This window comes from Pristis pectinata, chromosome 34, assembly GCF_009764475.1.
Source record: "Pristis pectinata isolate sPriPec2 chromosome 34, sPriPec2.1.pri, whole genome shotgun sequence".
In the NCBI taxonomy this organism is placed as follows: domain Eukaryota; kingdom Metazoa; phylum Chordata; class Chondrichthyes; order Rhinopristiformes; family Pristidae; genus Pristis; species Pristis pectinata.
In genome coordinates, this window is record NC_067438.1 from 16965466 (window position 1) to 17037554 (window position 72089).

At 47.8% G+C, this 72089-nt stretch overlaps 1 protein-coding gene and 1 non-coding gene across 2 annotated transcripts; one reads left to right on the forward strand and one right to left on the reverse strand.

The window, feature by feature from the left end:
* Window positions 1–4985: 4985 nt before the first annotated feature.
* On the reverse strand, window positions 4986–47728 carry LOC127585987 (HEPACAM family member 2-like). The gene is made up of 8 exons (XM_052043745.1): window positions 47668–47728; window positions 34098–34388; window positions 29854–30114; window positions 25047–25160; window positions 18245–18346; window positions 16862–16975; window positions 5170–5280; window positions 4986–4996 (listed from the first exon to the last, which is right to left on the reverse strand). The coding sequence occupies exons 1-8, from the start codon at window positions 47726–47728 to the stop codon at window positions 4986–4988; spliced, it is 1065 nt and encodes a 354-aa protein (XP_051899705.1).
* A 19458-nt stretch (window positions 47729–67186) lies between these two features.
* Window positions 67187–67348, forward strand: LOC127586150 (U1 spliceosomal RNA). Its single transcript, XR_007958655.1, has one exon. It is a non-coding gene; the product is annotated as a U1 spliceosomal RNA (small nuclear RNA).
* The last annotated feature ends 4741 nt before the right edge of the window (window positions 67349–72089 follow it).

Below are 72089 nucleotides of genomic sequence, written 5' to 3' on the forward strand. Positions count from 1 at the left end.
GCCTTTTCATGTCCCCTTCTAGCTCTCCTCAGCCCTTTCTTAAGTTCCTTCCTCGCTACCTTATATTCCTCACGGGCCCTGTCTGAACCTTGCTGCTTATACCTCACATATGTTACCTTCTTCTCCCTAACAAGTCGTTCCACCTCTCTCGTCACCCACAGTTCCTTCACCACGCCATTCCTTCTCTGCCTCACCGGGACATATTTATCCCTAACATCCTGCATAAGATCCCTGAATATCGACCACATCCCCATGGTACATGTGCCTTCAAAAAGGACATCCCAATTTACACTCCCAAGTTCTCTCCTTATAGCCTCGTAGTTCGCCCTTCCCCAATTGAAAAACCTCTTGTCCTCTCTGCACCTGTTCCTGTCCATGACAATTTTAAAGGTTATGGAGCAATGGTCACTGTCCCCCAAATGCTCACCCACCAATAGATCCTTCACCTGTCCCGGTTCATTTCCTAAAACTAGATCTAACATGGCATTCCCTCTAGTCAGCCCGTCAACATACTGCGTCAGGAATCCCTCCTGGACACATTTAACAAATTCTGTCCCATCTAAACCTTTGGCACTAAGCAGGTTCCAGTCTATATTTGGGAAGTTGAAGTCTCCCATTATAAAAACCCTGTTATTTCTGCTTCTCTCCAAACACTGCCTGCCAATCTGCTCCTCTATATCTCTACTGCTACCGGGGGGCCTATAGAATACTCCCGAGTAGAGTAACTGCTCCTTTCTTGTTCCTTAACTCCACCCATACGGACTCTGGAGATGATCCTTCTACAACATCCATCTTTTCCACAGCCGTAACAGTGTCCCTGACCAGTATCGCCACCCCTCCACCTCTTCTCCCCCCTTCCCTATCCCTCTTAAAACATCGAAAACCAGGAATATTCAATATCCACTCCTCTCCTGACGTCAGCCACGTCTCAGTAATAGCCACGATATCATAGTCCCCCATACTTATCCAAGCCCTCAGTTCATCCCCCTTATTCCTGACACTTCTTGCATTTAAGTAAACAGACTTCAGTCCATCTACCTTACTACTTTTACAGCCTGTATTCTGCTTCTCCTTCCCCAAAGCCTCTCTGCCTGTTTGATCTAACTTTTCCCCATTCCGTTCTTCCTCTGACCTACTCCTCCGGTTCCCTTCCCACTCACAAACTAGTTTAAACCCTCCTGTACCACCTTAGCAAATCTCGCCGCAAGGATATTGGCCCCCTTCTGGTTCGGGTGTAACCCGTCCTCTCTGTACAGGTCCCACCTTCCCGAGAAGAGATCCCAATGATCCAGAAATCTAAAACCCTCCCTCCTGCACCAACTTCTCAGCCACGCATTTATCTGCCACCTCCTTCTATTCCTACCTTCACTATCACGTGGCACTGGCAGCAATCCCAAGATTGCTACCCTTGAGGTCCTGTTCCTCAATTTTCTGCCTAGCTCCCTGAACTCACTCTTCAGGACCTCATCCCCCTTCCTACCTATGTCATTGGTGCCAATATGGACCACAACTTCTGGCTGCTCTCCCTCCCACTCAAGAATTCTGTGGACCCGATCAGTGACATCCCGGACCCTGGCACCTGGGAGGCAACATACCATCCGGGATTCATGCTCACTGCCACAGAACCTCCTGTCTGTTTCCCTGACTATCGAGTCCCCATTCATTATCAACTTCCTACCCAGGTTCCAATGTTAGCTGACATTGTTAATGGTTCCCTCTCCTTAAGTATCATTTCTCCTGCTTTCAAATTTCCCATTACCACCTCTCTGCACAAATAAAAACAAAATACCCACTGTTCTTGCAAATTACTTCCTCAGTCACCAATCTCTTTCCTCATCTCCGTTCCAAATCATTATCCTTGGTCACCTATCCCTCACTCTGATGCTTAAATGTCTTGGATTCCAGCCCTACCGCAGTACAGAAGCAGATCATATCAGGAATACAAATTACAGTTTTGTCATCTTGCCTGTGGAAACCTGTCCCTCCTAAGCCCATCTGTATCCTGTGATACAGGTGACCATTCTGTCCTTTTCCAAAGTCTCCTGGATGTTTATGCTATGGCCGATTTTGTCCAAGCTGACTAACTTGGTCATGATGTTCCAACTGACTTTAGGATAATCCCATTTACCTGCCTTTAGTTCAGGCCTTGTAGGTCAATGTTCTCTGTGGTTATGCAGATACTTTAAAACATGGTAGGTGTTTCTGCCTTCACCACCCTTTTGGGCAGTGAGTTAGTGAGCTCCAGACTCCATTACATATGATTAAGATATTCTGAACTCCCCTCTGATCACCAAAACTCCCACTGATCTTTAACCCTTTGCTCTCCCCCACTGGGCCAAACTTCCAAATATGCTCCTGACAACTTCCTTTCCTCTGCATCTGTGTGTCAGATTTAGCATGTGTACCTTTAGTGCCCTCGTTATATTTCCCTCAGGAGAGTAGACAATATGTTACAAAATTTGTGCAAAGCCATGGGTGATCGGTGCGGCCTTAAATGAATACTTCTCATCTGTATTTACCGTGGAAGGACATGGAAGCTAGGGAAGAGAACAGTAATATCCTGAAGCTTATCAACATTACAAAAGAGGTGTTTGTTTGTGATGTTGAAGTGCACAAAGGTGAATAAATCCCCAGGGCCTGACCAGGTGGATCCTAGGACACTGTGGGAAGCAAGGGAAGAAATAGTCGGGGCCCTGTCAGATATTTTTGTATCATCGTTAGCCATGACTGAGGGACCAGAAGACTCGAGGATGGACCATGTTGTGTTGAGAAGGGCTATGAAGACAAGCCAGGGGAACTATAGGCCAATGTGTCCAACTTCAGTGGTGGGAAAGATACTGGGTGGGGGGGGCACGGGGGAGGGGGTGTTCTGAGATACAGGATATATCTGCATTTGAAAAGGCAAAGACTAAATAGGGATAATCAGCGTGGCTTTGTGCATGGGAAATTGTGTCTCATGAATTTGATTTTCAGTTTTTTGAAGACGTGACCAAGAGGATGGACGAGGGCAGAACAGTAGACATTGTCCATGTGGACTTTATCGAGGCCTTTGACAAGGTCCCGCATGATAAGCTGATCGAGAAGATGAGAAAGCATGGGATCCAGGGTGAGCTAGCCAAATGGATACAAAATAAGCTTGGTGGTAGGAGGCAGAGTGTGGTAGTGGAGCGTTGTTCTTCAGAGTGGTGTGCTGCAGGGATCAGAGTGAGGTCCTCTGTTTGTCATATATATTAATGATTTGTATGAAAATGTAGGTGGTGTGATAAGTTTGTAGATGACATCAAAATTGCTGGTATAGTGGACATTGAGGAATGTTGTCTAAGACAGCAACAAGATGTTGATTAACTGGGAAAGTGGGAAAAGGAATGGAAGATTTTGACTTTGGCAAGTTAAATCTGGTCGGGAGTTTCGCAGTAAATGGTAGGGCCTGAAGAGTGTTGTGGAAGAGAGAGAACAAGGGGTACAAGCACATAGTTTCCTAAAAGCGTCAACACAGGTAGACAAGCTGGTGAAGGCAGCATTTGGCACACTTACCTTCAGTCAAGGCACTGAGTACAGGTGTTAGGACATCACGTTGCAACTGTACAAGTCATTTTGAGAGCAGTTCTAGTTGCCCAGCTATAGAAGGGATGTCATTAAGTTGGAAAGAGTGCAGGAAAGATTCATGAAGCTGTTGCCAGGACTGGAGTTGTAAGGAGATGCTGGATAGGCTGGGACTATTTTCCCTAGATTGCAGGAGGTTGTGGGGTGAACTTTTAGAGATATAAGGGGCATAGATAAAGTAAATGGTCACAGTCTTTTCCCCTGGGTAGGGGACTCTGAAACAAGGGGACATAGATTGAAGGTGAGAGGGGAAAGATTTAAAGGGGACCCGAGGGGCAACTTTTTCCACACAGAGGGTGGTGGGTGTATGGAACAAGCTGCCAGAAGAAGCTGCAGAGCGGGTACAATTACAATGTTTAGAAGAAGAGGTACATAAGACAGAAAAGGTATGTGGCCAAGTGCAGGCAAATGGGACTGGCTCAGTCAGACATCTTGGTCGGCATGGTTGAGTTGGGCTAAATGGCATGTTCCTGTGCTGTATAACTCTATGCAAAGGTCAGAGCCCTGGGTAGTGTTGTTGAACAGAGAGACCTCAGGATACAAGTACACAGTTCTCCAAAAGTAGTGATACAGGTAGACAGGGTGATGAAGGCGTGGCGTTGAGTACAAGAGTTAGGAGGTCATTTGCAGCTGTACAAAACATTGGTGAGACCACACTTGGAGTGTTGTGTGCAGTTCTGGTCTTCATGCTGTAGGAAGGATGTCATTAAGCAAGGTGGGGTGGGGTGGGGTGGTGGGAGATTAACAAGAATGCTGCCTGGATTAGAGGGCTGGAGTCATAAGGAAAGATTGGATAGGCTGGGGACACAAGAAACTGAAGATGCTGGAATATGGAGCAAGGAACAAACTGCTGGAGGAATTCAGCAGGTTGAGCAATGGGTCCCCCCCCTTGTCACGCTCCAGCAGCTGTCTCCATCTTCACCCACCCCCCACCCCCCCACCCAACTGGCTCCATCTGCCCTTTCTGTCCTTGCCTACTACCACCTATCACTCACCTCCCTTTGTCTACCAACTCCAACCCTCACCTCCTTCCCCACCTGGCTCCATCTGTCCATCATCCTTCTTGGTTGACCCATCACCTACTGGCCTCCAACTTACCCCTCCCCCTCTCATCTTTATACTGGCCATCTTCCCTCTACGCTCTCTGATGCAGGGTCTCAATCCAAAACACTGACAATTCCTTTCTTTATTGGTAACTTGTCTGCAAAGCAGCATGAAAAGTTTATTGTACAAAGTTCAGAAGCCAGTGCTAATGTTCTTGGATAACTATGCTGTGCTGAAGTTTGATAACAGTATGTGTCAAAGACAAACTGAGCTGAGATTCTGGAGTTGGGTCAGAGTTGACCAGTATTGTTGCAGCTGTTCTGTGTCACTGCAAAGCACTATTTCACACCTGAGCAAAAATGAAGGACAATTGCATCCCACAGGTCACAGGGACTCGGAGGGGTGGGTGTGATGGTGATTCAGATTTTTCTATTCCATCTTGTTTTTGTTATATTTAGTCAAAATTTACTTGGAGAGGTGCCTGGAGTTTATACCCAAGTGAAAATGAACAATGACATATACCTTGGTCTGAATTCTTCTGGAGCAGACACACCATTGTTACAAGAATCACTAATGGCAACGCCAGCACTGTGATTGACAAGGCAACAGTTACAGCGTCCTTGGTGGAAAGACCTGCAATTAAAAGTAGACTCAAATAAGCAAACATGTAACGATGCACCAGAGAAATGACCACGAGATATGCCAGTTGCAACAATCAAACAGTTCTGTTTATCTCCTGCAGAGAAGGGAATGTGCCAACCCCTGCCCAGTGTTGCTTTGGCTGCAGAGCTTCAGTGTGTTCTTAGCACGTACTCCTGCACCATGGAATGTGCCTATCGGCAGGATTCCCTTATGGACATCACCTCACACTGGAAGACCAACAAGTTTCAGGCAGACCAAAGACTTTCACTAGGTTGATGATCTTCCAGCAGCACTTGATATTTGCCTCAGTATGCATCCCTGGGAACAGCTTGTAAAATCCTGTTATGCAGCTGTTCAAGGAGATTCGTAACAAGGATCCCTTTCAAGGCCTTCTTAACAAGTGCACGGTCCACAAGAAGGTGGATGACTGTATCATATGCATTGCAGCCATCTTGAGGGCCGCAGGCAGAAGGAGTGAAACTCCCTTGAGGATGTCGGTGAGTTGCCACTGGAACCTCTGCTGTTCTCAGACTGATGCTGGGTCGGGACTCCAGGATACTAAGATATTGACAAACAGTTGTTGAGATGTCTGAAAGCTGACACCATGACGTCGTTGTGATCTCACTGTGCATGGGCCATCACTATGCTGTCATTAAATGACGGGAATTTGAGAGTCACAGTTATCACCGTGATACTGGGGCCATACTCAAAGGCTCTCTGTACCTCCCATGATAACAAGCTGTCCTTCTGTGCTCTCTGCCTCTTCCACTTTTATCCAGTGAAAAGGTTTTAAATTTCAAATTTCTCCCCATCTGATTAAACATCATCACTTTGAAACATTAACTCCATCTCTCTCTCTCTCTGCAGATTTAGCTTGCCCTGCTGAGCACTCACAGGAGATTCAGTTTTTATTGCATAGATTCAGAGCATTGGAAGAGGATCCAGTGAATTCGCCCCTTGAGCTGTTCAGTGGCAGAATGGCTGACCTATGACCTGACTCCACACCCCCAATCTTACTGAGGTTTTGTGGGGGGGTGGGGGGGGGGTGTGGTAAGAGGAATAGGACTGGAACACTTGGGTCCAGATCGAGTTCTGGGAAATCTGCACTGCACTCACTCAAATGACAAAACTAAAACAGAAGGGATCAGCAGAGTCAACTGAAGGAGAAGGGAAAGAAAGAGCAAAATCAATGGTTGCTGTCGGGGTGGTCGGGAGTCCTGGGGATTGAAGGTCGGTGATTAACAGCTGCAGATGTCCAAATTCAGATAGTAAAACCCAATGATCCTGAGACTGCCCAACAGTAGGAGCTCCCAGAACAACAATGTCCAATTATCCTGCAATTCTCCCACCAGGAGCATGAGATGCCTTTGGCAGAGGAGATTAAGAAAAATCCAAAGAGAATAGGGCCCCTCAAGGACCAAAGCGGAGATCTTTGTATGGAGCTGCAGGAGATGGGCAAGGTCCTTAATGAATATTTTTCCTGTTCTTACCATGAAGAAAGACATTAAGACTTCAGAACTGGGAAAAGAAAACGGGGAGGTCTTGGGGATAGACTGCATTACAGTAGAGGTGGTGCTGGATGTCTTAGAAGGTATGAAGGTAGACAAATCTCCAGGGCCTGACCAGGTTTATTCAAGGACACTGCAGGAGGCTAGAGAAGAAACTGTGGGAGCCCTGGCTGAAATATGTGCATCATTGTTAGCCACGGCTGAGGTGTCGGTAGACTGGAGAGTAGCGAATGTTGTGCCTTTATTTAAGAAGGCCAGCAAAGAAACACCTGGGAACTATACACCAGAAAATCTAACATCTGTGTAGGTAAGTTACTGGAGAGAATTCTGAGGGTAAACTTTATGTACATGCGGAAAGACAGGGGTTGATGAGGGGTAGTCAGCATGGCTTTGTGCATGGGGGATCATGTCTTATGAATCTGATTGAGTTTTTGATGATGTGACCAAGAAAGTTGATGAGGGCAGGGTTGTAGACATGGACTTCAGTAAGGCCTTTGATACAGTTCCACATGGTATGCTGCTCTGGAAAATTACATCGTATGGAATCCAGGGAGAGCAGGCTAACTGGATACACAACTGGTTTGATGGTAGAAAGCAGAGGGTGATGTGGAAGGTTGTTTCTTGGACTGGCGGCCCGTGATCAGTGGTGTGCCTCAGGGGTCGGTGCTGGGCCATTGTTGTTTGTCATCATTATCAATTGATTTGTACAGGAATGTACAAGGCATAGTTGGTAAGTTTGCAGATGACACTAAACCAGGTGGTATAGTGGACAGTGAAGAAGGTTATCAAAATTACAGGGGATCTGGATCAGCTGAGTAAGTGGGCTGAGGAATGGCAAAGGGAGTTTAATTTGGATAAGTGTGAGGTGTTGTATTTTGGAAAGTGAAATCCAGGTAGTTCTTTCAGTGAATGGCAGAGCCCCGGGGAGTGTTAGAGAGCAGAGGGATCTTGGAGTACAAGTATGTGGTTCATTGAAAGTGGAACCACAGGTAGACAGGGTAGTTAAGAAGGCTTTTGGCACGCTGGTCTTCATCAGACAGGGCAATGAGTATAAAAGTTGGGAGGTCATGGTGCAGTTGTACAGGACGCTGGTGAGGCCGCACTTGGAGTATTGTGTTCAGTTTTGGTCGTCCTGCTACAGGATAGATGTTATTAAACTGGAAAGAGTGCAGAAAAGATTGATGAGCCTGTTGAGGGACTGAGTTATAGGGAGAGGTTGGACAGGCTAGGACTTTGTTCCTTTGAGTTAGGAGACAGAGAGGTGATCTTATATAGGTGTACAAACTCATGAGGGGCACAGATAGTGTGAATGCACTCAGTCTTTTTCCCAGGGTTGGGGAATTAAGAACTAGAGGGCACAGGTTTAAGGTGAGAAGGGAAAAATTTAATAGGAACTTGAGGGGCAACTTTTTTTTCCCCCCACAGAAGGTGGTATCTATGTGGAATGAGCTGCTAGAAGAAGTGACTGAGTCAGGTACAATAACAACTTTTAAGACAGTTGGACAGATACATGGATTGGAAAGGTTTGGAAGGTTATGGGCCAAACACTGGCAAATAGGACTAACATGAATGGGGCATCTTGGTCAGCAAGGACTAGTTGGGCCGAAGGGCCTGTTTCCATGCTGTACAACGCTATGACTATGAGGAGGGTATTACATCACATGTCCCGGATATTGAAATTCAGTCAGGGCATGAGAGTGAACAGTGTCCACAGCAGCAAGTTTCCATAATGGTCATTACTGCTTTTCACACCGGAATATAGTGATTTCCAATTGTAAAACACTGAAGATAGCACTTTGTAACTGAAATTCAGTGCTAATGTTTCCTTGTCCCCAGCCTCTCCTAGCAGAAAAGGTTTCTATCTACCCAATCACTCGCCCTTAATTTTTTGAAAACTTCTATCACATCTCCCCTTAACTGTTTAATTGTCAGGGATCAACCCCATTTTCTGTAATCTTCACTTATAATTTAACATTTTGGTAAATTTCTACAGCTCTCCCTCAAAGGCCAATACATGCCTCTTGCAGTGGGGGTCAGAACAGTTCTCATTTCTCCAGGTGTGGTCTCACCAGGGCCTTGTCTTGCTTCTATCCTCCAATGCTCTGAATTTAAAGGTCAGCATTCCATTAGTTGTTCTGTTGACTTTCTGTACCTGTCCGTGACATCTTAATGATTGATTAATGCATGCATTGCAAGGTCATTCTACTTCCAGCTTCCTGCTGTTCTGTCCATTTCAGGTCCAAGACAAGTGACCTCTTATCTTTGCCTTTGCTGAAATCTATTTGACAGACATTTGTTCATTTGCACCATTTATTAGGTTTCTGAGATTTAATATGGCCATCACACTGCTTAAAGTATCACCTATCTTTGTGTCATTAGGAAATTTGGTTATGTGACTTGTAATTCCATCACCTGAGTGAATGTAGTGAAAAGCTGCAGCCCCAACAGAATTTCTTGAGGGACACCATTAGTTAAATCTTGCCAACTTGAGTACCAGCAAGTTCTCCCTGTCTGTACTTAGATCAATGATTTGCCTTTTCATGAGTTCAGCTCATGACAGATTTTATCAAATGCTTTCTTGAAGTTCAGATGCTCAATCTGGCCCTTCAATGTGTCCATGATATGTAGCGAGTTTATTCTATTTTATTAACTCAGATACTGTTCATAAAATCAGTTAATCAATTTTAAAATGCCATTGGCAAACAAATTTAAAGACCAGACAGAATTGCCCTTCCAGCATTTTTTAACAATAATGACTGTAAATTTTAATTCACTTTAATAGTGGCTAATTGTGGTAGTTAACAGGACAACAGTATTAATATGTCAACCAGATTTCCCTATTATAGTGAGGTTATATAGAGATCAGCAAGATTAAGGCAGAATGCTGAAACTTTGCTGCAATTTAGTTCTTCCCCCTCCCAACCTATTACCCCTCCTCAGCACTACCTTCACCAGAAATGGTAATTCAAGATCGTTATGTCACACTGTGAAGTTGCCAATAAGGAGTATCCCTGTTAATTCTTTTCCCTGAGTTTGGTTTAATGTTTCTTTTAATGGTATGCCATAAGTCTCATAATGATGCTACCAATGAATGTCAATAGTAGAGCTGATGCCTCAGAGTGTCAGAGACGTCCGTGCTGTCTGTGTGGAATTTGCATCGTTTCCTCTCACATCCCAAAGACATGCAGGTTGGTATGTTAATTGGCCACTGTAAGTTACCCCTCATGTGTGGTAGAATCTGTGGGAGTTGATGAGAAGGTGGGGAGGATAAAAAAAAAATGGGATAAATATAGGATTAATGGAAGTGAAAGATTGATGGTCAGCACGTACTTGGTGGGCCGAAGGGCCTATTTTCACATCGTTTTACATGGTTTGCTGAAAGCAGTATCACAGGTAGACAAGGTGGAGGAGAAGGTGTCTGACACACTGGTTTTCATCAGTCAGGACACTGAGAACAGGAGTTGGGACATCATGTTACAGTTGTACAAGACAGTGAGACTGCACTGGAGTATTGAGCACAGTTTTGGTCGTGGAAAGAAGTGGTTAAACTGGAGAGAGTTCAGAAAAGATTTATGAGGATTCTGCCAGGACTCGAGGGCCAGAGTTATAGGCAGAGGTTGGGAAGGCTAGGACGACATTACTTGGAGCATAGAAGATTGAGAGGTGACCTTAGAGAGGTGTTTAAAATTATAAGGGGCATAGATAGTGTGAACGCACAGGGTCCTTTTTCCAATGGAAGGGGAACTTAAAACTAGAGGGCACAAGTTTAAGTTAGAGGTGAAAGATTTAGAACTGGCTTGAGGGGCAATTTCTTCACACAGATGGTGGTGAGCATACAGAATGAGCTGCCAGAGAAAGTGGTTGAGGCAGATACAGTAACAACATTCAAAATACATTTGGATAAGTACATGGATAGGAAGGGTTTAGAGGGATATGGGCAAAATGCAGGCAAATGGGACTAGTTTGGTGGACACCATGATCAGCGTGGATGAGTTGGGCCAAAGGGCCTGTTGCCATGCTGTATTAGTCTATGACTCTATGTATTGGACCTGTACCATGCTGGGTGTGGCTGGCAGTTTGAACAGAACCACTGATGTTCAGCCAGCCATTAAAGTCTAAATTAGCAGATTTACCTGCCCTGGGTATGGGGTATGGGGCCTTGCACTGCAGGTGCTGGTGGTCCAGGGAAAGCAGCTTACGATGTACTGACTGAGATATTTATTCCACTACAATCACATTCCTCCCACATTACAAAAGACATACAGGTTGGTCTTTAAACACCCTCCACATTGTCAGAGTACCGAGTTCATCATTGAAGTTCAGAATAATGAGCACATACCTGTAATGACAGCATTGACAACAAAGGTAACGGAGATGCAATTGAAAAGGACCGCTTTACAGATGGACAGCCATTTCAAACCTTTTCTGGTTCTCTGAGATACTATTCATAAATGAAAAAAAATTAAAAATGTTTTGTATCTATAATAACAGATATATACAAATCATTTAAGACGTGTCAATGGTCAAATGTTCCAGGTAAAAGTGACAGACCCAGGATTTGTCAGTTTGGAGGCAATCCAACCAACTCAGAAACAGACCGGACGTCAGACTATTGGACTGAAGGACATTCAGAGAGCTCACTCGCAAATGGCAGCAAGTAGAGAGATCAGGGAGAGACAAAAAGAGTCTTGTAGCTGCTTCTGGAAAAACTTGACATTTGATAACTTGGGTAATCCCTAAACCACTAGTTGTGTAAATGGAAAAGGCAGGGATCCAGCAGATGAGGCAACAGCCCACTGCAGAATAACTGTGTTACCCTGATGATTGAGGGCCACAATCTACACTACCATGCCAGTTGTGACAATAACCTACCCCAGCTGCAGTAGTGAATTGGAACATCTCTGTGCCCTGATACTTCTGGGTAACAGGCAGTGTCTGGTTCAGAGTGAAAACTCATCTATGCAGGCTGAACTGAGCGGCACAGTAGTGTAGCGGTTAACGCAACATTATTACAGCGTCAGCGATCAGAGTTCAATTCTTGCCGCTGTCTGCAAGGAGTTTGTACGTTCTCCCCGTGTCCTGCGCGAGTTTCCTCCGGGTGCTCCGGTTTCCTCCCGCATTACAAAAGACATACAGGTTGGTCTTTAAACACCCTCCACATTGTCAGATGTGGAAGCCCAAAAAAAAGTTGTTCCCAATTAACTCTCCCTAGTTCCTGCCTAATAGTCTCATGGCTTGCCCTGTCCCAATTTAGTACTCTCCTGCAAGGTCCATACTTATCCTTGTGCTGGAGGGTCACTATGTAAAACAAAAATAGTGGATCACCCATTTAAGACCAAGATGAAGTAAAAATTTTAATTTGAGGATTATGAGAATTTGGAATTCTCCTTTTTAAATGGGCAATGGAAACAAAGGCTTGGATTATTTTTAAGGCTGGGATGGATAGATTCTCGATAATTAGGGCTAGTGAAAGGTTATTTGGTGGGAATGTGGAGTTGAGATTGCAGTCAGATCGACCATGGTCTTATTCAATGGTGGAACAGGTTTGCACAGAATACAGGACAAGGTCCTTGGATTATGAGAGAGGTGGCAAATTTAGTCAAGAAGATAAAGGAAGCATATGTAAGGTTTAGGAAGCTAATATCAAAGAGCCCTTGATGATTTTAAAGAACCTAGAAAAGAACTCAAAAAGGAGAGCCAGGAGGGGACTGAAAAGTCCTTGGCAAGTGGGATTAAAGAGAATCCCAAGGCATTCTGCACCTATATTAAGAGTAAGAAGATAACTAGGGAGAGGGCAGGACTACTCAAGGATAAAGGACGGAACATGTGCTTGGATGTGGGTGAGGTCCTAAATGAGTACTTTGCATCGATATTTACCAAGGAGAAGAAAGTGGAGGATAGTGAGATCAGGTGTGGAGGGTGCTAATGTGCTGGGGCATTTTGAGATTAAGGAAGAGCTTGTGTTGGGTCTCTTGAAGAATATGAAGGTAGAAAAGTCCCCAGGGCCTGATAGGATATACCCCAGGTTATTGAGAGAGACAAGAGATGAGACTGCTGGGGCCTTCACCAAGATCTTCGTGTCCTCTCTAACCATAGGTGAGGTACTGGAGGACTGGCAAGAAGCTGATGTTGTTCCATTGTTTAAGGGAAATAGGGATAATCCTGGTAACTATAGACCGGTGAGTCTCACATCAGTGATAGGGAAGCTATTGGAGAAGATTTTTGGGGGTAGGATTTATGAGCATTTGGAGAGCCCAATTAGGGACAGTCAGCATGGCTTTGTGCAGGGCAAGTCTTGTCTTACTAACGATTGAGTTTTTTCTGAGGAGGTGTCCCCCACATGGTAGATTCATCCAGAAGATTGAGATGCATGGCATCCACGGTGACTTAGCCATTTGGATTCGTAATTGGCTTGCCCATAGAAGACAGAGGGGAGTGGTCGATGGGACTTATTCTAGCTGGAGGTCTGTGACTAGTGGTATACCGCAGGGATCCATTGGATGAAAACGTGGATGGGTGGGTTAGTAAGTATGCAGACGATACAAAGATCGGTGGCGTTGTGGATACTGTGAAAGATCGCCAAAAGGATACAGCAAGATATAGATCATTTGCAGATATGGGTGGAGAAGTGGAAGATGCAATTTAATCGAGCCAAGTGTGAGGTGTTGCACTTTGGAAGATCAAATGTAAATGGCAGGACCCTTAACAGTGTTGATGTACAGTGGGATCTTGGGGTCCAAATTCATAGCTCCCTGAAAGTGGCTGTAGAGGTTGATAGGGAGGTAAAGGCGGTGTATGGTGTGCTTACCTTTATTAGTCGGGGTAATGTGTTCAAGAGTCAGGAAGTTACATTGCCCTTTATAAAACTCTGGTTAGACTGCACCTGGAGTATTGCAATCAATTCCGGTCACCCCATTATTGGAGGGCTTTGGTGAGGGTGCAGAAGAGGTTTACCAGGATGTTGCCTGGATTAGGGGGCATGAGCTATGAGAAGAGGATACACAAACTTGGGTTGTTTTCTCTGGAGTGGCAGAGGTTGAGGGGAAACCTGATAGAGGTTTTTAACATTATGAGAGGCACAGATAGAGTAGACAGCCAGTATCTTTCTCCCAAGGTCGAAATGCCTAATACCAGAGGGCACACATTTAAAGTAAAAGGGGGCAAGTTCAAATGAGATGTGCAGGGCAAGTTTATTTTGTTATACACAGAGAGTGGTGGGTGCCTGGAATGCACTGCCAGGGGTGGTAGTGGAGGCAAATGTGATGGAGGAGCTTAAGATGCTCTTAGATAAATACATGAATATGCAGAGAATGGAGGAATATGGACATGTAGGCAGAAGGGACTAGGTTAGTATGCTTTTAATTACTAGTTTCATTAATTCAGCACAACATGGTGGACCCACGGGCCTGTCCTGTGCTGTACTGTTCTATGTTCTAGTTCTAAATCCTCTGATAAGAGGATGCTTCTTCTCCACATCCATCCAGTGAAGAGCCTTCAGGAACTTGTATGTTTCATTCAAGTCCTGTCTCACTCTTCTGAACTCCATCACATACAAGCCAAACTTGCACAACGTTCCCTCAAAAGATAACCCACCCATTCTAGGAACCTATCCAGTCAACCTCCTCTAAACCACCTCGAATGCAGTAACATCCTTCCTCAAACAAGGAGATCACTCCTGGTTACAGTCATGCAGATGTGGTGTCACTCTTACTCTCAGTAAATGAGCCCAACTTCCTTATTTTTGTATTCAGTTCCTTTTGCAATATACGTGACATTCTCTTAGGTTTCCAAATTACTTGCTGTACCTGCAGATCAGCCTTTTGAAAATTATACACTAGTAAACTCAGATCACTCTATATCTCAGGTACCTGTGAGCTCTCACCATTAAGTTGTGTTTCTTTATATTCCCTGTTAAAGGGACAAATTTTACATTCTCCCACATCATACTCCATTTGCCAAATCTTTGCCCATTCACTTAACTTACCATTATCCTTTTGCAGCTTTGTCCTCCTTACAATTAACTTTCCTACTGATTTTTGTATCAAATTTAGCAACCATACTTTTGGTGCCTTTGCTATATTTCCCTTAGCAGAGTGGACAATAAATTATGAAAAATGATAGCTCCAAAAGTTGAATCAATACCTCTTTCCTGGTAATTGTGACTTTTTCAGGTTTGCTGGCCTACACTAGTTCTCAGCCAGACAGCAGTTCAATATTAAAATGCTCATCTGTGCTTTCAGAATCTTTTTATATCTTTACATTGGATTTTCCCACACACAGCCCTGCAATTATTTGGTCTAAAACCCTTCAAAATTTATGCACTCCCCTAATACCTTCCTCCTTTGAACTCCTGATCTATGGCACTTCACCAGTTGTGGATGAACTTTGAGCTACTTCAGCTTGAAGCTCTGAATTTCTCCCCCTGAAAATCTCCACCTTGCACCCTTCCTTTAAAACCTAACTCTATGACCTGTCTGGGGTCACCTGTGTTATTGCTTTCTGTGGCTTGCTGACAGATTTTGTTTTGTAATTCACTTATTACTGCTATTCTTGGAATATCGGGGGAGGCAATGTAGCAGTGGTATTATCACTGGAATAGTAACCCAGATACCCAGGGCAAATTCAAAACTGAGTTCTGGAATTAAAGAGTCTAATGATGACCTTGAAAACCATTGTCAATTGTTGTAAAGACTCATCTGTTTCAATAATGTCTTGTAGGAGAGGAAATCTGCCACGCTTAGCTGGTCTGGCATAGTCCAGATGCACAACAATGTGGTTGACTCTCAGCAAGCCATTCACCTAGTCCAGAGGAAGGGTCTTGACCCAAAACGTCAACTGTCCATTTCCCTCCGCAGATGGTGCCTAACTGTTGAGTTTCTCCAGCAGTGTGTCTTTTGGACCATATTCCAGCATCTGCAGTCTATTGTGTCTCTAGCAGGCCATGAGTTATAATAACCCACTAGAAAGCCACAAAGAAATGAAACCAGATGGATCACCTGGAATCAACCTAGGCACCAGAAACGACATTGGCAGAACTGCCCTGTCAACCCTTTAACGTCCTCTGTACCAATACCTGGCGGCTTGTGCCAAAACAGGGAGAGCTGCCTCAGACTAGTCTCCTCAGACAGCACCTTCCAAACCCATGACCTCTACCAGCTAGAATAACAAGGGCAACAAAAACATGGTAACACCACCACCCTGGAAGTTTCCGTCCAAGCCACACACCATTCTGATTTGGAAATATATTGTCGTTCCTTCACCATTGCCAGGTCAGAATCCTGGAACTCCCTCCCTAACCACATTGTGAGTATACCCACACCTCAAGGACTGCAGTAGTTCGAGGCAGCAGCTCACCACCACCTTCTCAAGGACAATTAGGGATGGTCAATTAAATGCTGGCTCAGCTTTCAATACCCAAATCCCTTGAATGAATTAAACAAAAATAATCTGTGTAGAGAAGTTACTTCTCAAAGGAGGTCCCTGAATTTGGATTGGGAAGGAACAACAATATTTTTAACTTAGTAGGTTTTATAACCAGGAGAGGAACTTGGGGACAGTGAAAGCCATAGGACTGAAAGATGCTGTTTAAAAAAATTGCTGTTGCAAATATCCAGAAGAAATTTGCACCCACCTCTATCAGGCACAAAAAAGCACTCCCTACCCCTCCCTCACCTTGCAGCCATCAGGATCAAGAGGAATCTTTCCCTTAGCCCTCAGGTCTCAAAGGATTTGGTATTATGATAAAGTTCAACATTATGTGTGAAATAGTAATGAACTGAGACACACCTGTCAGGGTCACTTCTCCTAAATGCCCCTCTGGAGTTAGTCCAGAAACAACCCCAAAATTCTTTTGCATCAAAACACCTCCTCTTCACAACTAGGCAAAAATGTAGCACAATTGCATTCCACAGGTCATGGGGGTGGGGCTGTTTGAAGGGCAGGGCAGTGATGGGGGTTAATCATTCAAATTTTTCTTTGCTATTTTTCTGAATACAAGAAACATTTAACTTGGAGGAGGAGTGCCTTGAGTTTACACCAAGTATAAATTAAATAGACACACATACCTTGGACTGATCTCCTGGTCTGGGGCGCATTTGTAGATGCATTAACAAAAGCTGAAGAAAGCCGCAATCCTGTGATCAATGCAACAACCACCACAACGTCCAATGGTGAAAAGCCTGCAATTAAAAATGAATTCAAATAACTAGACATGTTACAGGGCCCCTCAGAAATGACCACGAGAGCTTCCACCTGTTGCAACAACCAAACTTGTTCCTTATTTCCTTCAATGTGCTAACCCCTGCCCAGTCTTGCCAACCGGTGACTCAAGTCTGCACCAACTGACACTACATGGCCTCTGAGGTGGGTTAACAACACTCTGAATCGTTGTGAAAGCAACAGAAAATGCTGGAAATATTCAGCAGGTCAAGTAGTATTTGTGGAGAGAGAAAGAATTAATGTTTCAGAGCTGGGGTCCTTTGTCAAAACTCACTGAATTGTTATGCCAGCCAAGAATGGAAGATTCATGAAGCCCCTTCAGTCTCCAGTCCAATGTGGGACCTGAAGACTGCCACAGGTGGCGCAGGAGGTGCTTGATTCAACATGTGGGGGGATAGTTTGAAAATGGTTATTCGTCCTGCCATTTATGCTGGGCTTTTGCATAGATCCAAGGTTCCGAATGCCAACCTGAATTCTCCTTCTCTACTTTCAACAGTCATGGGCGAGCAGTGAGCAGTGGCCACAGCACCCAGTCAATTTTCTTTCTAGGGCATTACCACTTTTCACTCTTGGAAAATGTGATTCGCAGTTGTAAAACACTGAAACAAAACAGCGCTCTGTAATTGAATTTCTGGGCCCAGGTTTCCCAGTGCCAGATTTCCCAACCAGCAGGCATATTTTCTACCTGCCCTATTACTCACCATTAATACACTGAAAAATTCAAATACATCATTCCTTAATTGTGCAAACTCCAGGGAACGCAGCCCCAGTTCCTATAATTATCATCATTTAACATTCCAGTAAATCTATGCATCTATCTTCCAAAGAGGCCAGGGTATACTTCCTGTGTTGTGGGGCTGCACGGATGCAATTCTCTACTCAGGTCAATAATTTGCTTTTACTTCCATGAGTTGCAACTAATGAAAGATTTTATCAAATGGCTCATGGATTCCAGACACAATGGGTGCTTCCATAGCTATTTTGGGCCAAACCATGCTAGGCATGAACAGCAGTTCTGAACTGAATCACTGATGCTCAACCATTAAAGTCTAAACCTCCAGCAGGTTTTCCTGCCCCTGCCTGTGGGGCCTTGCACTGCAGGTGCTGGTTGTCCAGGTAAAGCAACTCACAGTGGACTGACTGAGATACACGTTTCACTCCAATCACCCTGCAAAGTGCCACAGTGATAACTTTCATGCAGGTAAAGAAAATTCATGCACATACTGTACCTTTAATTAAAATCCAATCAGAGAAGGCAATGTAGATGACAACAAAAAATGCGACGTTACAGATAGATAGGCTCAGACAATAAACTGAGATTCCCAGAAGTGCTGTGGAGAAATAAACAATATGAAAACTGTTGAAAATCCATACATAGTTATAACAACACAGAACATGGCTAGTCTGCCTAATGCCAGCTCCCCAGAGAGCAATTCCATTCCCCCCCCCCCCCACCTTATCTTGCCAGACACTTATCACCTCTCACATGCCATTAACTCCCTTTTTATTCTTACAACAAAGAACAGTACCACACAGGAACAGGCCCTTTGGCCCACAATGTTGTGTTGAACTAATTAAACTACTGACACCTAATCCCTACTGCCTGCCCATGGTCCATATCCCTCCTGCATACTCATGTACCTATCTAAGAGCCTCTTAAACACCTGTCATATCTGCCTCCACAACCACCCCTGGAAGCACATTCTAAGCACCCACCAATGTGTAAAAAATTTGCCTTGCCTATCTCCTTTGAATTTTTCCCCTCTCACCTGAAATGCATGCCTCTAGCAGTAAACATTTCAACCCTGGGAGAAGGATACCGACTATCTGTCTATGCCTCTCACAACTTTATAAACATCTATCAGGTCTCCCCTCAGCCTCCACCACTCCATAGAAAACAACCCTAGTTTGTCCAGCCTCTCATCCTGATAAATCTGAACCCTCTCCAAAGCCTCCATATCCTTCCAACAATGGGGCACCCAGAATTTAATGCAATACTCCAGATGCTGCCTAACCAGAGTTTTATAAAACTGTAACATAACTTCATGACTCTTGAATTCAATGCCTCAACTAATAAAGGCAAGCATTCCTTGTGCCTTCTTTACCACCCTATTGACATGTGACCAATTTCAAGGAGCTATGGACTTGGATCTCAAGATCCCTCTGTACATCAATGCTGTGAAGGGTCCTGCCATTAACTGTGTATTTTCCCTTTACATTTGATCTCCAAGAGTGCGACACCTCACACTTGGCTGGATTAAACTCCATCTGCCATTTCTCCCCCCATATCTGCAACTGATCTATATCCCACTGTATCCTTTAGCAACCTTCTACACTATCCATAGCACCACCAACCTTTGTGTCATGTGCAAACTTACTAATCCACCCATCCATGTTTTCATCCAAGTCATTAGGTTCCAGTTCGGATCCCTGTGGGACACCACTAGTCATGGACTTCCCGCCAGAATAAGACCAATCGACCACTGCCCTCTGTCTTCTATGGGCAAGCTAATTCTGAATCCAAATGGCCAACTCACTGTGGATCCCATGCATCTTAATCTTCTGGATGAAGGATGAGCCTACCTCGAGGGACCTTATTGAATGCCTTCTTTTTGCCACTTACCTACATTAAGGGTAACTCTCAGCAGCCAATTAACCCATCAACATGTCTTTGGGATAGAAACATAGAAAAACTACAGCACAGTTCAGGCCTTTCAGCCCACAAAGCTGTGCCGAACATGTCCCTACCCTAGAAATTACTAGGCTTACCCATAGCCCATGTACCTATCCAACAGTCTCTTAAAAGACCCTATCGTATCCGCCTCCACCACCGTTTCCGGCAGCTCATTCCACGCACTCACCACTCTGAGTAAGAAACTTACCCCTGACATCTCCTCTATATCTATTCCCCAGCACCTTAAACCTGTGTCCTCTTGTGGCCGCCATTTCAGCCCTGGGGAAAAGCCTCTGACTATCTACCCGATCAATACCTCTCATCATCTTGTATACCTCTATCAGGTCCCCCCTCATCCTCCGCCTCTCCAAGGAGAAAAGGCTGAGTTCCCTCAACCTACTTTCATAAGGCATGCTCCGCATTCCAGGCAGCATCCTTGTAAATCTCCTCTGCACTCTGTCTATGGCTTCCACATACTTCTTGTGAGGTGACCAGAACTGAACACAGTACTCCAAGTGGGGTCTGACCAGGGCTGTGGGAGGAAACTGGAGTACCCAGTGGAAACACACACAGTCACACAGAAAATGTGCAAACTTTACTCAGACAGCACCTATGATCGGGTTTGAACCCAAGTCACTGGTGCTGTTAACAGCAGCACTATCTGCTATATCACAATACCAACGATGCATCCATTGTAACATCTTGACACAAATTACTTAACACATGCATCAATGAGTTTTCAAGACCCAGATAACAGAGATAGACCCAGGGTTGGTGGGGTTCTTGGCGATACGGAATATCTGAAACATGAGGCAATCTAACCAGCCCAGAAATGGACCAGATGTCACAGCACTGGACTGAAGGAGGTTCCATGAGCCTTCTCCCACTGGCAGCAAATGGCGAGCCCAGGAGAGACAAAAAGCACTTTATGGCTGCTTCTGGAAATACTTTACGTTTGATAACATGGACTGTGGATATGGAAAAGGCAGGTATGCTGCAGTTTTCCTGACCACATGTCCAGTGGATGAGGTAAGAGCCCACTGTCAATCAGCTCTCTCATGTTATCCTAATAATCTCAAGGACTGCCATTGATATCACCTTTTCAGTGGCAACAATAACCAGTAATGAAGTTACACTCACTGATTGTGAAAATTGGTTCTGATGCCAAGGATTGTAACATCACTGCGTCTAGTTGCTCACGGGCATCTGATCCTAGATGAAGACTTAACTACACAAGATTTCAGGCTGAACTGTCCAAGTGCAGGGGCAATAAGGACGGAGGTTGCACAGGAACAGCAATTGGAATTCATCACAATCAGATCCGAGGGACACCGCTCCTGCACCGGATGTCTTTTTTAATTCATTCAGTTGTTGCTGGTGGGTTCAGCATTTATTGTTCTTGAATTTACTTTCAAAAGAGTGTTGTCGAGATGTCCTCTTGCTTTGCTCTCCATCCACATCCCTGTTCTCTTCAAATCCCACTCCTGAAAAGTATTCTCTCTCAAACCCCCTACCACTACATTTTCAAATTCCCAACCATGTAGAGGCTATTGGGGTACAGAATCACACTTTTATCAACATCATTGAATTCCCTGACTGACCCCATTATTCCTTTTAGTCTTTCACCAGATTTGCTCCCAATGGCAGACCTTCTATCTGAACTCCTGCAGGTGCAAAAGACATAACTGTGAATATCCTTGATGAAAACTGGTTTAAACAACCACCGCAGATCCAGCTGAACACCACTTAGCAACATTAGTCCTATTCCACATCACCAAACTATTTGTTCAGACATCATCCAGTAGTGCAAAGATAACTCCCAATTCACTGCCAGCTCTGCAAGTCACCCTCCAAAAATGTGGAAGAAGCCCATAGAAGAATGTGACTGAGATTGTCCCTCTGACTCTGTGGCTTCCTCCCTTCCTTTTGCCCATTGGACCAAACTCTCCTTTGCTGCCCTGGTATTTAAATTACATCTTTCTCGAGATTCTATCCCACCTCTGCTCCAAGTTCAACTTATCCACAAAACCACCCATGCCCTATCCCCACCCCCTGTTCACTTGATCCGATTCATTACCGACTTCCCTTCCTGGACCCAGTGTTAACTGACATTTTAAGTGGTTCCCTCTCCTCGGATAGTTTCTCTCGCTTCATCTCCCATCAACTTTCTGCACTAAAACAACCTCAAGATCCCATGTCTTAGCAAATTACTGCCCCCTAGCCAACCTCTTTCCTGTCCAAAATCCTTCAGCAAGTTGGCTTGATAGAGTTCTTTGAGGAGGTGACCAGGAAGATTGATGAGGGTAGTGCGGCGGATGTGGTTTACATGGATTTTAGTAAGGCGTTTGATAAGGTTCCTCATGGTAGGCTTCCTCAGAAGGTAAGAGGCCAAGGGATCCAAGGAAGCTTGGCTGTGTGGATTAGGAATTGGCTTGCATGTAGAAAGCAGAGGGTTGTGGTGGAAGGAGTGCCCTCGGATTGGAAGGCAGTGACTAGTGGTGTCCCGCAGGGATTGGTTCTGGGACCTCTACTTTTTGTGATATTTGTAGATGACTTAGATGAGGGGGTGGAGGGCTGGGTTAGTAAGTTTGCGGATGACACTAAGATAGGCGGTGTTGTGGATAGTGTGGAGGGCTGTCGGAGCTTACAGAGGGATATTGATAGGATGCAGAGCTGGGCTGACAATTGGCAGATGGAGTTCAATCCGGAGAAGTGTGAGGTGGTACACTTTGGAAGGACAAACTCCAGGGCAGAGTACAGGGTAAACGGCAAGGTACTTGGCAGTGTGGAGGAGCAGAGGGATCTGGGGGTTCATATTCACAGTTCATTGAAAGTTGCCTCACAGGTGGAAAGAGCAGTTAAGAAGGCCAATGGGATGTTGGCTTTCATAAATCGCGGGATTGAGTTTAAGAGCCGCGAGGTTATGATGCAGCTTTACAAAACTCTAGTTAGGCCACACTTAGAGTACTGTGTTCAGTTCTGGTCGCCTCATTATAGGAAGGATGTGGAGGCATTGGAGAGGGTGCAGAGGAGATTTACCAGGATGCTGCCTGGATTGGAGAGTATTGAATATGAGCAGAGGCTTAAGGTGCTAGGGCTTTATTCACTGGAAAGGAGGAGGATGAGAGGAGACATGATAGAGGTATATAAAATATTGAGAGGAATAGATAGAGTAGACAGTCAGCGCCTCCTTCCCAGGGCACCAATGCTCAAGACGAGAGGTCATGGCTTTAAGGTTATGGGTGGGAGGTTCAGGGGAGATGTCAGAGGGAGGTTTTTCACCCAGACAGTGGTTGGTGCATGGAATGCACTGCCTGGGGTGGTGGTGGAGGCAGATACATTGGACAGGTTCAAGAGCTTGTTGGATAGGCATATGGAGGAATGTGAGATAGAGGGATATGCGGGAGGAAGGGGTTAGGTAGTGTGAGGGTGGTCTGATGGACGGCACAACATGGTGGGCCAAAGGGCCTGTTTTGTGCTATATGGTTCTATGGTTTAACTTTTCCTAATCTGATGGTTAAATCTCTCCACTTCCAGGCCCATCACAATCCTGGTGCAGACCATATCAAAAGGTGAAATTATATTTCTGGTGGCCTTGCATGTGGCAACCTGCCCCTCCCAAACCCATCCACAGCCTGTGAAACATGATGGGCTGAATCCTCTCCTGTGTTTACAAACTTATGACACAGAAGGAGAGCATTCAGCCCATCATGTCCAAGCTGGCCAATGACGGACTTTAGGGCAATCCCATTTCCCAGTCTGTGTCCACAGCCTTCTAGGTCACATCACTCTGTGGTTTTCCAGGTACTTCGGACGTTTTCCCCTCCAGCACCCTTTCAGAGAGTGAAGTAGTGAGCTCCAAACCCCCATCACTCACTGAGTACAAAACAATCTTCAACACCCCTTATTCTTCTACCAAACTGAATAAATCAATGTTATTGTCTACCTGGCTGAGGGAAATAGTTCCTCCCTGTTCATGCTGTCTAGACCTTAAATAATTTGTCTACCTCAGTCTCCTTTGTTCCAAAGAAAACATCCCCTCTGTAACAAAACACTGCAATTGCTGGAAACCCAAAATAAAAAGGGAATACTGGAAATACCCAGCAGGTGAGGTGGCATCTGTGGAGAGTGGAAAACTGAGTTAATTACAGAAGTTGGTGACATTACATCAGAACTCATCAGTTCTGACACAAACTGAAATGGCTGGTTATCTGAAATTGATGAATTCAATATCGGCTCAAGAGCTGCAATGTGCTCAGACAGAATGCAAGATGCTGCTTCTCAGGGTTCTCCTTGCTGGAGCAGTGGAAAAGGCCAAATGGGAATGGGATACTGAATTAAAGTGATAGGCAACTGGAAGCTCAGGGTTTTCCTAACTGGTGTTCAGCAAAGCAGTCACTCAACATGTAATTGTTTCTCCAGTGTAGAGAAGACCACATTGTGGGCACCAAATACAGTACACAACGTTAGCAAAAGTGCAAGTGAATCATTGCTTCACCCGGAAGGAGTATTTGGTTCCCTCGATGGAGGGAAGTAGAGGTAAAATGACAGCTGCTGTATCTCCTGTGGTTGCATGGAAGATTTTCATGGGAAGGGAAATGGGTGTTGAAGGAGCTGAAAGAGTGAAGCAGGGGGTGCTGAAAGGTGAGGAGAGGGGCAGGTGTGTCCCCTGTTGGATATGGGATGGTTCGTAATCTGACAGGGACTGACGAGCTATTTCCATGTGCCAACTGCTCTGTGGTAAATGCCATGGGATTGAAAGGAGTTGTTGAAAAACTGTGGCAAATATCCAAGAGAAATCACCACCAGGCTTGAAGGAGGGAAACCCTCTCAATCCCCACTGCAAGTCTCCCCCACTGGACTAGGTGTACGTGGGAACTGCCCTCATACTCCACTGCCATCAGTGCAGGAGGAGAGCCTCCTTACACCCAATGGCCCAAGGTACAATAGAGGTCTCTCTAATCCACCTGTTACTACCATCAGGATTAAGAGACATCTTTCCCTTACTTTTACACTGGCTTGGTGTTAAAATAAGAGGTGACAACAAAATTCAACAACCATGGGTGAGAGAAGAGAGTCTCAATTCAAGGCCACTTCTCCCAAGAACCTCTGGAGTTTGGTTAGAGGAGACTCCAGAATCTTTTCCGAGCATTCCATGACACAGCAAAGCAGCGCTCCACAGCTGTGCAACAACATAGGAGAAATGTATCCCATACGTCACAGGGACTAAGGGAAGGGGCTGGAGTGGGAAGCAGGCAGTAGGAAAACACATTTTTTTGCTTTTGTAAAAATTAGTCAAATTTTACTTGAAGGTGCCTGCAAGGTTATAAAAAAGCAAATTAATCAACAACAGATACCTCCGAGAGTTTTCCAGTGGTCCAGCAACACAGCAGCAGGAAGAAGAGATGCTGAAGAAATCAGCAGTCCCACAGTTGACACAGCAACAATGACAACATCCTCAAAGGAAAGGCCTGCAATGTAAAATAAATTCAAATATTGAACATGTAATGGGCCACCAGCCTTCGTTTGATTGCCTTGAAACAGCCAAACTGTTCCCCTTACCTCCTGCAGGGAAGGGAATGTGCCAACCCCTGCCCAGTCTTGTCAACCTGGGACTTCAGGCCTGCACCAGCAGACTCTCCAGACCCTCTGAGGTGGGTTAACAAGACATTGAATTGTTACACCAGCCAAGAATGGATTATTAAGTCTTCCCCATGGGCTCCAGTCCAATCTTTCCATCTTGCTTGCTATCAGTATTTTGATCTGGCTGTTCCTTCTGGTGTTGGGATGGCCAGTTCTTGAGGAGTGCACTTCTACTGGGCTTCCAGGAGGTGATCCATGGCTTCTCCCAACATCTACGACAGCTAGTTATGGACACGACCCACGATTTCATAAGAAAGTTGCTGAATCTCCCACCCTCAGTCTGACCAGGTTCCTTCACATTCCCTGATGGCAGGTAGAGTGAGAGAGGTCTTCACTCACAACTAGTGACAAGTGTCATGGGGATGGGAGGAAGTGACTCTCAGACTTGGTAGTGAGACTCTGAATGTGTTTCCCTCCCCCACCCCTTTTCCAATCCAATGGAGATTTTTTTTGGAAATCTATGTTTTTTTTCCCCCCCAACAGCACCTTTCAGTTCCTTGTCTTCTACCACAGGTCAGTGAGCACATGGAAACACCAGTATCTCCCAGTCCCTGACATTAACGATCACTGGGAGCAATTCCTTGCTAGTTTCATTCACCTATTTTTTGCCAGAGGATATTTCTGGCTGATTTCCATGATGTAGTCAATGGGATGTGAGAGGAGAGAAAGCTGCCTCCCGATGGGAAGACTGATCCCCATGCGGCAAGTGGCTGTGGTCTGACACTTGTTCATGCCCATCACCAGCTATGTCTCTCTCATGTTAGAGGCTGGTACTCCAGATGCTGCATAGAAGCAGGGAACAGGAGTGTGTTTTAGGCAGCTGGCTATAATTTTCAGTGAGGTGTATTATCTTCCCAGTGGATACCAGCTAAAGAGCTAGAAGAATGAGAAGAGGCAATGATCTAAAGGAAACAATTTTAAATGGGTTATGAGATTAAAGAGATTTCCTGAAGTTGGCATGGCACGTTGGGAAAGTGGTTAGAAGCATACAGGATCCTCAGCTTTATGAGAGAGCAAAAAAGTAAGGCTGAAACATTCTTTAACACTGAAAACAGCATAGGAACTGAACCTATGGCCCCCGATGTCTCTGCTGACCCTCCTCAAAGCCTCTGCAACCTTCCTGTAATGGGGCAACCAGAAATGCACACAATACTCCAAATGTGGCTTAACCAAAGATTTATACAGCTGCACCATGACTTGCCAATTTGTATAGTCAATGCCCTGACCGATGAAGGCAAGCGTGCCTTTAGCATTCTTTACCATCCTAAATACTTCCTGGTACATTCCTAATGAACTGAGTGGCTTCCTTAGTGTTATAACCATTCCGAGAGTCAGTGAGTTCAGCTCTCGCCTGTCTTTGCCGCAGCGATAAGCAATGAGCTGGAGGAATTCAGCGAGTCAAGCAGCATCTGTGGGGGGGGGGGAAGGAATCGTCGATGTTTCGGCTTGAGTCCTTGCATCAGGACTGAGAGCGGAGAAGGAAGATAGCTCGTACAAAGAGAGGGGGAATGGTGAGACAGGGTCCAGTGGGTGATGGTGGATCGAGAAGGGGTGAAGGATGATGGGCAGATCAAGCAGGGTAAGGGATGGCGAGGGGTGGAGCTGGGAGACAGAGGCAGGTGGATGGCGGCAGATAAAAGAAAGGCAGGGAGAGTGGAGCATGAGGGTGGATACAGCTCGGAGGGTGATAATCAGGATCATAAAGGATACCAGTGCTGGAATCTGCTAAGTAAGGAAGGGGATAATAGGAGCCATCAGGAACCATCAGTGGGGAGGTGAAAAGCCCAGCTGGAACCAGAACCAGGTAGGGGAGCCGGTAGATGAAACGTGTGGGCAGTAGGTGAATGGAACCAGGAGGGGAGGGGGATGAAAGTGGGTGAAAGGGGCTGGGGGAGGGGAATGAGAAAGGGGGACAAAAGTGGGAGGACTGGAGAAGGATTGGAAGCGGGGTGCACGGAACATACGTGTTACCTGAAACTGGAAAATTCAATGTTCATACCATTAGGTTGTAGACCAGCTGGTGAGGATTCTGGGGGCTCAGGACGGCCATTGTGGACAGAGTGCAAGTGCTTTGCGAATCAGATGCCTAGTCTGTGCTTGGTCTCGCCGATGTAGGAAAGGCCACATCAGGAGCACCGAATGCAGTAGACGAGGTTGGAGGAGAATCTTTGCCTCACCTGGAAGGGATTTTTAGGTCCCTGGATGGTGGCTGTGTAAGAGGGAGGAGGTGTGAGAACAAATGTTGCACCTCCTGCAGTTGCAGGGGAAAGTGCCGGGGGTCAGGGAGGATGGGTGAGGAGGGATGAGCAGACCAGAGTGTCACAGAGGGAGTGCTCTCTGTACGTGAAGAGCAGAAGGATGGCTAGAGTAAAGTAGGTCCGATTAGAGACAAATGTGGGAGGATGTGCCTGGAAGCTGTGGAAGTGGGTGAGGTTCTCAATGAATACTTCTCTTCAGTATTCACCAAGGAGAGGGGTCTTGATGACGCTGAGGACAGTGTTGGTAAGGGTAATGTTCTAGAGCATGTAGATATCAAGATAGAGGATGTGTTAGAGCTGTTAGAAAATATTAGGACAGATAAGTCCCTGGGGCCTGACGGAATATTCCCCAAGCTGCTTCGCAAGGCAAGGGAGGAGATTGCTGAACCGTTGGTTAGGATCTTTGAGTCCTCGTTGTCCACGGGAATGGTACTGGAAGATTGGAGGGTGGCAAATGTTGTCCCCTTATTCAAGAGGTAGTAGGGATAGTCCAGGGAATTACAGACCAGTGAGCCTTAAGTCTGTGGTGGGCAAGCTATTAGAAAGGATTTTAGGAGATAGAATCTATAAGCATTTAGAGAATCATGGACTAATTACGGATAGCCAGCATGGCTTTGTGAAGGGAAGATCTTACCTCACAAGCCTGATAGGGTTCTTTGAGGAGGAAGATTGATGAGGGTAGTGCAGTGGATGTGGTCTACATGGATTTTAGTAAGGTGTTCCACATGGTAGGCTTCTTCAGAAGGTCAGAGGTCATGGGATCCAGGGAGGCTTGGCCGTGTGGATTCAGGATTGGTTTGCCTGTAGAAAGCAGAGGGTTGTGGTGGAGGGAGTGCATTCAGATTGGAGGGCTGTGACTAGTGGTGTCCCACAGGGATTGGTTCTGGGACCTCTACTTTTTGTGATATTTATTAACAACTTAAGTGAGAGGGTGGAAGGGTAGGTTAGCAAGTTTGCAGACGACACAAAGATTGGTGATGTTGTGGACAGTGTGGAGGGGTGTCGAAGATTACAGAGGGATATTGATAGGATGCAGAGCTGGGCTGACAAGTGGCAGATGGCGTTCGATCCGGAGAAGTGTGAGGTGGTACACTTTGGAAGGACAAACTCCAAGGTGGAGTACAAGGTTAATGGCAGGATTCTGGGTAGTGTGTAGGAGCAGAGGGATATGGGGGTTCATATCCACAGATCATTGAAAGTTGCCCCACAGGTGGATAGGGTAGTTAAGAAAGCTTATGGGATGTTAGCTTTCATAAGTCGTGGGATCGAGTTTAAGAGTGGCGAAGTAATGATGCAGCTTTACAAAGCTCTGGTTAGGCCACACTTGGAGTACTGTGTCCAATTCTGGAGGCATTGGAAAGGGTGCAGAGGAGATTTACCAGGATGTTGCCTGGATTAGAGAGTATGGATTATGAGGAAAGACTAAAGGAGCTAGGGCTTTACTCATTGGAGAGAAGGAGGATGAGGGGAGACATGATAGAGGTATACAAGATATTAAGAGGAATAGACAGAGTGGACAGCCAGCGCCTCTTTCCGAGGGCACCAATGCTCAATACAAGAGGACATGGCTTTAAGGTAATGGGTGGGAAGTTCAAGGGAGATATCAGAGGGAGGTTTTTTTACCCAGAGAGTGGTTGGTGCATGGAATGCACTGCCTGGGGTGGTGGTGGAGGCTGATACATTGGTCAAGTTCAAGAGATTGTTAGGTAAGCATATGGAGGGATATGTGGGAAGAAGGGGTTAGATAGTCTTAGGCGTGGTTTGAAGGTCGGCACAACATGGTGGGCCGAAGGGCCTGTATTGTGCTGTATTGTTCTATGGTTCTATGGAGGACACGTGGTTTGTAGTGGGATCTCTTTGCAGCTGGCGGAAATGCTGAAGGATGACGTGCTGGATACGGAGGCTGGTAGAATGAAATATGAGGACTAGGGGAACTCTCTCTGTTCTGTCTGGAGGGAGTTAGAGTGAGGGCAGCAAGCTGGGAAACGGAGGAAATGTGAATGTCAGAGACGGCTCCATCAACCTCAGTGGAAGGGAAGCCATGTTTCCTGAAAAAGGATCACATTTTAGATGTCTAAGAATGGAAGGCCTCGTTCTGAGAGCAAATGCAACGGAGAAACTTGGAGCAAGTGATGGCATCCTTACACTGGGAAGAGGTGTAGTTTGTTGTAGTGCTGACTTACACAGGCTGCATTCAACAGCCCACCAACAGCAGGTGGCCATAAATGTTATCCTCGAAATGCCATACATAAATAAAACTTACCTATAAGAATTAAGGTGTAATTTGCCTGGATGGAGCTGACAGGATTGAATGCGACACAGGTGTACATTCCACAGTCACCAGTTGAAGCGCTTGGGATAACGAGGGTCCTGTTCCCATCTATTAGTTGGTGATGCTGCGAGATTTCCCCTCCATCTTTCTGCCACTGATATTCATGGGGATCTCCACTGACACCACAGGTGAGCTGGACGGTGAAACCCAGTGATCTGGTGTTGGTTAAAATGGAAGGTTCTGACAGCTTATCTAAAGGAGAAAATATCGATTATCAAACTATGATATTCCTGTCTTGGAATGAAACCTCAGCATGTGACATTGCACCAAATATGTACAAAAGAAAGGACTTGCACGTATAAAATAGGTTAGTACACACCAAATATATGTACAAACATAGAAATTAAGAGCAGGACTAGACCACTCAACCCCTCAAACCTGCTCTGCTACTCGTAAGATCATGGCTGATCTGTTTGCTGACATTCCCACATTCTCCCAATAACCTTTCACCCCCATGCTCATCCAGGATCTGTCTATTTCTGCCTAAAATATTCAAAGATTCCAAACCCTCTTCCTCAAAGGGTGGCGGAAGCGAAGACTTAAAGCTCTGTAGGAGAAAAGAAATGCACCTCATCTCAGTCTTAAATGGGTGAAGTTTGATTTTTAGAACAGTGACTCCCAGTTCTTGAATCTTCCACAAGAGGAAGCACCGACTCCATCTCCAACCCCTCAGGATATGATGCGTCTGAATGGAGCCAACATGGCTGCAGCATTGCCAAGGTTGGGAGAGTACGAGCTCCGATATTCACTGAAAGGGTCTTAAGGAAACTGATGGAACAGATAAGCAGGAGGAGAGATGTAGAGTGTGCTGGGGAGAGGAGCCCAGGGACAGGTTTCAACACTAACTATATCCAAGGTGTAAACATGCAAAATCTGACAAGGAAAAAGAGCAGTGAATCACAATACATCAAGGGGCCATTCAGCCCAATCTGCTGTGCTGGCTCCAACAGACCCTGCACTTTCCCCACACCATGTTCTTCACTACTTCTATTCAGTTCCTTGTTGGTAGTTACAATGAAATCTGCCTTCAGCTGGACAAGCTCTGCTACCAGAAATAATTCTCCTTTCACCCTTGAGATTTTTGCCAAACATCTTAAACCTGTGCCGTGATACCAAACCACCCAGAGCTTCTGCCTCTCCACTCGAGATCCCTCATAATTCTGAAAATCAACCATGTTTCCAGTTAACCTCCTCTGTTTGACGGAGACCATCTCAGTTTGTTGATTCACTTGGCATGACTAAAGCCCTGTTCTCAACAACTTCCCAGAGTGCGATGTCCAGGACTGGACAATAGTCCAGCTAAGACTTGATGACAGGTTTACTGGAACTTACTTCCTTTCATTTGCTGTTAAAATGTTTTCCTGACAGCTCTCTGACCCCAAACCCCTCATCAATTTGAGCTGATCCAATACTCCAGTGCTGTACCGGAACAGTACAGATTCCAACGCTTATTGACCTACATTGGCTTCTGCTCTGGCAATGCACTGGCTTCAAAATTCTCAGTTCTCCATCTCATTCTCAAATTCCTCCCAGGCTTCATTCCTCCCTGCCTCTGGGACGACCTCAGACCCTGAACCCTCAGATCTCTAGCTTCCTCCATGCCTCTACATCACCAGTTTTCAGTTCCCCGCCACTGTCATCTGTATCCTCAAGCTCTGGAATTCCCTCCCTGAACTCCACTGTCCCTTTACCTCTGGGATACTTTATCAAGCCCAACTTTTAGAGACTTACTGACACCTTTACCTTGAGATACTTGCTGACAGCTCAAAATCAGACCTCCTGTTCAGCCTTCTCAGAAATTCCTAGGCTCTTTAAAATTTCAATAATGCACACTGTTATAGTACCCTTCACTGACAATACGTTTGAATATAATCAATACTTGGCATGCACATTGATATCATTGAATTTGGAACCAAAATCATGAAGAGTACAAAAGGTGCATCTGGAATTGAAACAGGAAATGAGAGGGGTAAAGAGTCTGTGACAGAAGATTTGTAGCCACCAGCAGAAGGAATATCAAAAACATTACAAAAAACAATCAAATGGTCTTTGAATTGGTTCTGGATTGATATCCAGAGGGCTGAACTAATAACCGGGACACAGAAGTCCAAATCCCACCTTGGCAGCTGTTGAATTTAAATTCACATATTACCACAAAAATCCACCAGGTACATTTATGTCCTTTATTGTGGGATATCCGCTGTTTTTACCCAGTCTGGTTACACGTGACTTCAGACCCACCAACGTAGTGGGCTGCAGCAGGTCAATCAGTTCAGTGGGCAATTCAGGGGTAACAATAAACTCAAACCCTGCAAATCGTGCCCACATCCTGTAAACAAAATCTGTTGGCAGCGCTCAAAGGTGGAGGATTCCCTGGACTGGGAGATATGAAAGGTTGTTGACTGACAAATGGAAATAACAGAGGCTCTGATCGTCACCTTTCCACTGCGCTGGTGTCAGAGGACTCAAGGCAAATGTTTGTAGCCTTGTTCAAATAACGGCAGAATGAATGCAGTAGCTACAGGTCTCTCAACAAAGTAACAACTGACTGCATGTTGTGGCGATAACTGTCTCGTCTGTTGTGGAAGTGCACTGAACATCCATCAGACTGGTTATTGGGATGCAACTTTGGTCACCTTCCTTTAATGAGCAGCGATCCTAACCTGCTGAGGGGATGTGAGCAAATGACTTCTCTACTTGCAGAGTGGCACTTAAAATGCGGTGACCTCAGTTCAATTCTGATCTCTGGTGCTGGCAGCATGGAATTTGCATGTTCTTCCTGTGACTGCATGGGTTTTCCCTGGTGTAAAGTTTCCTCCACATCCCACAGACGTGCAGGTTGGTAGGTTAACTGGTGAATGAGAATTACCCCTCGTGGTGGAATATGGGGGTTGGTGGTGGTAGTTGATGGGAATGTAGGGAGAATAAGCCATAGGGAAAATTAGTAGGTGGTGGGATTACTCTGAGCAGGCATAGGTTGAATGGGCAGAATGGCCTCCTTCTCTGTTATAAGGAAATGCAGAAGTACGAGGACTCCGTGGGCCTGGTTCCATGCAGTGAGACGGGATGTCACACCCCACTGATGCCACACCCAGTTAGCTCCATTTACCCAGTGGATCCACAAGGCCAATCCTCGCCAATAATTTCACATTCCCTCAATGCAGGAACGAGACGGTGCGGGTGGTTGATCCCAGAATTCTCATCATCTCCAGCAGTTCCTGCTGGTCAGACTGGTGGCCTCATGCTTCAAAATGCCTCAGTAACTTTCTGTCATGGAGGAACAGGTGCCGAAGTACCTGCATTAAGCACTGCCGTGGAAACCATCAGACACAGCACTTCAGGAGGAGGGGCAGGTGGACATTTAACAGGCTTCTTCATTATTCCCTCCCTCACTCTCCTTCGGTGGATTGGAACCCACCAACAGGGACACATCTGTACTGGGAACATGGAGACCCTGATTTCTCTGCCTTGACTCCGGTCCTGTTATTTCAGAGAATGTCCCAGGTCATTTGTCTTTTCACCAGCCAGGCTGTGTAGTTATTCCTGTTTGATCACCCGCTGCACAAGCTGAGTTCTCATGTCAGAAATGGGGGTCAAACAAGGAGGTTAATGGGATCAGGACTGGGGATTGCAGCAGCTTTGACACTGTCTGGTTGTCAGCATGTGTGGGCTTCTAAAACAAAATACAGAGACACCAATGTTAACCTCTGCCATCCATTCCATTTTCTCCCCGAGTAGCTTACTGACGTTCCAGCCTCTCTCAGTACTGAGGATCATGGAATGTAAAATAATGTTTACTGACTGACTTCAGAGGGTAAAGAATGGCTCCATCTCTCGCTCTCTCTCACAGCACATCCCACTTTTGCACGCTTTTCTCTCCATTACCCCCACAACAGAAAATCCCAACCCTCAGGTTTGACAAACAGTTCTCCCTTCTCACCAGTACAGCAATGGATGGTGGATCATGGTGCCAAACGGACTCTTCCATGGGATGGCAGGTACATCACAGCCTCAGGGCGAAATGAAGGCTGCGTATGATGCCTATTATCTCAGTGTTTATTCCACCAGGTGAGATTCCCCACTCAGCCTTTATTAGAAACGACAACCACAGATACTGTGGCAGATCTGTACCCAATATTTCACCGATCACATCAGAAAATATAAAGATACTTTACCAAAAAGCAACAGTTGTATTGTTCTCAGCTCTCGTCCACCTACAATGAAGGTGTACTCTCCTTGGTCACTAGGTTTCAATCCATTTACCATCAGAGATCCATTAGAAGTGTTAAACTGCAAACGTGACTTGAACTGTTCATTTGGTTCCACTGAGGTGTGACCTGGGACGTGATGTAAAATGCTCCTGGTGATGAAGGTCCAAAGAATTTCATTCTTGCTGGGATCCACTTTGAGTTCAGGATCCAGTAAAACTGATGAGCCCAGGACACCAACCACTTCTTTTGTATCAGCTGTTCATGGTTTAAAAAAAACAATATAATCATTTCAGCTGTGATGCCAATGAAATACTGAAATGGAGCAGCGTGTGACAACCACTGGAAATAAGTACACGTTACATGAGTAGATTTTATGGAATAACCCACCATGGTTACAGGACCAGGCGATTTAGAACCTGATTAAATCTAAGTAGTATCAACTCAGCCCAAGCTAAATAGCCAGAAAAATTATACAAAAGGTCTAAGGACATAAAAGGATCTGGATCAACTGAGAAAGTAGGCCAAGGAATGGCAGGTGGCATTTAACTCAGATACGTACAAGGTCTTGCATTTGGGGAGGTTAAACCAGGGCAGGACATACCCAGTGAATGACAGGGCCTTTGGAAGTGCTGTAGAACAGAGAGACTGAGGGGTACTAGTACATAGTTCCCTGAAAGTGGCAACACAGGTAAAGGTGGTTAAGAAGGCATCTGGCGTACTTGCCTTTACCAGTCTGAGTACTGGGTACAAGAGTTGGGACACCATGTTACAGCTGTACAAGATGCTGGTGAGACTTCACCTGGAATAACGTGTGTAATTCAGGTCACCATACAGTACAAAGGATGTGATTAAGTTAGAGGGGATGCAGAAAAGGTTCACAAGACTGTTGCCGGGACTGAAGAGCTTGAGTTATGAGGAGAGACTGGATAGGGTGGGACTGTTTTCTCTGGAGTGAAGGAGGCTGAGGGATGATCTTATGGAGGTTCATAGAATCATGAGGGGCACGGATGAGATGGATTGTCACAGTCTTTTCCAAGGGCAGAGGAATCTAAAATGAGAGGGGAAAGATTTAAAGGGGACCCAAGGGGCAAGTTTTTCCATTCAAAGGGTAGTCAGTATATGGAATGAACTACCAGGGGAAGTGCTCGAGGGGGGTAAAATTTCAAAGCTTAAAAGGCATTTGGATAGCTTCATGGATAGGAAAGGTTTAGAGGGATATGGGCCAAATGCAGACAAATGGGACAAGCTCAGGAAGGCACCTAGGTCGGCATGGACAAGTCCGTGCTGTATAATTCTACCACTCTAAACTTCAGGGAAATTTAAATGAATCACCACCAAAGCTACTTGTGTTCATGTATCACTTGATTGTTTAAGGTGACTTAATATTATATTTGCCCCAGTCAGACACTGCTGATTTTGCATACCACAACCAACTTTTCTGGTAATCTTCTCTATGCCAAGTTACTAAATTCAGCTCTCCTGGTCTGTCCAGGGAACAGCAATCCCTTGTCCATGGAACTACTCTGCTAAAGCCCCTCTACATCTCTCCAAGCCTTCCTATCCTTTCCACGGTGTGCAGAAATGGACAATACTGTGACTGGCCTGAACCATTATATTGATTTAACACAACCTCTTATCCGTTTGTAATCTGTTCCCAAAGCACAGGATCCTTCTCAAAAATTTTAACTACTTTGTTAACTTGTATTGTCATCTTCAAATACTTGTCTACTGCAGATCTCCTTATTCTCTCTAAAAATGCATTGTTTATCTTATTGAGCTGAAGTTAGCTAAAGTTAAATATCAAGGAATCTCCAAGGGACCTCTTCCATCCGCCTGAAATGTAAACCACCCACCCTCCTGCCAGTGGAAGCTGTTCATCTTTCTCAATCAATTCTGAAAACTTCCATTAAGTTTCCTGTTCACTCTCCCCGCTGGAAGGAAACCCCATTCTCAGCTCCTCTATTCATGTGGCATGCTTAAAGCCCCAGATATTTGGTCAAATTCTGGTAACTCCTTTTTGCATCCTTTCAAAGACCCCAGCCCCCCTCCCAGATTGTGATGCCCAGAACTGGGCAATACTCCGGCTGAAGTCCAGTTACAGATTTACTACAACCTCGTCTGTCCGACCTCCCACCTCAAACCCTTCATCAACCCGAGCTGACACAGAACTCTAACACTCTCCGCGAACGGGACGGGTCCCAGGTACACGGGATTCCGCCTTGACAATTCTCCATCTCCTTCTCCGATTTCTCCAGGTCTTCATTTTTCCCTTTCTTCAGAACAACCCCCCAGGCCCAGAACCTCCGATCTCCAGCTTCCTCCATTCTGGTCTCTTGCACAGCCCTAATATTCTGTCCCCTGCAATTACTGTCTGTGCCACTACATCAGGCTGCAAGATGGCTCCCTTTCCTTTAGGAGTGGAGGTCAGAACCTACTGACAGGGACTGAGCAAATGGCTTCCCCATGACCCAGTGTTGCTGCCATCAATATCACACCTTGTCATTTCCACATCATCCCATGGGCTGTCTACAGGATATCGCATGATTGGACTTAGAGATTTTCTATCCATCAACAGAATGCCCACAAGGCCAACCCTTGGCAATAATTTCAAATTCCCTTATGCCAGTAGGGATGGTGTGTTGATTGAACCCAGAATTCCCACCTGCTCCAAGTATTCCTGCTGATCTCCCAGCAGGACTGGCCAACTTCAGGCTTAAAAATGCCTCAGCAACCTTCTGTCATGGAGGAATCCTAAAATCTCTGGATCAGGCACTGCTGTGGAAACCATCATGCATGGCACCTCAGGAGGGCGGCAGATGGACATTAAACAGACAATTATCCCCTCCCTCAATGCATTGTGACCGAACAACAGGGAACCAGCTGCATGGAGATCACAAAGACCCTCGTGCCTCTGCCTTTTAAACGAACAACTTCAACATTTGCTATTTTATCAGCCAGGATCTGCAATCATTCATTGTTCACCTTCTCAGGGGAGTTAAGTTCCCATGGCAAAAGTAGCAGCCAAACAAGGGTGTTAATGGTATCAGGGTGATCATTGTAGCAGATTCGGTGTGAGTAGGGTGTAGGTATGCACGGAGACTTCAAAAACAAAACCCAGAGACACTAACCTTAGCTCCTTCCATCTTCACCCACAAGCAATTCCCCAAAATTCCACGTCCATCTCACCACTGAGAATCGCCAAATGAAATAGAAACATTTAATACCACACACCGCTGACTTAAACAATGTAAAGATTGCTCTACCCATCCCTCCCCCACCCCCCTGTCACACCTTTATTCAGTCCACACGAGTGACCCCAACTTTCCTATTGCCCTTCCACTTTAATTATCCATCTCACTCCCACTCTGAACTGTCAGTCAGTGTCCTTCCACAATTGTAACAAGGGCCCAGTGTAAGCCTGAGGAACAGAACCTTGTCTTCCACCTGGGCAGTCGTCAGCAGCATGCCAGACTCAAAATTAGAGTCAAACTCATACAGCAGGGAAACAAGCCCTTCAGCCAACCAAGATGTCCATCTGGGATAGTCCCATTTGTCTGCATCTGGCCCATATCCCTCTAAATCTTTCCTGTCTGTGACCTATCCAAATGTTCTTTAAACATTAATTGTACCTGCCTCTTCCACTGGCAGCACATTCCATAAACCCACAACCATCTGTGTGGAAAAGGTTGCCCTTCAGGTCTCTTATAAACCTTTCTCCTCTCAGCCTAAATCTATGCCCTCCAGTTTCAGACTCCCCTACCCTGGGAAAAACACTGTGACCATCCATCTTATCTACACCTCTCATGATTTTATTTGCCTCCATAAGGTCACCCCTCAACCACCTATGCTCCAGGGACACAAGTCCCAGCCTATCCAGCTTCTCCTTATAACTCAAGCCCACCAGTCCCGAGAATATCCTCGTGAATCTCTTCTGCACCCTTTCTAGCTTAATGTCCTCCTTCCTATAGCTGGGCAACCAGAAATGTGCACAATACTCAAGCACGGTTTCACCAACGACTTGTAAAGTTGCAATATAACATCCCACCACCTGTATTCAATGCCCTGACCAATGAAAGCTAGCGTGCCAAATGCATTCTTCACCTCTCTGTCTACCTGTGACACCACTTTCAGGGAACAATGGATCTGTACCCGCAGGTCTCTCTATTCTTCTACACCGTCCAGGACCCCACCACTCACTATACAAGAACTGCTGGGGTTCAACTTCCCAAAATGAAACACCTTGAACTTGTCAGAGTTAAATTCCATCTGCCATTCCTTGGCCCACTTCCCCATTTCATTTAGATCCTGTTGTAATCTTAGATATCCACTACACCACCAATCTTGTCATCTGCAGACTTACTAACCATGCCAACTACACTCTCATCCAAATCGTTAATATAGATGACAAACAACAGTGGACACAGCACTGATCCCTGCAGTGCACCACTGGTCACAGGCCTCCAATCTGAATAACAACCCTCTACTACCACCACCTAACTCCTTCCACCAAGCAAATTTTGTATCCTATTGGCTAGTCTACCCTGGATCCCAGGTGATCTGACCTTCCAGACCAGCCTAGCATGCAGGACATTGTCAAAGGCCTTGCTGAAGTCCACATAGACATCTACCGCCCTGCCCTCATCAATCCTCTTGGTCACCTCATCAAAAAAAAAACTCAGACTTGTGAGGCATGATCTCCCACTTACAGATCCATGCTGATTATCCCTAATCAGTCCTTGCCTTTCCAAATGCTGGTAGATTCTGTCCCTTGGAAACCCCTCCCCTATTTAAGAACTAATAGAATTATGGTCACTGGTCCCAAAATGCTCCCCCACTGACACTTAAGTCACTTGCCCTGCCTCATTTCCCAACAGGAAATCCAGTGTTGCCCCCTCTCTCAGAGGGCTATCTATATTTTGTTTGAGAAAACTTTCCTGAACACACTTAACAAATTCCATTCAAATTCTTTGCACTATGGCGGACACAGTCAATATGAAGGAAGTTGAATTGACCTACTATTACAACCCTATTGTTTTTACAGCTATCGCCCTACAGATTTGTTCCTCTAATTCCCGCTGACTATTGGGAGGGCCTATAATACAATCCCAACAAAGTTATCATCCCCTTCTTATTTCTAAATTCCACCCATAAAGTCAACAACTTCCGATAACTTGCATTCTCTCTCGGTGTCAGAACTAGCCAGTTCCACTGTAGATCATCCACCTGTAATATGGCCCAGGTTTTCTTCCTCTACAAGCATGCTGGAAATGTTCTACAGTCCTGAGTTTCACAGCTTGCATGTTCCTCTGTATGCCTTCTCTCTCTAACTACTCTCATTAACCTATCAACCAGAACACATCAACCGTTTATCATTAAAGCAACCCAGCCTCACCCCATCAGATACTTCCCCTTTGTCTGATCCTTCCCTCTCTCAGCCTTTCTTCAACTTTTCCATCTCACAATGCTCCATGGACAGCTCTGTGCAATGACAGATTCACACAGCTGTGGAGGCTGTCTGAATTCAATGTCCGTTATTTCAGTGTTTGTTCCACCAGTGAGGCTTCCATTTAGGTTTTAATAAAATCAACAACCACAGATTCTGCCTTGAATAATTCTATTCTGCGTCATAAACCAGTGAGATTATTATTATTTTGAGCACTGGTACATCTATGGTAAAGATACAATCTCCTTGACCAGCAGCATTTAATCTGTGCCATGAGTCACTATTCTCGTCTTCCTGGTCCGCACTTCCTTCCCGCCTCCCACTCCCAGCCACCTTCTGCTCTCTATATCTCAGCTCTGATGAAGGGTCCTAGATGTGAAAAGTTGACTGTTTCTCATTCTACTAAATGCTGCCTGACCTGGTGAGATTTCCAGCATTTTCTGCTTTTATTTCATATTTTCTGCTTTTTAAAAATATTAACATTAAATGTAGGTCCAGATCATACAGAACCCAGAGCACGTAACATTTGACTCTTTGGTCCTTTGGCCCAACTTGTCCATGCTGACTAAGTTGCCTGTCTGAGCTAGTCCTGTTTGTCTGCATTTGGCCCATATCCCTCCAAACCTTTTCTATCCACGTACCTGTCCAAATATCTTTTAAGTGTTGTAATCGTACCCATTTCTACAGCTTAACCTGGCAGTTCATCCTATATACCCACCACCCTCTGTAGAAAAAGTTGCTCTTCAGGTCTCCTTTAAATCTTTCCCCTCTCACATTAAATCTATGCCCTATAGTTTTAAACTCCCTACCTTGGGAAAAAGACTGACCATTCACTTAATCTCTGCCCCTCACAATTTTATACGTGTCATAAGGTCACTCATCAGCCTCCGACACTTCAGGGAAAAAGGCCCCAGCCTATCCAGTCTCTCCTCAAAACTCAAACCCTCCAGTCCAGTCCTCTTCAAGAAACATTCCTGAACACATCTCACAGCAGATGACAATCTTTTGTTTCCAACTGATACCCTGCCAAAGCTACTTGAAGGGCAGTATTGCCACAGCTTGTGCCGATGTAGGTTCAGAGTCTGAAACAACAAAAAAATTCACAGTAGACCATTACTGCCTCTCCATTAGTCACAGTAGGAAAGAGGACCATTGTGAAGATTCACAAACCTGTGCTGTAGACATAGCCAATGGTAAACCACCAGCCATCTTCATCGACAATTTTAACAGCAACCATCATAAGTGCTGCCACCAAAAACTAGATAGAACAGGTTAACAACTAAAGGATTCGGCACTGGCTTCTGATGCTCATCTCTTTTCAATACCAAACAGGCACTACCTTCTTTGTCTGTTAATAGGAGGCTGCAACTCTGTTTCGGGACTGGTATTGGTTTAATAATAATTGGTATTGGTTTATTATTGTCACTTGTACCGAGGTACAGTGAAAAACGTGTCTTGCATACCGATCGTATGGGTCAATTCATTACACAGTGCATTGAGGTAGTACAGGGTAAAAATAATAACAGAATACAGAGTAAAGTGCCACAGCTACAGGGAAGTGCAGTGCAGGTAGACAATAAGGTGCAAGGTCACAAGGTAGATTGTGAGGTCAAGAGTCCATCTCATTGCATAAGGGAACCATTCAATAGTCTTATCACAGTGGGATAGAAGCTATCCTTGAGCTCAGTTGTATGTGCACTCAGGCTCCTATATCTTCTGCCTGATGGGAGAGAAGAGAGAATGAGCCAGGTGGGTGGGGTCTTTGATTATGTTGGCTGCTTCACCAAGGCAACGAGAGGTATAGACTATAATGAGAGGGGAGGCTGATGTGCTGGGCTTGTCCGCAACTCTCTGCAGTTTCTTGCGGTCCCGGGCAGAGCAGTTGCTGTACCAAGCAGTGATGTATCCAGATAGGTTGCTTTCTATGGTGCATCGATAAAAGTTGGTGAGTGTCAAAGAGGACACGCCAAATTTCTTTAGCCTCCTGTGGAAGTAGAGGCACTGGTGAGCTTTCTTGGCCATGGCGTCCACTTAGTTGGACCAGGACAGGCTATTGGTGATGTTCTGTCCTAGGAATGTGAAGCCATCAACCCTTTCGACCGCAGCACCATGGATGTAGACAGAAGCATGTAAACCACCCCCTTTCCTGTAGTCAATGACCAGCTCTTTTGTTTTGCTGACATTGAGGGAAATGTTGTTGTCATGACACCATGTCACTAAGCTCTCTATCTCCTTCCTGTACTCTGACTCATCATTATTTTGAGATACGGCCTACAACGTTGGTATCATCTGCAAACTTGTAGATGGAGTTAGAGCAGAATCTGGCCACGCAGTTATGAGTATCTTGGGAGTAGAGTAGAGGGCTGAGGACACAGCCTTTTGGGGCACCAGTGTTGAGAATAATCGTGCTTGATGTGTTGCTGCCTATCCTCATTGATTGCAGTTTGTTGGTCAGAAAGTCAAGGATCCAGTTGCAGATGGAGGTGTTGAGTCTCAGGTCTCGGAGTTTGGTGATGAGTTTGCTTGGAATTATAGTATTGAAGGAGGATCTGTAGTCAATAAACAATAGTCTAACATAGGTGTGTTTGGTGTCGAGATGCTCCAGAGATGAGTGTAGGGCCAGGGAGATGGCATCCGCTGTAGACCTGTTTCGCTGGTAGGTGAATTGCAATGGATCAAGGTTGTCTGGGAGGCTGGAGTTAATGTGTGCCATGACCAGCCTCTCAAAGCACTTCATGGTGGTGGATGTCAGAGCCACTGGTCAGTAGTCATTAAGGCATGTTACTTTGTTTTTCTTAGGTACCGAAATGATAGTGGTCTTCTTAAAACAGGTGGGAACCTCAGATTGAAGCAGGGAGAGATTAAATATGTCTGCAAATACCCCCACCAGCTGATCAGCACAAAATCTGAGCACACAGCCAGGGACACCATCCGGGCCAGATGCTTTCCTCGGGTTCACTCTCCAGAAGACTAATCTTAGGTCTTCGACGGTGACCACCAGTTCAGTTACATCCGAGGCTGTCAGGGTGGGTGGTGACAATCCACTCCCCTTCTGTTCAAAATGTGCATAGAATTATGCAGCCCGACTTCGTCTTGTAGCCCATTATAGTGTGTGAGCCCTGCCACAACTGACGGCCGGTCTGGGACTCTATTTTGAACTGGTATTGTCTCTTGGCATTCCTGATAGCTTTCCAGAGGTCGTATCCCGATTTCTTGTAAAGGTCAGGGACACCCGATTTGAATGCAGCAGTCCTCAACTTCAGTTGGGAGTGGATCTCCCGGTTCATCCACAGTTTCAAGCTTGGGAACACCCATATTGTCCTCTTTGGTACACAGTCCTCCACACACTTACTGATAAAGTCTGTGGTGGTGGTGACATACTCATCAAGGCTGCAGCTGAGTCTTTGAACATGGACCAGTCCACTGACTCAAAGCAGTAGTGTAGAAGCTCATGTATTTCCTCAGACCAGCACTGCATGACTCTCCGTACTGGATCCCCCCCATTTCAGTTTCTGTTTGAATGCAGGACTGGTAACAGTAAAGGGTGCCCACACACTGCTCCTGGAAAATCCTCAAGAATTTTCCTTGTTCATAAGCCCAGCCATCATCATATGTGTGGGAACTGTGCCGCCTATGGTCAACTCTCATCTGGAACCAAAGAATCCATATCCCACCTTACAAATATTGTCAAAGAAACAATCCAGGGAACACCACCATTCCCAAATCACTTTGCTTGACCTTTGAAGACGGCAACTACAGAGTATCCATCATGGTTATAGGAGGGAATATGTCCCATGCTGGTGTTAGGAAAACAAAAAGAATCCCTGACTGCATCTCATCCCTTTCTTGTATTTCTGCTCTCAAACCCTCTCCTCCTGAACAAAGCTCCTCCTGCTACTCACATTCCAATCTTTTACCAATGGCTCATAGAACATAGAAAACCTACAGCACAATTCAAGCCCTTTGGCCCACAAAGCTGTGCCGAACAGGTCCCTACCTTAGAGATTACTAGTCTTACCCATAGCCCTCAGCTCCATGTACCTTTCCAAAAGCCTCTTAAAAGATCTTATTGTATCCGCCTCCACCACCGTTGCCGGCAGCCCGTTCCACGCACTCACCACTCTCTGAGTAAAAAACTTACCCCTGACACCTCCTCTGTACCTACTCCCCAGTACCTTAAACCTACGTCCTCTTGTGGCAACCATTTCAGCCCTGGGAAAAGCCTCTGACTATCTACCCAATCAATGCCCCTCATCATCTTATACACCTCTATCAGGTCCTCCTTTGCAACTTGCACCAGCTCCAACAAGATTCCATCACCAGACGCATCTTCCCTCCCCTATCAGCAGCTCAAAGGAATTGCTTCCATCCTTGCCTACCATTCCCTTCCCTGTGGAAATGCAGGAGCCGAGGTACCTGACCCTTTCCCTCTTCCATTCTGCCATCCACAGACCCAAACAGTCTTTCTACGTGAAGCAGTAACTTGCTTTCACGTCTTCCAGTCTAATGCACTGTGTCCACCATGTGGTCTCCTCCACATCAGAGAAAACAAATGCAGATTGGTTTGCAGTTCGCCTGCATTCATTTCACAGGAGCAACCCTGGACTCACGTTTGCCTGCCTCTTTAATTCCCATCCCACTCTGACCTGTCTGTGACCACCTGTACTATTACAATGCGTCCCAACACAAATTCCCATCTGGGCACATTGCAGCCTTCCAGACTCGATATCGAATCCTTAATACGTTTCTGGCCTCCAATACCATCTCCCTGCTAATCTGTAATGTGGTCCAAGACAATAGCACTCATTTCCCTTACTTCCACAGTAAAAACCGAAGAGAAATAGTCATTAAACATCTCTCCCAATTCCTTTGGTTCCACACACACACAGATGGCCATGCTGACCTTTAATGGGACCTACTCTCTCCCTAGCCACCCTTTTGCTCTTAATATACCAATAGAATCTCTTGGGATTTTTCCTCAATTTACCTGCCAGATCCTTCTCATATCCTCTTTGTGTCGTCTCAACTTCTCTCACAAGTGCCCTCCAACACTCCTTGTAGTCATCAAGAGTTTCACTGGTTCCCAACTGCTTATGCGCAGTGTATGCCTTCCTCTTTTTCTTAACCAGAGCCTCAATATCCTCAATATCTCTCATCATCCAGGGTTGCTGAACCTGCCAGCCTTGCCCTTCACCCTAACAGGAACTTGCAGGCCCTGAACTCTTGACATTACACTTTTAAAAGCCTCCCACTTGGCAGACATTCCTTTCCCCGCAAACAATCTCTCCTAATCAACTTCTGCAAGATCCCGCCTAACAGCTCCAAAATTTGTTCTGGCTCAGTTCAGGACCTTAACCTGTGAACCAGTCATATCCTTCTCCATACCTATTTTAAAACTAATAGAATTATGGTCACTGGACCCAAAGTGCTCGCCGACAGACACACCCACCACTTGCCCTGCATCATTCCACAGGAGGTCCAGTGTTACACTCTCCGGAGTAGGTCCCTCCATATATTTGATAAAGGAAGCTCTCTTGAACATATTTCACAAATTCCACTCCATCTAAGCCTTTCAGACTATGGTTGGCCCAATCAGTATTAGCAAAGTTAAAATCTCCCGCAGATACTCCCCTATTATTTTTCCAACCAGCTGCAATCTCTCCTCCAATTCCCATTGACTATTTAGGGTCCTATAATACAATCCAAGAGTGAACATCCCCTTCTGGTTTCGAAGTTCTACCCATATGGCCTCACTGGATGATTCCCAAGAATATCCTCTCTAATAACCATTGCTATGTCCTCTTTCATCAAGAAGGCAACTCCCCTCGTCTCTTACCTGTACCTCCGTCACACCTGTAGCATCTGTATCCTGGAACACTGAGCTGCCAGTCCTGCCCTTCCCTCAGCCATGTTTCTGTTATGGCCACATCGTGGTCCCCAGAACCAATCCACAATCTGAGTCCATCCTCCTTGCCTGTCAAGTCTCTTGCATTGAAATAAATGCAGTTTAAACAATGGTCTTTCCTCTCACTTTACTGTGCTCCTCTCTAACTTGTTGACTAAATTGGCTACTTATTATCCCCCGATTTCTTATCGGCCACTCTGCTGCTCAGGACCCCACCCACCACTCCAGTTTATTACCAGCAGCCCATTTAGAAGAATGAAGAATAATGTTATTGAAATATCAAAGATTCCTGGAGGAGACAACAGGGAAAATGTCAAGGTGTTCAAACTAGTGGAAGAACCTCGAATAAAGGATGCTAGTTAAAAGGTTAAAAGGCAGCCTTTTAAAACAAACGTGCACGGGGGGAGGGGGTAGCAAATCTCTGAAACCCTATATCCAGGAGAGTTATGGAAACTTAATCATTGTGGGTGTTTAAAGAAGCAGATGGATTTCTGAATGACTGAGGAATTGAGGGTGATGGAGAACGGAGGCAAAAAGATGAGATTGCGGCCTCGGGTAGATCGGCTACGGTCACCTGAGTGAAAGGACAAGGAATGGCAAATGGAGTTTAATTCGGATAACTGTGAGGTGTTGCATTTTGAAAAGTCAAATCCAGGTAGGACTTTCACAGTAATGGCAGGGCCCTGAAGAGTGTTGTTAGAACAGAGGGACCTTGGAGTACAAGTACATGGTTCACTGAAAGTGGAGTCACAGGTAGACAGGGTGGTGAAGGCAGCTTTTGGCACCCTGTAGTCAGGGCATAGAGTACCGTTGTACAGGATGCTGGTGAGGCCGCACTTGGGAGTGTTGTGCTCAGTTTTGGTCGCCCATCTATAGGTAAGATTATTAAACTGGAAAGAGAGCAGAAAGGATTGACAAGCCCATTGCCAGGACTTGAGGGACTCAGTTATAGGGAGAGGTTGGGCAAGCTAGGACTTTATTCTTGTGAGTGTAGAAGACTGAGAGGTGATCATATTGAAGTGTATAAAATCATGAGCACAGAGAGGGTGAATGCACACACCTTCCTTTCCCCCCACCTCCCCAACACACACCAAAGCTGGGGTATGAAGAACTCAAGGGCATAGGTTTAAGGTGAGAGGGGAAAGATTTAAGAGGAACTTGATGGGCAACTATATTTTTAATATACAGAGGGTGGTATCCATGTCAAATCAGCTGCAAGAAGACAGTTCATGGATTGGAAAGGATTAGCAGTTCATGGGCCAAAGCTGGCAAATGGGACCAGCTTGGATGGGGCATCTTGGTCGGCAGGGACCAGCTGGGCCAAAGGGCCTGTTCCTATGCTGTCTGACTCTACTGCAAGCTCCAGGGGCTGAGTGACCTACTTCCTGCTTTTGTTTTTAAGATGTTCTTTCCGCTGTTTTCCACCCCATGTGTTTCCCAGCTTCTGTCGAGCTCTGAGCTCCCCACCCATTCACTCAACAGACTCAACTGCAGTGGGGCAACTCCCCAAATATGTTAACCACAAATTCCTCGGCCTCACTGATGCACCAGAGTGATCTCAGATGAGACTCCAGCTCTGAAACCCGGAGTTCAGGCTGCTGCAGCTGGAGACACCCCACAAATCTGCTCCTGCAAGTCTCCACAACTTCCCACGTGGTGCAAGATACACAGAGCAAGGCCATTCCTTATCTTCTCAGCCGATGATTTAGAACGCACACATCGACCACTGGTGTTAATCGCAACAGCTGCAGAAAGTGTTTCCCCACCAGGGCCATAAATCCAGGCCTTGCTGTTGACACCCAGGTCCCCAAGACAAATGACCCTGGATCGTCTCTCACAGACAAGACGGGCAGAACGGCCCCCATCCGTGTGACTCTGACACTGAACTCAGAGCCCAACAAGGGACCGACTGGGGATAAAACCCAGGGATGGAAACGGTCAAACCAACTCGTCTCTGTAACAGCGCCTGGACTTCAGACCCACTGTATCGTCCACAAGGCATTTCTGCGGATATCCGAGCTGTGAAACTACAAACCTGACACACACACAGCTACAGCCCAACCCCACCCCACCACTGCCTCCGAGGAGCCCCGGGTCCGGGTCCGACCCACGCACGCCCCCACCACCATGGTAACAGCTCCCCGGTGCCGGCTTCTTCCCCGGTCTTCGTGGTGCTGGCTCCTTACCTGCAGCGGTGACCAGGCCGAGCGCCAGCAGCAGCGGGGAGAGGCGGGCGGGCAGCGGCATGTCCGGCCGTCGAGTTAGTTCCAGTCAGGTCTCCGGGGTCTGAGGCTCCGGAGCCGAGGGTGCCGAACCGGCCAGGACCGAGCAGACCAGGAGCCGGAGACCGGACTGCAGCCTCTCTCACCTGTGGAGGCGCTGAGAGAGAAACCAACAGTGAACACTGGACTCCGGGAGGGGTTCTGTTCACCTGTGAAAGTGAAAGCCGTGTAACAGAGAAGAGATAAGGGAAGGGCATTCCGCTCCACAATCCTGTTCCTCATTCAACGAGATCCTGGCTGATGTTCCACGCGTCCCTCCATGCTTTTAGTGTCCAAAAACTCACAATTTCAAATGCAGTAAATGAGAGGGGTGGAGAAATGCAAATATTTGCAACTACAAGTGAAGAAAATCCTCAGTTTCTGTATTAAAAGGCCCATCCTTTTTTTGTTGGAATGGATTGAGGTTTAGTTACAGAGAAAACAAATATCTTTTTGAACATCATTTGTGAATCCACAACTCCCTTCTCTCTATTCCGTGTGATCTAACCTTGTTCATCACTGAACACACCACATCCAATGACACCTCCTGCTCTCTGCTGGGTACATCCCCGGAGAACTCCAGAAGCTTCATCAAACATGATTTCCTTCTCATGAATCCCACATGGCGATAAAAGGGAAGCAAGATGTGGCGGAGTGACCACTTTGAGGAGGGCCGTCTTGAGATGGAAATGCTGCTGCTGAGGACAAAGTGTGGGCTTTGATGAGAGCCGGGCTCCGATGCGGAGGCTGAGCAGCAATGAGGTATGGCAAGGCGAGATTCCTTTTCTCGATTCCACTGGTTGTTAAATGGTGCAGTGATGGAAGTCAGTCGAGTGGTTCTCCCCTCTGCGATGTGGGAGCTCAGGGAGAAGTCAAGTGTCTCTGGTGACTCTGGAGGAAGTGTGTCCAGCTGCAGCTCCTCTCACACCCCACTGATCATTTGGATTGGCAGTTGGACTCACCGAGGAGCATACAGAAGGCAGAGAGTGTTACAGACAGGAGTTCAGGGAGGTGGTCACACCAAAGGTTTAGCCAGATCGATGGGTGACTGCCAGGAGGGGCAGAAAGGCAGTATAGGGTTGTACTGTGGCTGTCCCCTCTCTAGCATGTACACCACTTTGGATACTGTTGGGTGGATGGCCTCTCAGGGGCAAATGACAGCAGCAACCAGATCAGTGGCCCCACGACTGTTGTACAGCAGGGTAGGTCAAGGTTGAGGTGAGAAATAGTGATCAGGTACTCTTCAGTCAGGGACACAGATGGGTGTTTCTGTGGACATGAGTGTGACTCCAGGATGATGTGTGCTTGCCTGGTGTCAGGGTCAATGATGTCTCTGAGTGGGCACAGGACATTTCTGAATAGGAGGGTGAGCAGCCAGAGGTGGTGGTCTATATTGGTACTAATGACATAGGCAGGACGAGGGCTGAGGTCCTGCAGAATTTAGGGAGTTAGGGAGAAAATTAAAAGGCAGGGCCTCAAGGATTGTAATCTCAGGATTATTCCCTGTGCAAGAAATAGAAAGATAGTACATCTAAATGCTTGGTCAAGGAGCTGGTGCAGGACGGAGGGCCTCAGGTACATGGATATTTGGGCTCTTCCAGGGCAGGTGGGACCTGTACAAGAAGTATGGGTTGCACCTAAACTGGAGGGGTAGTGATATCTTTGCATAGAACATCTGTTGTGCTATTTGGGAGGGTTTAAACTGATGTGGAGAATGGGGGGTGGGGTGGGGGGCGTGGTGCTAACCAGAGCAGTAGGTCAGCAGGTGGAGGCCTTTAGTGACAGAATTTGTTGGGTGGGGCAGAACTTGTTGGGTACATCCAGGAGGGTTTCTTGACAGTATATAAGTAATGCAACTGGGGAAGGGGCCATTGTAGACCTTGTATTGGGAAGTGAGCCCGGACAGGTGATTGAAGTTTCAGCGGGAGATCATTTTAGGAACAGTGATCATAGAGTCTTCAGGTAGTTATGGATAAGGATAGAACTAGACCTTGAAGGGGGGGGGGGTGCTAAATTGGGGAAAGGTCAATTACAACAGTATCAGGCAGGAGCCGGGGAGAGAAGTTTGGGAGCAGCTATTACTGAGTAGGTCCACTTCTGACATGTGGGAGTTGTTTCAAGGCCAACTGGTCAGAAGTCAGGACCAACATGTTGCAGTGGGGTAGACAAGGATGACGAGGTTCGGGATCCTTGGCTGACGTGAAATGTTGCAAATTTAGTCAAGATGAAAAAGGAAGCATATGCAAAGTTTGGATTGGGACTGGCCCTTTGAGGAGAGAACCTAAACAGACGGAGACACGAGAGAGCAGCTGCTGGGATCAGGAGCAGAGAAACAAGCCGCTGGAGGAACTCAGCGGATCAGCCAGCGTCTGTGGATGCAAAGGACGAAGCCGTGTGTTAGACTGGAACCCGATCGCCTCCGGAAACATTCACTCCCATCACCGTCAGTGCACAGTGACTGCAGTGTGCACCGTCTGCACAACACGGGGGAGTGACTGGCCCATTGAACCAGTGACCTCTAGCACCAGGCAGGACAAGGGCAACAGACCAGGGCACCACCACCTGCAGGTTCCCCTCCAAATCAGACAATGTCCTGAACTGGAAAGGTATGTAATCCTTCATCATACGTGGGTCTGAATCCCTCCCCAACAGCCCTCCCCAACATCCTTCACCAGGAGGGCTGCAGTGGTTCACCCCCACCTTCTCAAGGACAAAGGGGGATGGGCAATAAATGCTGGCCAGAGCCCCAAACATCTGCAGGTCAAAAGGAGAATCTCTGTTAACATGCAGTTTAAGTCAATAACTGCAGTTCTGAGAGTCATTTTTCAGACCAACTCCACCCTCACACACACTGGGAATTGGTATTTTGACAAATAAGTTTGGAACAATTGGGGGGGTAATTGACTCGATTCTTAAGGTGGACATTGAGTGAGTTTTAAAAGTGGCAAAGCAGAATGAAGAAAAAAATATTTAAAAAATTCACATTCACGCTCTATAGATTGAAACAGTGCCAGTGTGGATAACAGGGAAATTAACCCTTTCTGCTGACAATTCCTCTGTTTGAGATGCTTAATCTTAAATATATATTTTGCCTGCAGTGACAAAATAACCTCCAGGGCTCTGCTTTCAGAGCCACAGTGGATTTGGTGACAATGAATTTTAAGCTATAAAGGGACAGTGAGAGATGCAGCAACTTCAAGAGCTGAAGAAGTTGCTGCAAACATCAGATGCAGAATGGTGACAGAAATTTTCTGTTAATATAATCTGGGTCCTTCCTTATTTTCCCCCCAAAAATACCCAAAGATGAAATTCACCTGAAGTCTAAAGAAATGGTCAGATTTGGATTGCTGCTCAGAGAGGGTGAAGGGCATTCAGGGTTTTGTTGTAAACCAAAGAATCAAGTTTTAATTGGAGAAACAAAGCAGAACTTTCACATACCCAGCCGGTCCAACAACTGTTTGTTATTTAGCAATGGGTACATTGGACAAGGCAAAATATATCAGGATAAAACAACAGAAATGCTGGAAGATTCAGCAGCTCAAACAAGAGTGTGGCGTTGATGTTTCAGTCAAGAACACTTCATCAGAACTGCAGAAGTGAGAAGACAAGTGTGCTTTAAGTTGCAGAGAGGGGAGAGTGGACGGAACCGAAGGAATGTCTGTGATAGGGTGCAGACCAAAGTGGTCAAGGTAGCAATTCCCTTGGAGACAGAAAAGGAAAAATGAACAAACCGATTCAGAAACATCCAGGGACATCTGTGGAGGGAGAAAAGGTTTATCTGAAATTGTTAAATCCAGTGTTATGTCCCAACGGCTGTAACATACCCAGACAGAAGATGAGATGCTGTTCCTTGATCGTACGCTGGGCATCATTGGAGCAATGGAGGGAGGTCAGAGTGGGTGTGGGGGAGTTGGTGGGAATGTGGGAAGAATAACATGGGATTAGTGTGGAATGGGTATGATGGTCAGCACGGGCTGAAGGGCCTATTTCTGTGGTCTGTGTCTCACTAACTCTGTGGGCTGCAGAATTAACGTGAAAGGGCACTGGAAGTTCAGGATGGCCTTTGCAGCCTGAACGGGGATGTTCTGCAACATTGTCTCTCAATCTGCATTTGGTTTCCCCAGTGTAGAGGAAGTGATATCATCAACACTGAATGCAGTGCAGTGAAGTGGGTGAAGTACAAGTGAATTGCTGCTTCGCCTGGACAGAGTGTTTGGATGTGGTATCTGGGATCCTGTAAAATGAAGAAATAACCTTGCTATGGAGAACACGGTTGGGTGATGGATACACATTGAATAGTAGACCGAGAAAAAATTGGGTAAGTTGTTGAAGAATAAAATAATTCTCCAGGTATAGGGAAGGTTTGGGGTTAGGTTCCAGCTGGATGTGCTGAGCCACAGGTTGAGTGACCCCCTGCTGTTCTGGACTATTTGTTGATTTCTGTGTACACTGGCAGGTGGAACATTACATCTGCCATCAGGAGAAACTTATTTCTTTGCAATTAAAACTGAGAAAATACTCCTACCAAAGAATCCGACTCTCAACCAGCAAAAACCACAACCTGCACCTTTTCTGGACATGAACTTTGTGTTCCCTACAGTCCAAAGTCTGGGTTTCTGCTTGCATTAAAGAGAACAAACAAAAGTCAGGCTAAAATAAAAAGGGAATCCAAAGGTGTGGCTGAGATAAAAGGGAATCCAAAGGTCTTTGGCAGCACGTTCCCAGCAGAAGGGTTGTGGGAGAAGCAGTGAGATGATTAGGAACTAAAATGGAGAACAGTAAAGAGACCTTTTCTGACTTGTTTCCTGTAACTGTGACCATACTGCAGAACTAATTGATCATAGAGCACATTGGGACATTCTGAGGTTGTGAACAACACGATATAAATGCCAGTTTTTTTGCAAAATATTCCAAGTTATCTCATTGCACCACTACCAAAGAAAAGCTAATGCTGAACTACCTGATGAGATGTTGGGGCAGGGGACAAATCATCAGTCACACAGGTAGGATTTGAGGGAGACACAAGAGACTGCAGATGCTGGAATCTGGAGCAACGCACAAGATGCTGGAGGAACTCAGTGGGTCACGCAGCATCTATGGAGGGAAATGGACAGTCAATGTTTCAGGTCAAGACCCTTCATCGGTCCAGATGCCCATTTCCCTCCATAGATGCTCCTGACCCACTGAGTTCCTCCAGCATCTTGTGTGTTGAGGTAGGATTTAAGGACCGGCATTGAGGCAAATAAGGTAGAGAGACGGAGAGATTTCTGGGGGAATTCCAGAGCTGGGGATCCTGGTGGATGAAGCCAATGCTGCCACTGGCGGAGGGAGAAACTACAGTGGAGGATGCACGTGTGGCCAGAACTGGAGAAGCACCGATATCGCAGGAGGGACTAAGGAGAGAGGCTGTGACAGGACTATGGAATGACTTGAACATAAGGATGAGAGTTCTCACACTGAGGGATCTGGAGCGGGCTGGGATTTACACAGCAGAGGATTCCGTGTTTGTGAAGGGTGGAAGGCGACAGACCAGCCGGGAGCATTGGGTGAAGTGGTTTCACGAGGGACAGTGGCAGGAACAGTAACTTGTTAAAATGTTGATTCCTTTACTCTTTAATGCACTGAGCAAAATCATCACCAAAAAACTGCATAAAAACCTCAACTTGCTTCGTGTGTGAGGGAACATTTCGCAATCTTAAAATGAGCCCGTATATTCAGCGACACATTTAAACCCTGAGCAAGCTGGTTGCAAACCTGAAACTGACTATGTACCAAACAGATGACACTCAAACTGTCCATCAAAGAGAACAGCAGCCAATCAATGACGTGATCATCTCAAGGCTCATCAATCAAACCTAATGCCCAAGCTGATGTTAAACATTTGTGTCAAAGTGGTTTGGGAACTCTTCTGTACATTTTCTGTCCAGGTGTGAACCAAAAATACTTAGAGCCACACTGATGTGTCAATGGACAACCACGTCTTTCATAATGGTGACAGATCATCCACTGTCCACAAGGTGCTGCATTCCCCTTTCCAACACTGAACGGAGGGGTTCAGACTGTGACAGTGATGTTTAGAACTGGTTAACATTGTCACTTGCAATTAAACTCTCAGCATTGTAAATAAGACGCTAAATTCAGCACATCCTGAACATCAAAACAAAAGTGGGGAAGGCTGGCAATGCTCAGCAGGGGAGGCAGGATCTGTGGAGAAAGGAGGTTGGTCAATATTTCAGTTCCAGGGCCCTTCCTCAGTGTCGGAGGATATTGTAGATGAACAGCAGCTAAAAAGTGACAGAACTGACCTGGCAAATACATGGCTGGAGAACAGGAGATGATTAAATGGCAACAATGATACTCATGGAAGACACAATAAAGAACCGGTCCAGGATGGATCAGACTTTGGAAGTTGAAATCAGAGGATCCACTGTCTCCATCGCCACCTCTGGGATGTCGACCATCACGTTCCTCGGATATATCAGTTTCCAGACACACGACCTAACAGAGCCTTGCAAAGACTCCCAAAAGGTTTAGATAGTAATAATTTCTGGGTGAACTTGCACCCACTGGGAGATTGACCCGGGCACTCCCACACACAGGTCACCAGAGTGTTCCAGACATTTCCCAGCATCAGCTGCACATCTAAACACATCACAAGTTGCACATCACACATTCCCTCCACATTCTCTGAGGTCACCAATGAAACGTGGATTAAAGAGTCTCGACCACAGCATCTGCCAGCCTCAGTTTTCAATGTTCACGTCACTTGAAGCCTCACTGATTGCAGCTACATTCTGCCGTCTCTGCCTCACTGACAATTGCTCCTCTCACATGGGACCATTCACAGCACGGGGTACGAGGGATGTTCACACACAGAATACTGTCATGCAGTTGTTCCATGACTGCCCTGGAGAGGGTTCCTTTCTGGTGTGAAGCCAGACCCAGTGATCAGCACAGCAAAGACGTACAGATCCCGTGTCAGCCAATGTGACTGGGTATTATTTTTAATTCATTTTGCTCCCTTGGTCATTTACGATCCACCACATGGATGGGTCTGCAGTCACGTGTAGTCCAGGACAGACTGGTTCGGGGGACAGGTGAAGGGCATTAGATAACTCAGTAGTTCCCTGGTCATCATTATGAATGGCTTTTATTTTTAAAAAAATCCAAATTATTACCCAAATTTTCTGTGGTGGGATTTGAATTCAGGTCTCTGGATTATTTCTCTGGTAACAAATATACACGATGTCAACCAGGTTTTAACTGTAAAAAACCTGTTTCAACCTACTTCTGCCCAATTTCATGACATGTTGTGGGATATTGGGAATTAGCCACACACAATGTGTTTAACAAAATGGGTGAAATCCCCTCTGTGAGCAAGTGCTCACAGCCCTTCCTCAGGCCCAATGAAAAGTTCACACTCCGACACGGAGATCCGACCACCACAGACGCTGGTGAAACCACAGGTGAAACCAGGGCGAGGTCACTGCACAGAAGCATCTGAAACCATCCCAGAGCGCTGGTGAGGAGCAGGTTAAATGGTCCGCACAGACTGGGTAAGGGCGGGTTAAACCTCTCGGTGGGCACTGGGTGAAGGGGACTCAGTGATAGTCAGGCCACAGGCAGCAGAGTGTTGGAAGACTGGAGGTTTCTGGAGGGGAGAATGGGGGAGGTCGGTCAGGAGTGTGTTGGGATCGTCACGTCTGGAGGTGCATCTCCCCTCATTCCCTCCGCTTCCTTTACCGATGACTTCAGTCCTGTAACACCAGGAGCCACATTGGGGATCTCCACACTCCCAGCCTGGGCCGTGTTGAACATCGCACAGACCAGAGCCCTTGAATTACCGACTGACATGCCCGCAGTACCGGTTTCCAGCAGCAGGTGGGGACCGTGCGCCGTGGAAGCGCACAGACCTTTGGACAGCTCGCCATCACCATCTCCTGGTGGGAAGCGGCACTGCAGCACCTGTCCCGGACTCGGGGAAACTCCCATCTCCCCGGGACGGACAGGACGCTGGAGGAACTCAGCGGGTCGGGCAGCGTCTGTGGAGGGAAATGGAGAGTCGACGTTGTGGGTCGAGACCCTTCACCTGGACTGAAGGATGGAGGGGAGATGGCGGGTATAAAGGTGAGGGAAGGGGTGGGGCCAGAGCTGGGAAGGGACAGGTGGATCCAGGTGAGGAGGGCTGACAGGCAGATGGAGGGGGGAGTGGGAACAGTGACAGAGGCCGGGAGGTGAAGGTGGAGGGGACACAGGGCTGCAGATGGTGCAACCTGATGGGAAAGGAAGGTGGAGCTTGGAATCGTGGGGGGGGGGGGGCAGATGGGAAGAGTGGGGGGAGGGGACCCAGTGGGAGGGGTGTGTGGGTGCTGGGCAGATGGTGTGGGTGGGGGAGGGGAAGCACCAGGGTGGGTGGAGGAGGAACGGGGTAGATCGGGAGGAGGGAGAAAAGGGACGGTGGGGGGGGGGGATTTATCAGGGAGGGGAGAATTACCTGGTCGCTGCGTTTCAGGAGACAGTCGCACCCCTCAGATTAACTACATCAAATTCTGACAGTGGTCAGGGACAGGAGGGTGTGACTGTGAGTGAGGCAGGGACAGGGGTACAGGATGTAGTGTTGAAGGAGCCTCAGCCCTTGAACCTATCTAACGGGTTAGAGATTCTAACTCTCTGTGTGGACGAGGTGGGGTGGGGGGGGGGGGGTGATGCTGCAGGAAGGATGAGCAACCTAACCATTGCACTTGTGTTTCAGGGAGCCATTCAAGAGGGGGAGAGAAGAGAAATGTCATTGTAATTGGGGATAGTATAGTCAGGGGAATGGACACTGTTCTCTGCCACTGGGATCGAGAGTCCTGAAGGCTGTCTTGCCTGCCTGGTGCCTGGGTTCAGGACGGCTCATCTGGTCTGCAGAGGGATTTGGAGTGGGAGGGAAAAGATCCACTTGATGTGGTCCATGTGGGGACTAATATTATGGGAAGAGTCCTGGAAAATCGTATAACTCGGGCCGCAGATAGGGCTTTAAACTAAACAGTGGGCAGCCGGGGCAGTGGGTGGGGGGGGGGGGGGGGGGGGGGGGGAGGTGTTCAATGGCATGGAAAATTCTGGAAAAAGCTCAAGGGAAGGAGACGTTATTAAAGTCTCCAGAATAAAAACGAGGTCAGAGAGATTAGAAAGTGTTAGGGGCCTAACGTCAGGCAACACAGGGACGACTATGAGAAGGGGGTGGTGAACACAGGACTGACGGCGTCGTAGTTAAATGCATGCAATATATGTATAAAGATAAATCAGTTTACAGCGCAGATTGAAATTTGTGGGTATGATGTTGAGACGTGGCTGGAAGTGAATCAGAGCTGGGAGCTAAACATCCAAGGATATATTGGTCCCTGGTCAGACCCCACTTGGTCTACTGTGCTCAGTTCTGGTCGCCTCACTACAGGAAAGATGTGGAAGCCATAGAGAGGGTGCAGAGGAGATTTACAAGGATGCTGCCTGGAATGTGGAGCATGCCTTATGAAAGCAGGTTGAGGGACTCAGCCTTTTCTCCTTGGAGAGACGGAGGATGAGGGGGACCTGATAGAGGTGTATAAGATGATGAGAGGTATTGATTGGGTAGATAGTCAAAGGCTTTTCCCCAGGGCTGAAATGGTGGCCACAAGAGGACATAGGTTTAAGGTGCTGAGGAGTAGGTATAGAGGAGATGTCAGGGGTAAGTTTTTTTACTCAGAGTGGCGAGTGCCTGGAATGGGCTGCCGGAAATGATGGTGGAGGCGGATACGATAGGGTCTTTTAAGAGACTATTGGATAGGTACATGGAGCTGAGAAAAATAGAGGGCTGTGGGTAAGCCTAGTAATTTCTAGGGTAGGGACATGTTCAGCACAGCTTTGTGGGCCGAAGGGCCTGAACTGTGCTGTAATTGTTCTACGTTCTATGTTCTATGATACGCATCCTATCGAAAAGACAGGCAGGTGGGCAGAAGGGGAGGGGTGGCTCTGTTGGTAAAAAATGAAATTAAATCAACAGAAAAGCATGATGTAGGATCAGAAGATGTCAAATCTTTGCGGGTAGAGCTGAGGATCAGCAAAGGTACAAAGACCCCGATGGAAGTTATGTTCAGGCCTCCAATTAGTCGTCAGGATGTGGGGTACAAAATACACCAGGAGATAGAAAAGGCATGTGAGCAAGGCAATGTTCCAGTGATTGTGGGGGAGTTCACTGTGCAGGTAGACTGGGGAAAATCAGGTTGGTGGTGGAGCCCAGGAAAAGGAACGTGTGGAATGTCTGTGAGATGGGTTTTTTGAGCAGCTTGTGGTGAATCCACTGGGGAACAGGCAGTTCTGGATTTGGTGTTGTGTAGTGAGGCAGACTTGATCAGGGAGCTTAAGGTGAAGGAACCCTGAGGAGGTGGTGACCACAATATGACAGAATTCACCCTGCAGTTTGAGGGGGAGAAGCTGAAATCAGTTGTATCGGTATTACAGTTGAGTAAAGGTAACTACACAGGAACTGGCCAGAGTAGATTGGACGGGGACACGAGCAGGGAAGATTTTTTAAATATCAAAATTAGACTTTATTCAAGATGAGAAATATATACAAAGCAAGATATTCCCCACAGAGCCTTTGCATTGGCTGCACCGAGCTTCAGTGCGTCCCTCAGCACGTCCTCCTGCAGCTGGGACTGTGCCCGTCGGCAATGTTCCCTTACGTACGTCTCGCTGAGCTGGGAGACCAACAGCTTTCAGGCAGACCAAAGGGTGTCCTTCACCGAGTTGATGACCTTCCAGCAGCACCTGAAGTCTGTCTCGGTGTGTCCCCGGGAACAGCCCGGAGATCAGAGAGACCTCTGTCACACAGCTGCTGGGGATGAACTGGGACACAGACCTGTGCATCCGTCTCCACACCCTCTGCAAACCCACAGTCTGCAAAGAGGTGGGTGACCGTCTCCTCCCCCCGCAGCCGTCCCGAGGGCAGTGTGCACTGGGGTGATGTGTCATCTGTAGAGGAAAGCTCTGACTGGGAGGGTATCTCTCACCACCAGCCAAGTGAGGTCTTGGTGCTTGTTGGTCAGATCTGGAGATGAGATGTTCTGCCATGTGTTTTGGGCTGTTTGCACCGGGAACAAACCCACAGGATCCACGGTGTCCCTGTCCTGCAGTGTCTGCAGGACGTTCCGCGCTGACCACTGCCTGATGGACCTGTGGTCAAAGGTGTTTACGGGGAAAAACTCTTCCACGAAGGACAGGTAGTGCGGCAACATCCAGCTGACTGGGGCGTTGGGGGGTAGAGGGGCCGGGCCACTCGGGATCCTCCTGTGGCCTCCGCTCATTCCCCTGCCGCCCGGTCCCTCCGCGCCCGACGAAGATCGCAGCCGTTTCGCTTTGTGCAGTTTGCTGGTGATTCATCCTCCACTGTCCACCCTGCCTCTCCCTCCCATATCGGCCTCAGCTCCCCCCTCCCTTCTCTTTCTCAGGCCCACTGGAGCTGCATGCTGCCGTCTCCCAGATCGTGCTTCACCCTCCCCGCACCTCTTCACATTGCCCGGCCCACGTCCACAAGCCCTCCATTCCCCGCCTCTCCCTGACGCCCTTCACTGTTCCGCATTCTTGGTTCACCCTGTCCGCACAGCGCCGCCTGCAGCAGTTGAAGAGCTCCGGAGCACCGGGTGGGCCTTTCTCCAGCGGTGACTGGCTCAGGCCCGGGCACCATGGGGGAGTTTCCCGAGGGGAGACACCGCGCCCCAGGGGCAAGGGCCGGGGTTCCTGAGGCTCCACAGGGGCGGGGCTCGGTCTGTGGTGCTGACCCGGGGACGGGTGACCCGGACAGGGGTGGGGGTTGAGGCAGAGCCCAGGGCTCGGCTCCCTGAACCAAACAGGAGCAGAGTCCGGACCGAGACAGCGAGAAGGTGCAGAGCCACAAGGATTGAGCGACCGCCAATACATTCAGCGTCCCACAACCCTCAGAGGTGAATCACCAACAGACTGGACAGGGCAGAGCGGCTGCGAACCAGGCATGCACCAATGTCAAGGGCCTCAGAGTGAGGCAGGGACTGTCGGGTGTGTGGAGGTGGCCCCGGTAACGTGAAGAGGGGTGGGGTGACGGCCCAGAGCACCGGGTAGGGTGAAGCATGAACAGGCTGAGAAGGCAGAGCAGGGCGACACCGAACCATGTAGGGCACAGAGGGAGCAGGGTGGCTGGTAAATGCAGAGGCGGCGGCGTTTGCTTCGTGATTAACTCTTCATGGTGCACGGACGTGGCGGTTCTGTCTCAGTCCTGCTCCCATGACCTGGAACATCTGGTGGTCGAGTGTTGTCCGTTCTACCTGCCGAGGGAGTTCTCCGCCGTCATCCTGGTGGCGGTGAACGTTCCCCTGCCACCCCCCCCCCCCCCCCCCCCCCCCCCCCCCCCCACCACCCTGGCAAACGTCAGGCAGGCACTGGAGGAGCTGAGCACCGGGATCAACTGTCACCAGACAACGCTCCCTGATACCTTCTGATCATCACGGGGACTTCAACCAGGCCAGCGTGAAGACGTCTCTGACCAACTACCACTGACATGTCCACTGTGGAACCAGAGGAGCCAACACACTCCATCACTGTCACACCACCATCAGGAACACTGACCGTGCCATCCCACGCCCGCACTGCGGCAAGTCCGATCACCGGGCTGTACTTCTGCCGACCAGTGGTGAGGACCACAAAGGTCTGGTCAAGGGAGGCAGAGGACCCTTTACAGGACTGCTTTGAATCAGTAGACTGGACCATATTCAGGGATTCCTCTGCAGATCTGAATGAATATGCCGCAGTCATCACTGACTTCATCAAGACCTGCGGGGATGAGTGTGTGCCTTCGAGAAAGTACCAGGTTTTCCCAAACCAGAAACTCTGGATGAACCAGGAGATTCGCAGTCTGCTGGGGGCAAGATCTGTGGCATTCAAGACCAGTGATCCAGAATCCTACAAGAAGTTCAGGTATGACCTGCGGAAGGCCATCGTGAGAGTGAAAAGACAATTCCACGTGAGGGATGCACGACAACTGTGGAAGGGTTTGCATGCCATTACTTCCTATAAGGTGAAACCTAACAGCATAAATGGCAGTGATGCTTCACTCCCTGCTGAGCTCAATGCCTTTCATGCACACTTTGAAAGAGAGAATAACACATGTGCGAATCCCCACAGCATCCGATGACCCTGTGATCTCTGTCTCAGAGGCTGATGTCAGAACATCCTTCAAGAAGGTGAACCCTTGCAAGCAGTCAGGTCCCGACGGTGTACCTGGCTTGGGTACTGAAAATCTGTGCTGACCAACTGGCTAGAATGTTCTTTCTTTTTCAATCTTTTTATTAGTTTTCAAATTAATACAGATTGATATATAGCATCAATATTTATACATGTAATAGAAAGAGATCAGGATAACAATCATAGCATATATAATCATAAAGAACAACAAAATATTTTAAAAATCTGTCGATCCAACGATCTCTTAGTAAATGAATATAATATAAAAGAAAGGAAAGAAAAAGATTTATTATATAAATTTTAAAAAAACCATATCAATAAAAAAATTATAAACAATATAAACTAAACAAAAAAACTTTTTTTAAAAAAAACAACAAAAAAAAGAGAAAAAAAACTGGGCTAAAATTTCTCAGTAGAAACAGAGCAATATTATGTCATCAAGTCCGTTCCTCCAAGTTGGAAAGTTATTGAAAGGGGATCTACATCATGTGAAAATATTGAATAAATGGACTCCAAATATCTTCAAATTTAAGCGAAGGATCAACAGTACCACTCCTCATTTTTTCCAAGTTTAAACATGATATAGTTTGAGAAAACCGTTGAAAAGTAGTAGGGGGTATTGAATCCTTCCATTTAAGCAGAATGGATCGTTTGGCCATTAATGTAACAAAAGCAATCATACGGTTAGCGGAAGGAGATAAATGGCCAGACTCTATCCTTGGTAATCCAAAAATTGCAGTGATAGGGTGAGGTTGTAAATCAATCTTCAATACGTTTGAAATAATGTTAAAAATGTCTTTCCAATATTTTTCCAGAAGAGGACAGAACCAAAACATGTGTCAAAGAAGCCACATTCGATTTACATCTATCACATATCGGATTTATATGGCGATAAAAACGGTCTAGCTTATCTTTGGACATATGGGTCCTGTGAACTACCTTAAACTGTATCAACGAGTGTCTGGCACACATTGAAGATGTATTCACTAAATGAAGAATTTTCTTCCAAGTCTCTGTAGGTAGAGATGTCTGGAGTTCAGTTTCCCATTCATTCTTAATTTTGTCCAGTGATTCTGGACGTATTTTCATAATTAAATCATAAATTATCGTTACCAAGCCCTTCTGATAAGGATTAAGACCTAAAATTTTTTCCTTAGTTTCAATTTTGTAAGGTGTTGGAACGAGGGTATAGTAGTTTTTAAAAAATTTCTAATCTGCAAATATCTAAAAAAGTGTGATCTCGGCAAATTGTATTTATTAGACAATTGGTTAAAAGACGAAAAACAGTTATCAATAGATCCCAAAAACATACGATTCCCTTCCTTTTCCGTATGGAAAAAGCTGAGTCAGCGCTGGATGGTTGAAAGAAAAAATTAGATTGAATGGGACTTGACAGGTTAAATTTATTCAATCCAAAAAATTTACGAAATTGAAACCATATTCGTATTGTATGTTTAACAGGCTAGGATGTTCAAGGACATCTTCAACCTCAACTGCTGCGGTCTGAAGTTTCCACCTGCTTCAAATGGGCAGCAATCATAGCAGTGCCCAAGAAGAGCAGGGTGAGCTACCTCAATGACTATCGCCTGGTAGCATCACAACTATGGTGATGGTGCTTTGAGAGGTTGGTTAAGGCTAGAATTAACTCCTACCTGAGCAAGGACCTGGCACTTCTGCAATTTGCATACTGCCAAAATAGGTCTACAGCGGATGCAATCTCACTTGCTCTCCACTCTGCTTTGGAGCACCTAGACAACAGCAAAACATACGTCAGGCTGCTGTTTATCGATTCTAGCTCGGCATTCAACACCATCATCCCCTCAGTACTAATCAACAAGCTTCAAAACCTGGGCCTCTGTACCTCCCTCTACAACTGGATCCTCGACTTCCTCATCAAGAGACCACAGTCAGTGCGGGTCGGTGGTAACATCTCCTCCTCGCTGACAATCAACACAGGCACACCTCAAGGGCGTGTGCATAGCCCACTGCTCTACTCTCTCTACACTCATGACTGCGTGGCTCAGCACAGTTCGAACACCATCCATAAATTCGCTGATCACACCACTGACATTGGCAGAATCTCAGATGGCGATGAGGAGGCGTGTCGTCCTGAAATCAATTTCCCTATCCGTCCGCTGTAAATAACACAGTGCCACGAGGTCGATTCGAACAAATACCTTTATTAGCAGTGCACCGCTAGGAGAATTCTCTTCAGCACTCACTAAGAGTCGCTCCCGAGTTCTCCCAGTACAAAGGGGTAGACAGAGATTTATACAGGTATTGTCACGCACACTTTAATGAGTCAGGTGCCAGAGTTCTTGGTTGAGCAGGAAACGGACAAAGGGCTACTGCAGATGGACAAAGAGCAGCCTCACGCCCCAGGTTCAGCTAATCATTTTGCAATTGGGTGAGACAAAGGCAGGTATCACCTTCATTGTTTGAGACAGCCTTCCCATTTCCCGTTAAGATTGACCATCATCTCCATAGTCAAGCATAATGAGAATCCAATTAAGTTCCAGACACAGCAATTACCACACAGCACCCAGCCCAGGAAAGCAGTGGTGTGGCTGTTCTGGCCTGAAGGACACTTTTTAAATCAGTATTTCGAGCAGCCATAATTCTCATCCATTTTAAGATATAAATACAGTTCTAGTTTATTAATCCTACACCTCCTCAGACATACAGGAGTGAGACAGATCAGCTGGTTGGGTGGTGTCACAACAACAACCACACACTCAATGTCAGCAAGACCAAGGAACTGATTGTGGACGTCAGGAAGGGGAAGTTGGGAGAACACACACCAGTCCTCACTGAGGAGTCAGCGGTGGAAAGGGTGAGCAGCTTCAAGTTCCTGGGCATTGACATCTCAGGGGATCTATCCTGGGCCCAACACATTGATGCAATCATGAAGAAGGCAGGCCAGCAGCTCTACTTCATTAGGAGTTTGAGGAGATTTGGTACGTCACCAAAGGCTCTTGCAAATTTCTACAGCTGTACGGTGGAGAGCATTCTGACTGGTTGCATCACCACCCGGTATGGAGGCTCCAACATGCAGGATCGAACGAGGCTGCAGAGGGTTGTAGACTCAGCCAGCTCCATCACGGGCACAACCCTCCCTGCCATCGAGGATATCTTCGAGACGCGGTGCCTCAGGAAGGTGGCATCCATCACTAAAGACCCTCACTACCCGGGACATGCCCTCTTCTTGTTACTATCATCGGGGAGGAGGTACAGGAGCCTGAAGACCCACACTCAATGTTTCAGGAACAGCTTCTTCCCCTCCACCATCAGATTCCTGAACAGTCCATGAACCCATGAACACTACCTCGTTATTCCCCTTTCGCATTATGTATTTATTTTTGTAACTTGTAGTAATTTTTATGTCTTGCACTGTACGGCTGCCAGAAAACAACAAATTTCATGACAAACGTCAGTGATAATAAACCTGATCCTGATTCTGAGGTGGCGGGCGGCAGGGGATCTGGCAAACCGGGTGTGGACCCGGCAGGGTGGAGTTCGAGTGGACCTGACAGGGACCCAGCAGGGTTATTATAAAAACAAAGCAAGAGGGAAAAGGTGAGAGGGAAACATTTAAAAGGGCTGGCTCAGGTTTACCTTGGTGGCCTGGACTACTGTGGCCATTTCATCCCATCCCCAAAAGCGACCACCCACCAAACCATCTCACCATACCTTCCCCCCACCCCGCGCCCCCCCCCCCCCACCGATCCAGAGCACCTGACAACGGTGCACAGAGGGCTGGGTGGCGTGGGCTGCAGGAGTGAGGGTGTTGGATGTTTGGCAGTGTGGGAGGGAGGGTGGGGCTGGGAGTCGGAGAGTTCAGGGCTGAGTGCACAGTCTATGACAGGACCCTGGAGAGTGCTGTACAACTGAGAGACCTGGGGGTACAGGTACATAGCTCCCTGAACATGGTGCCACAGGTAGACAGGGCGGTGAAGAAGGCGTTTGGCATGCTGGCCTTCAGTCAAGGTGTTGAGGTCAGGAGTTGGGATGTGACGTTACAGCTGTCCCAGACCTGGCTGAGGTCGTCCAGCTACGGGAAGGACAACATTAAATTGGAAAGGATGCAGAGAAGATTTATGTTACCAGGACTGGAGGGACTGAGTTACAGAGAGAGGCTGGACAGGTTGGGACTGTTTTCCCTGGAGCGACAGAGGCGGAGGGGGGACCTCACAGAGGCTTGTAGAATCATGAGGGACATAGAAGGGGTGGATGGTCACAGTTATTTCCCCAGGGGAGGGGAGTCTAAAACCGGAGGATTTAAGGTGAGAGGGGAGAGATTTAAAGGGGACCTGAGGGGCAAGTTTTTCACACAAAGTGTGATGGGTGTATGGAACGAGCTGCCAGTGGAAGTGGTAGAGGCAGGTACAATTGCAGTGTTTAAAAGATATTTGGACAGGTACATGGATAGCAAATGTTTAGAGGGATATGGGCCAAATGGGACTGACTCAAATAGACAATTTGGGCGGCATGGACATGTGGGGCTGAAGGGCCTGTCTCCTGCCCTGTTTCTTCCCTGCTTCTAACCCGCTGGTAGTTGAAGGTTCCCCGCCGGCTCGCTGTGACTTGGTCGTGGTCAATGGGCCCCTCCCACCTACAGATCCTTCCCCCATTGACTCGCTCCACCCACCCCCGGCCCTGATCCAGACCAGGACCCCGCGGCTCTCTGACCACACCCCATGGACAAACGCCTCCCCTGGGGTCACTCAGTGTTCTCCCTTCAAGAGGGGGCTTCCCACACTGTTCCCACCCACTGGGGTCTCAGCTCCTTCACTCCATGGAACGACCTCTCCCCCTCTCTGCAGTGTGACTGCCCTGCTTTTGATCATGCTTGCACTCAGCGACATTCCCAATTTACATCCATGAAGACCCAGAGAAGACGGATAAGGAGCAGTTCATTTTTAGTGGAAAATGTTCACTGTTAGTAGTAAAACAATGCCCTCTGAGTCACCACAGCCTCTGCACCGGATGAGTCTTTGGACTGGACTTGAGTTCAGTGGAACTATTGGGATCCTCACCCCAGCCTTTATCCTGTGCGGAAAAGTTTTGCCGGATCAGCGAGTTTACCTTCATTACTGTTCCCAACAATGCGAGAGGTCGTGTTCCCCTCTGAGTGACCAGTCTGTGCTTTGTGCCCACATGGACTGTGAACTTCAGATCATCACCAAGCTGGGACCTACTGCACAGGATCACCTCATTGCCAATCATTGGGTTTGAGTGTGAGGAGCCGGGGCCCCGCACCAATCCCCACGGCGGGTCACTCGTCACAGCCTCACCCACAGAGAGTGTGTGTGACTTGAAACCTTGTGCTGATTTGTCTCACGTTCACCATTCACTGTTTGTCTTCTTGACTTTTCATCTGGTGTTTCCCTGCACTGCAGCCAAGTAACCCCACACTCCTTATTCAGATTTGCCCCCATCTGTAGATGGAACGGAATCACGCTGGGTTTTTATATCATTTCTGCGATATTATGATCACTGTTCCCAATGGGAGATCCTCAATTTGCCCTTCCTGGTGACACAACAGCAAATGTCAGTGGCCCGTTGCCTCACTGAAACCTCAACACACTGATCTCAGGAGCGACCTCGGACACACCCGGCTGTGTGTCCGCTGAGCCCGGGGAGCGCCAGCTGAGTCTGCGCCCCCACAGTGCGAGCCTGGGGGAGGGGGTGAACAGGACGGGGGGCACTGGGTGAACAGGATGGGGTGAGCAGGACGGGGGTACTGGGTGAGCAGGACGGGGGGGGGGGGTGAACAGGACCGGGGGTGTGAACGGGACGAGGGGGGGGGGGTTGGTCCCTGGGTGAAGAGGACGGGCGGGGCTGCAGAGGCTGTCGCTGACAGGAGCCGCTGGGGGAACGGGTCCCGGTCACACGGCCGCAGTCGGTGAGGGGAACCCTGGCGTGGTGCGAGACCCAGCGGGCAGCTCCAGAACCGCAGGTGGGTGGCCGGCGAGGCCGCTTCCTCTCAGGGAAGATCTGCAAATAGAAAGTGGGGAGGTCACGCTGAAAGGCAGAAGTAAGTTACAAGGAAGGGGAGATAAAACATGGAGCTACATTTGTTTTCAGGCCGGATGTGGGAAACTAAAGCAATGCAGACTTTGAAGTTGTAGCTTGTGTTGATGTTAAGGAGTGATGTCTGTGAGTGGCTGGGTGTGTGTGTGTGTCGGGGTGGGGGGGGGGGGTTGGAGACAGACTTACCTGGCGGGGAAGGGTCGGTGATCAGAGCTGCCGATCTCCCAGGTCGAGGCTCTCCCATTGCACTGCGGGGCTGCTGACGCCTGCGATGTCCCCAAATGTGGGATAGTTGACTGCAGAGTTTGTGGTGGTGGGGACTGCGTTCGCGCTCCCCCTCGTTTCCAGTGGAAGAATAGAAATGGATTATTCTGTCTTCAGTATTTTCTTTAATACGAAGAAGCTCTGTTTCAATTAAGTTTTTCTCTAAGGTCCACCAGGCAGTGGTCAGCGTAGAACATACTGCAGACTGCGGGGTAGGGACACCATGAATACTGTGGGGTGGCTCCCTCAGCAAACTGTCCAAGCCATCTGGCAGGACGCCTCATCGCCAGAACTCACCAACCAACACCAAGACTTCGCTTGGCTGGCGGTGAGAGGGGCCCTCCCACTCAGATCTTTCCTTCACAGACAACGTATCATCCCCAACTCACGCTGCCCTCGGGACGGCGGCAACGAGGACAAGGCAATTAAGATAAGATATCTTTATTAGTCACATGTACATCCAAACACACAGTGAAATGCATCTTTTGCGTGGAGTGTTCCGGGGGCAGCCTGCAAGTGTTGCCACCTTATTAGCATTGTGGAATTGCTTGGAGGGTGTGGAGACAGATGCAGGGGTCCGTGTCCATCCCCAGCAGCTGCGTAACAGAGGACTCTCTGATCTCCAGGTTGTTCCCGGGGACACACACCGAGACAGACGTCAAGTGCTGCTGGAAGGTCATCAACTTGGTGAAAGACTCCCCTTTGTCTGCCTGAAAGCTGTTGGTCTCCCAGCACAGCGAGACGTCCGTAAGGGAATGGAGTTGCAATAAGAAGCCAAGATCCTTGAGGCAGGACAAGCAGCCGGAGATCCTGTCCCCGTGTTCCTTCCGATCCTTCAGTGACACTGAATCTGCTCCCCCGGTTTTAATCCCCCAGTTCAGGAAATGGTTCCCTCCAGTTTATCTGTGTCCCTGGTTGTGTTGCCTTGTCCCTGAGGATGAGGGGGCCCACGAGATGGATGCAGGGTAACTGGAGCACATGGCCAACAGTGGTGATGCTGCCACTGATCAGATTCAGAGGTTGGAGCCGGGTGAATGCAGGGTCCCTGTGCTGGGCACCAGAGGAAGGTGCTCCGGGTAGTGATGTCGGTCTCATCCCTGACGGGCAATGAAAACCAAAACCTCAGATGCTGGAAATCTGAAACGAAGCATGAAATGCTGGAAATACCTAACAGGTCATGTCAGAAGATGGGAGGAGACCCAAGAGACAGCGGATGCTGGAATCTGAAGCTACACACAATCTGCTGGAGGAACTCAGTGGGTCGAGCAGCATCTGTGGGAGCAAAGGAACTGTCGATGTCTGGGGTCGAAACCCTGCATCAGGATGACGTGTTTTCATTAGCTGTGACAGAATATAAGAACAGGAAGGTCCTGGTACAACTGTGTAAAACATTGGCTAGGACACAGCTGGAAATACTGTGTACGGTTCTGGTCACCACACAACAGAAGGGACACGATTGCACTGGAGAGGGTGCAGAGAAGATTCAGTGGGGGTTTGAGGGAGGTCTGGGGGCAGGCGGAAGCCCTGATGTTGCCTGGGGTGGAGAGTTTCAGTAATGAGGAGAGGCTGGCTCGGCTGGGTCTGTTCTCTGTGGAGCAGAGGGGCCTGACGGGGGACCTGAGAGAGATGCAGACGTGAGGGGCAGAGACAGCAGGGAGCTTTTCCCTATGACAGATGGCAAAAGGTGGAGGACATGGATTTTGGGTGAGGGGAGAGGTTGGGAGGGGATCTGAAGAAACTTCATCACGGGCACAACCCTCCCCAGAGGGGCATCTTCAAGGGGCGGTGCCTCAGGAAGGTGGCATCCATCACTAAGGACCCTCACCACCTGGGACATGCCCTCTTCTCGTTACTACCATCAGGGAGGAGGTACAGGAGCCTGAAGACCCACACTCAATGATTCAGGAACAGCTCCTTCCCCTCCGCCATCAGATTTCTGAACGGTCCAGGAACCCATGAACACTGCCTCGTTATTCCTTTTTGTGCACTGTTTATTTATTATGTAACTTATAGTAACTTTATGACCTTGCACTGTACTGCTGCCACAAAACAACACATTTCATGACATACAAGTCAGTGACAGAGGTAAGGGTAGGTTAATTTGGGTCTAAAATGGGCAGCGTGGACTCGTTGGGCCGGAAGGGCCTGTTACCAAGTTGTAAATAAAATTTAAATAATTAACCTGATTCTGAGGTGGTTAGAATCTGGAACAGGGAGTGGGTGGGTGTGGGGGTGTGGGGGGGTGGGGGGGTGGGGGTGTGGGGGGGTGAGGGGGTGGGGTGGGTGTGGGGGCGTGAGGGGGTGGGTTGGGTATGGGGGCGTGAGGGGGTGGGGTGGGTGTGGGGGTGTGAGGGGGTGGGGTGGGTGTGAGGGTGTGAGGGGGTGGGGTGGGGTGTGGGGGCGTGAGGGGGTGGGGTGGGTGTGGGGGTGTGAGGGGGTGGGTGTGGGGGTGTGAGGGGGTGGGTTGGGTATGGGGGCGTGATGGGGTGGGGTGGGTGTGGGGGTGTGAGGGGGTGGGGTGGGTGTGGGGGCGTGAGGGGGTGGGGTAGGTATGGGGGTGTGAGGGGGTGGGGTGGGGGTGGGGTGGGTGTGGGGGCGTGATGGGGTGGGGTGGGTGTGGGGGTGTGAGGGGGTGGGGTGGGTGTGTGAGGGGGTGGGGTGGGTGTGATGGGGTGGGGTGGGTGTGGGGGTGTGAGGGGGTGGGTTGGGTGTGAGGGGGTGGGGTGGGTGTGGGGGCGTGATGGGGTGGGGTGGGTGTGAGGGGGTGGGGTGGGTGTGGGGGCGTGATGGGGTGGGGTGGGTGTGGGGGTGTTGGGGGGGTGGTGGAGCCAAAGACTCACAACATATAAGAAGCATCTGGGCGAGCACTGTAATTGCCAAGGCAGAGATGACTGTAGGTGGGAACAATGGTGGACACGGACAGGTGGACTGATGACGCTGTGTCTCTGATATGTGTGCAGGACAGAGGGAAGTGGGCAGGGGGGCCTCTGGAACTAAATAAAGTGCTGGGGGTGTGAAGGGACATGGAAGGAATGAGGAGGAAGCCCCGAAGTCTGCAGGGGTTGGAGAGCAGGAGAGGGGAGAGGTTCAGACACCGGCTGACCGGGTGGGTCACGCACTAGAGGAAACATCCAGCAGTGAGCAGGCGTGAGGGGCTGAGGACTGGTCTGGGGCCTGGAGCCCAGGACTTACACATGGAGACCAGGGCCCCAGGGTGTGGGGCGGGGTGGGGGGGGGAGGTGGTGCCACCGGACACCAGGGTATCACAGGGTGGAGTGGCAGAATAGCAGCAGCCTTCCCCCTGACCCCCGGACACCGGCCTCTGCTGCCAATACAACACCAGTGCCCCAGAGGGTGATGAGCTCTGTCCCCGGGAACTGCCCGCTGCCGGTTCAGGGCTCGCTCAGCTGGGGGGAGGGGGGGTCTGTGTCTCCCCCCTCCCTCAGCCCCGGCATTCCCAGGGTCTGGCACCGAGACGTGGGCCCCCGAGCCCTCCCAGTCCCACACCCCAACGGTTGGTGCAGATCTGCTCCTGGTGTTTGGGGAGGGAGTGCAGTCAGACTCCGGAGAGGGGCGGGGATTGGACCAGAGCCAGCGGCTGGGCTCCCCACTCCGCAGTTTGTTCCCTGTTCCCTACTCACCAGTCCAGCACCTTCAGGCCGGTGGGGCTCGGCGCTACAGCTCTGTCCCGCTGTGAAACGGTGACGATCCCTTTCCTCCGCTTCCCACACCCCGTCTCACGCCACAGATCCTGCTCGACCCCCGGGACTCGCCCCTTGAGGGTGGAGGGTGTCAGTGGTCTGCACGGACTCGCTCATGGTGCAGGGGCTGGGGGTCACCTCCATCCGTCAGAGGGCCCGCACCGACCACCATTACCTCATGGCTCCAGCCACCCAGGTTCGATCCCGACCACGGGCGCTGTCGGTGTGGATTTTGCACGTTCTCCCTGTCACTGAGTGGGTTCCCTCTGGGTCTCCCACCTCTCAAAGACGTGCGGGGTCAGTGGGTTAACCGGCCACTGTAAATCGCCCCCAGTGTGATGGTGAGTGGTAGAATCTGGGGGCAGCTGATGGGGTGGCTGGGGGGAGGGATAAAATAAATTTGGGAAAAGCCCAGCACGGACTGGGTGGGCCGAAGGACAGTCTCCGTGCTGTCTGACGGGGAGTTCACAAACTGGGTCAATCCATGGCAGCATTGCGAGTTCCCTCCGCCCCAAACGGGGCAGCTCCGGAGCACTGGGTGGGCCTGTCTCCGGCGGGGACCGGCTCAGGCCCGGGTACCGTGGTGGAGTTTCCAGAGGGGAGACACCGCACCCCAGGGGCAAGGGCCGGGGTTCTGTCTGTGGCGCTGACCCAGGGGGTGGGAGACCCGGACAGGGGTGGGGGGTGAAGCAGAGCCCGGGGCTTGGCTCCCTGCACCAAATAGGAGCAGAGTCCGGACCGTCACACGGGGACCGGGGCTGTGGGACCCAGCTGGGTGATACGGGGGCGACGGTGACACCGGCAGTGGGTCCGTGTGGAGGCACAATGAGCAAACAATATGGGCAGGTGGTGCAATCCGAGGGAGGTTGTTTGGAGCAATACAGCACAGATACAGGCCCTTCAGCCCATCCAGTCCATTCCGACCATGGTACACACTCAGCTCGTCCCAATTTCCTACGTTCGGCCCATATCCCTCCAAGTCCCGCCCCTCCATGTACCTCTCCAAGTGCTTCCTAAATGATGCTGTTGTACCTGCCTCACCCACTTCCTCTGGCAGCTCGTTCCACACACTCACCACCCTCTGCGTGAGAAAGTTGCCCCTCAGGTCCCTTTTAA

Coding starts and splice junctions, on each gene's coding strand:
- LOC127585987 (XM_052043745.1), bottom strand. CDS start 47,728: ATGCCGCTGCCCGCCCGCCTCTCCCCGCTGCTGCTGGCGCTCGGCCTG. Junction 30,115..34,097: donor AATACAACTGTTGCTTTTTG/GTAAAGTATCTT, acceptor TTTCTCCTTTAG/ATAAGCTGTCAGAACCTTCC. Junction 16,976..18,244: donor TGATTGGATTTTAATTAAAG/GTACAGTATGTG, acceptor TTTTAATTGCAG/GCTTTTCACCATTGGACGTT.